This window comes from Helianthus annuus, chromosome 9 (genome assembly GCF_002127325.2).
Source record: "Helianthus annuus cultivar XRQ/B chromosome 9, HanXRQr2.0-SUNRISE, whole genome shotgun sequence".
Lineage (NCBI taxonomy): Eukaryota > Viridiplantae > Streptophyta > Magnoliopsida > Asterales > Asteraceae > Helianthus > Helianthus annuus.
Genome location: NC_035441.2, coordinates 95,043,479 through 95,115,567, shown reverse-complemented (window position 1 = coordinate 95,115,567; position 72,089 = coordinate 95,043,479). Strand labels below are relative to the sequence as shown.

The following is a 72,089-nucleotide window of genomic DNA, read 5'->3' as shown; positions in this document are numbered from 1 at the left end:
AAATCAAAACTGAAGTGCAGTGCAAGAAATGCATGGAAACATGTAGTGCCTGTACTGAGAATGATGAAAATTTAAGATCCAGAAACATTGAGTTTACTAAAATAGAACATATTTTAAAGAAAAATGTATCGAAATGCTTGAGAATGAAAAATTTTTGAAACAAAAAGAAGAAGAGCTGACATAGAAATGTGATGTTCTTGAAAAAGAAAACAAAGTTTTAAAACAAAAGTGTTCAGCAGATTGCAAAGAGTGCTTACAAAAAGATAATATTATTCAAGAGTTGCAAAAAGAATATGATGGTATGAAATTGTCATATCATACTGTAAAAGAAGGTTATGAAACTTTGAAGAGTCAAGTTAAAAGTTTGGATGGAAGATTGTCAAAATGTTTAAAAATAACAAAACTTGTTGAAGCCAAATATGAAGATAAACAACTGGTTTTAAATCAATATATTGATGATGTTGCTAAACTTAAACAAGAAATGGCTGAAAAAGAAAAGATTGTTAATAAACTTCAAAGTTATGATGCTTCTTCATAAATGTTGGAACGTATTTTCAAATTCACACCAGATGATAAAGATTCTGAAAAGAACAAAAAGGGAATTGGGTCAGAATTTCATCAGATGCCACCACCGTTGGAGAATAACTATACATTCTATGATGACGAGAAAGTGACGAAAGCAATAAACATTGTTGACCAATTGCCTAACAATATTGATGTGACTTACAACAAAGCTGATGACGTTGGTGATTCAGAGGTGGTAGGTAAGGTTGTTGAAAGCGTTCTGAAAGATGAGTCTACCAAAACAGATAAGTCCGAGTCACATGATGAAGATAAAGAAAGTTTTCACAAAAATTATTTGAAAAATTCAAAATTTGAGAAAGATGCGAATGATGATCCAATAGGATTGGCATATACCATGATTGGATTGGACAAATTATTCTCAAACGTTGAGTTTCCGATTCAAAATGTGATTCAGGATAAGATCGACAAAGTTTTCAAATTGGTAGAAATTAAAAAGGCTGAAATTGATAAATTCGCTGGTAAGAGCAAGAAAACTTTTTATAACAAACTTGGTTACAAAAAGAAAATCATAAAGTCTGGGTTGGGTTATAAAAGGAAACAAAACCAAAGAAAACGGGCTGAAAATACAAACTTTCAGAAAAAAGATGAACTTTGTTCACGGAACTAGTTCAGAAGAAGAGAAAAAACTCCAATTTAGTCGACAGACTAATGAAGAGTTCTATGCTCAGAAAAAGCAACAACAACAGGCTAAAGATGTTTCAAAGAAAACATGCTTTAAATGTGATCAAATTGGACATGTTTGTCGCAAACGTCTAAATCTGAAGCCTGTTGATGTTGTGAAAAAGAAAGTTGAGGTTGTAAATTAGAAGTCAACCAAGTTTGAATCACAACAAACTTGGAAATCAAAGACACCCAGATTTGAGACTAAACAAAGTTGGAAATCAACGGCTGATTTGACAAAGCCAAACCAATTTTGGAAACCTAAAACTGATTTGTCAAAACAAAACATTCAAAATGAATCAAGGTTTTATCAAAGGAATGTTTTAAAAGGAAAAATTTGGTGGTCAAGAAGCAGACTTCTATGAGTGACAAAAGGAAAATTGATTCAACCAAGAAGGTTGAAAATAAGAAAGAAAAAGTGTTTGTTAAAAATGAAAAAGATTTTCCGAAGTTAAATGATTTGTATTGTGTCACAATACCTAAGGTCAAACAGGCCTGGGTTGCATTGTTCAAGTAATTGAGTTAGTTGAATGTGCAGGTGCTTCAGAAGGCAGCTGATTGTCGAGATGAAAAGTGGAGCAGCTTGGCACGGGAGGTGGCAGGTCCTTGTATATAAATAAAATATAAATCAAAAACCCTAAAATAGAAAAATTTAAAAACCAAAAATATTTTTTTGTTTTTGTCAAAAATTTAAAAAAAAAAGAAAAAATATGTTTGTTTTTAAATTTGTTAAAATCAAAAATTTGAAAAATATGTTGATTGAATACTCCACCCTCGGGGTCACCAGCTCACCCCCATTGAAATCTCAAGTGGTTCCGCTTCTTACGCAGGGTCACCATATCAAGGTCCTAATGAATGGCCCAATACTAGAGTCAATTTAAGTTTGAATACACTCCTTCATATTATTCTTCATCACCGCCTCCGCCACCTCCACAAGAGGATGTGCACATGGAGCCGGTAGAACATCCACAACCACCGCCAGCTGTGGAGCAACCACAGCCACCTCCAGACCTACCAAGGAGGAAACGTGACGCGTGCATGTCTGTGCGCATGGGACCGCGGTCAAGTCCGCTACCACCAATGCCACCATCTTACCCACCTATACCTGAGGACCCGCAAATGGGTGGATCCTCCAACACAACACCTGTGGTTGACCCAACGCCTACGATGTTTGCTCAGCCACCACTGCTAGTGGGTTTTGACAACCCAATTCCTTCATATCCAGCTACGTCTGGATACAATCCTTCTGAACCATCCCCGCCGGTAGATTTTAACTACCAGGCACCTTCGTACGACCCTTATATGCAAGCGATCGTACACAAAGTATCCCGTTGTGCCTCAGCCACAGCCACTACCACCACAACAAATAGAGGCCATTAATCGAGCCTTGGAAAGGGTAGAAGACGTTCAACGACGGGCTGAGAAAAGTGAGAAAAAAACAAGTAAATTTTTCAAGAAACTCACTAAACTGATCAAGGGAAAGAAAGACGAATGAAGGCTTTCTTTATTTATCATGTACTGTAATTGTTTAATTTCCAAAAGTCCCTGCGTGGACATGTTTAGTCCCTGTGTGGACTTGTATTTCTTTTAGTCCCTTCGTGGACATGTTTATCTTTTTAGTCCCTGCGTAGACTTATATTTTCCCTTTTAGTCCCTGTGTGGACAATTAGTTTAAGTTTATTTCAAAGTCTTGTTTAAGACACGTATTGTAATTTCCTATCGATTAATGGAAAATTTGGAATTATTATTATTATATATGTATTTATTACATCCTTTTCAAGCGATCGTCTCGATTTTAATTCTAACTTTATCGATCTGCTAAATAATTCCAAAAGATCTTCTTAATGGTTTACACCAGCCAAGTGGCAAGTCCACATTAATTGGCAATTTTAAATGACGGTTAAGGATGAATAGCCCTTCTATCATGATAGTTAAGGAAGAATATCCCTTCTATCCAGGGGTGGTGAACTATGTTCAAGCCTCCAAGCCTTTATGGTCAAATGCGACTATGGCTTTATTATTTAACCATTAAGACAATTATTCTATGTTAACATTCAAGTAATGTTGATACTCCTGGAATTGTGACTTGAGGAGCCACACTAGCCGTCAAGGTGATGGACTACGTCCAAACCTTATAGCCTATGTGATCAAGTTAGATCATGGCTAATATCATCAATGCAATGATCATATTTTAACATCCTTACTGATGATTTGCCTATGGGCTAAACTATATTGTCAATTGAGACAATGACAGTTATGACCTTTATGCTTCCCTGTCTAAGGTGATGGGCTACGCCCAAGCCTCATAGTCTATGTGATCAATGCGACGATGACTAATATCATCAGTGTGATGATTATTTATTTCAACATCCTATGTGATGTCAATTGATTTGCCTAGGGGCCATATTATATCGTCAATTTTGACAACGATAGTTGTGACATTGTGATCCACTATCTAACAGGAAATGGACTTTGTCCAAACCTTAAATGCCATTAACGGTCCTTTTGTGACCTAGGCTAAACATATTTGATATATTTTTTAACAACATTCAATGTTAAAACCTAATAGCCTATATGGTTTACTGATACCATGGCTAATATATGTTAAGTCATCAAATGCGATGACCAACTATTACATTACAACTAAGCAATTCATTTATTTATGGTGTTTAGTACCAAGCTTCTGAATATGGCAAATTCAGATGAAGCAAACAGCGGCAGCAACAATAATAATGATGTTCAAAGGTAAACCGCAATGCTGATGGAGTTGATCTCCAGGCTATGATTGTCGTGGAAGTCGGCAAGGCCATGAACGCATTCATGGCTAATTATAAAGAGTTGAGTGCAACTCGCTCCAAGTCCTAATCTATCCCACATTCATCGGCTCGCAAGGAGAGCTCGATTCACTCTTCAACTGCGAAGAGTGAACCAAAGAAGCTAGTACTTCAGGATGGATCTCGTTCCTCTAGGGACGGATGTACTTATAAATACTTCGTCTCCTACAAGCCTAGAGACATCAATGGAAAGAACGAACGATTGATGCCATGAGATGGCTTGATGAGATGGAGACAGTTGTTGACATCAGCGGTTGTGCTGATAGGGATGTGGTGAAGTTTGTTTCACAATCCTTCAAGGGCGATGTCCTCACATGGTGGAAAGCCATGATTCAATCCACGGGGAAGATTCCCCTATACAACCTTGAATGGTCCAAGTTTGTGGACCTGATTAAAGAGACCTACTGTCCACGGCACGAAGTGGAGAAAGTGGAGTCAGATTTCCTAACTCTCACAATGAAGAATATGGACTATCAGAAGTACATTACCGACTTCAACTCTCTGTCAAGGTTAGTACCATACTTGATCACCCCTGAGCCCAAATGCATTGTGTGTTTCATAGGTGGTTTGGCACCTGATATAAAGGCATGGTGAAGGCTTCAAAGCCTTCCTCTTACCGATCCGCCGTGGACCTAGCACTATCTCTTACCCTGGATGCGGTGAGACAAAAATCAGTCTAGACTAAGACCGATGGTAAGAGGAAAAGTGAGGAGGATACCTCCCAGAAGTCCAAGAAGAAGAAAGGTAAATCTGGGTTCAACAAGAACCAAGGTAGGTCTGATGAGAGACTAACTTGCAAGAACTGCAACCGGAGGCACTGGGGACAGTGTCATTCTGATCCACAGGCAAAACCCCGTGGCATTTGCAAGAAGAAAGGGCATAAGACCTTAGAGTGTAAGGATCTTAAGGATGTTGTCTGTTACGGTTGTAATGAAAAGGGGCACATTAAGACTAACTACCCGAAAGCTGCCAAGGGAGGTTCAGCTAAGCTTGGAGAGGCGAAAAAGGGAAATGCCCGAGCCTTTCAGATGAATGTCAGGGAGGATGTGAATGACAACAACATCATAACGGGTATGTTCCTAATCAATGATATCTTTGCTAGAGTTTTGTTTGATTCGGGCGCTGATAAGTCATTTGTAGACCTTAAGTTTAGTAAACTATTAAACTTGCCCATAAGAACTCTAAATATTACGTACGAGGTAGAACTTGCCGATGGAACCATAGAAACCCCATCTTCTATTCTTGATGGATGTTCCATATCTGTTAAGAATCATTCTATTCCTATCTCTCTTCTACTAATGAAATTGGCGGGGTTCGATGTAGTTTTAGGCATGGATTGGTTATCGCATAACCAAGCCCGCATTGCCTGCGATAAGAAACTCATTGAAGTTAAAACCCCTTCTGGTGAAATGATCACTATTCATGGAGATATACACTATGGATTGCCTGATCAGGTATCTTTACTCAAAGCATCCAAGTGTCTAAAGAGCGAATGTGTCATTTACATGGCACAGGTGATGGTAGATGAACCAAAGCCCAAGATTGAAGATATCTCTGTCATCTCTGATTATCCAAATGTCTTCCCTGAAGAACTACCTGGTCTACCTCCGGAAAGGCAAGTAGAGTTTAGGATCGACATCCTGCCTGGAGCTACACCTGTTGCAAGAGCTCCTTATCGATTGGTGCCAACGGAAATGAAAGAATTGAGAACCCAACTTGATGAGCTTCTGGAGAAAGGCTTTATACAGCCTATCTCATCACCTAGGAGAGCTCTGATATTGTTTGTTAAGAAGAAGGACGGTTCAATGCGGCTGTGCATTGATTACCATGAGCAGAACAAAGTAACGATCAAGAATCGTTATCCGCTGCCCGGGATCGACGATTTATTCGACCAACTACAAGGAGCTAGCTACTTCTCATAGATCGACTTGAGGTTGGGTTATCATCAGCTGAAGGTCAGAAGTGAAGATGTTCCAAAGACTGCCTTCAGAACGAGATACGGACACTATGACTTTCTAGTGATGCATTTTGAGCTCACTAATGCACCTGCAGCATTCATGGATCTCATGAATAGAGTCTGTAAGCCGTATCTGGATAAGTTTGTCATTGTCTTCATAGACAACATACTTATCTATTCTCGTAATCAAGCTGATCACGAGAAACATCTTCGGTGCATCCGTGAACTATTATAGCAAGAGAAGCTTTATGCTAAGTTCTCCAAATGCGAGTTCTGGCTTCTAGAAGTCCAATTTCTTGGACACGTGGTGAGTGAGCATGGTATCCAGGTAGATCCCGCTAAGATTGAAGCCATTATGAACTGGGAAGCACCTAAGACGCCTTCTGAGATTCGTAGTTTCTTAGGATTGGCCGGTTATTACAGGAGGTTCATTGAGAACTTTTCAAGGATAGCCACTTCTTTGACTACCTTGACCCGTAAGAATGTTAAGTTCAATTGGGGTCCAAAACAACAAGAATCCTTCGAGATTCTGAAGCACAAGTTGAGCAATGCTCTAGTGCTAACTTTGCCTGAGGGCATTGAGGATTTCGTTGTCTATTGCTATGCTTCGTACACTAGAATGGGATGTGTGCTTATGCAGAGGGGCAAGGTGATTGCCTACGCGTCGCGACAACTAAAGGTGCATGAAAGGAATTACACCACCCATGACTTGGAGTTGGGTGTCGTTGTATTTGCACTTAAGTTATGGAGACACTACTTGTATGGCACCAAGTGTATTATATACAGACCATAAGAGTCTCCAACATCTGTTCAATCAGAAGGATCTGAACATGAGACAATGTCGCTGGATGGAAACATTGAATGATTATGATTGTGAGATTCGCTATCATCCCGGCAAAGCAAATGCAGTTGCTGATGGGTTGAGTTGCAAGGAAAGGGTTAAGCCAATACAGATTAACGCCAAGAGCATTGAGCTCAGAAACAGCTTGAATGAAAAGCTAGTGGATGTGCAGAAACAAGTCTTGTTGGAGGCTAACCTTCCTAGTGAAGGATTGGGTGGAACTGTTGATCAGTTGTCACGAGGAAAAGATGGAATGCTTAGATTCAATGCTCGAATCTGGGTTCCAATCTTAGGAGGACTTAGAGATCTAATCCTCCAGGAAGCGCATAATTTCAAATACTCTGTTCACCCTAGAGGTGACAAGATGTATCAAGATCTAAAGAGGAACTATTGGTAGATGGGTTTGAAGAAATCCATAGCCACCTATGTAGCTAAGTGTCTGACGTGTTCGCAAGTTAAAGCTGAACATCAAAAGCGTCAGGACTTCTACAACAACTTGAAATTCCCACATGGAAGTGGGAGATGGTAACTATGGATTTTATTACCAAGTTACCTAAGACCAAGCATAGCAATGACATGATATGGGTCATCGTTGATCGGCTGACTAAGTCAGCACATTTCCTGCCCATAAAGGAGACGTATAGCCCCAATAAGTTGGCTAAGTTGTACGTGGACGAGATTGTGTCCCTACATGGTGTGCCAGTATCTATTGTATCTGATAGGGATCCTAGATATACTTCTCATTTCAGGAAAAGTTTCCAGCAATCTTTAGGCACCAGGCTAAATTTCAGTATGACTTACCATGCTCAGACAGATGGTCAGAGTGAGCGTACAATCCACAGTTTGGAAGACATGCTTAGGGCATGCATGATCAATTTGGGAGGTAGCTGGAATGACCATCTCCCCCTAATTGAATTCTCCTACAACAATAGTTATCATACGAGCATCAAGGGTGCTCGTTTAGAGGCCTTGTATGGGAGAAAGTGTCGAACGCTTGTTTGTTGGGCCGAAGTTGGGGAAGCCCAACTATCAGGATCGGAGATTGTCCTGAGATCACGGACAAGATAATACAAATCCGTGATCGTATCAAAGCTGCCAGGGATCGGCAGAAGAGCTACGCTGGTAAGAAGCGTAAACCTCTTAAGTTCCAAGTTGGGGACAAGGTTTTACTGAAGGTATCACCCTGGAAAGGTGTGATGCGCTTCAGTAAGAAGGGCAAGTTGAGCCCAAGATATATAGGACCATTCGAGATAATTGAATGTGTCTGGTCTATAGCTTATAAGCTAAACTTGCCAGAGGAGCTTAATGGAATTCACATTGTGTTCCACATCTGTAATTTAAAGAAATGTCTAGCCGATAAGTCGCTAGAAATGTCACATCAAGATGTGCAAATTGATGAAAACCTGAGGTTTGTTGAGAAACCAGTTTCGATCGAGGATCGACAGGCTAAGAAGCTCCGATGGAAGTACATACCTATTGTTAAGGTTAAATGAGATGCCCATCGAGGCCCCCAATATACATGGGAGGTCGAGTCCACTATGTGACAGAAGTACCCCCATCTTTTTGAATAAAGTCTTGAGGTCGAGATTTCTTTTAAGGGGGTGACGATGTAACACCTCGTAAAATCGTGTCCAGCAATGTAGTGACACGTGTCCCTATTCCTATTTATGCCTAATGTTGGCTAGGAGGGACTAATTTTGCCAATCGTAGAAAGTATGAATGTGGAGGGACTAAAGGTGTCAACATGCTGAAACTACGCGTCTAAGTGACCCTTTACAGTGTCCTTACTCTCAAATGAGCCACTTGTTGGACGAGAGGGACCATTTGTGAATTTATATAAAGTTTGGTATTGTTGGGGCTAAAGGTGCCAACATGTTAATTTATACCTCTAAGTGACCCTTTAACGAACTACGAGCTTGATGATGTACGATCACACTCCCGGGTGTGTCAAACATTGGCCAAAAGAAGCTAATTATGTTATATATATATATATATATATAAGTATGGAAGCTGAGGGACCAAAGGTGGCAAGTTACAAAAAATGAATTTCTTGGCCGAGACCCTTTACGGACCGCAAAGGACCACCTTTACGGTCCGCAAAGCCTGCCCAGCGACAGTTTTTGCCTTGGTGGCCACACAAAGCTGCCAAATACCATTTTTTTCGAAACCTTTGTCACACCCTGACTTTTGCGGAAGCGTGTGATGTGTGACTTGATCAGTTTTCATTGCAATCAATAATAATAATAATAAAGAACAATATGACTAAAATGATGTTCATCCATTCATAAGTTTAAAAAAAAATATTACAAACACAAGACGTTTATGTTTCAACCATCATATCCTCAGGTTAAGTTACAAACCAACAAAATTGGATGACATCTAAACTTGATATTTACATCTTGAAAACAACACCAGCGCCCAAGATCCATCTTGTTTCCTGAAATACATGTAATTTGAAAACATCAACAAAAGTTGAGTGAGTTCATGTGTTTTGTATGTGAGCTCGAATAATCTTGTAAACATTTGTAAGTATTCCTTTATAATCCAGTATGAAAGCGTCTATGAACAGATCAATTAATGTTTTGCAAAGACATTAATATGTGTGCAATGGTATAGGAAGGCTCAAACCTAGCGGATTTCGTACCGAGCCACCCGACTGGAACGACATAGTCACCACATGGGCCAACTCGCGGACCCATGGGTGGGGCTCGCAACACCCAAATAGATCTATCACTCATTCCCCATGGTCTTCATACGAAGATTAATGGTCTTAAGTTAACGCCTACCCATTCACAAGATCTAACAGTTCATTCCTTAGCTAACCATACCATTTGTAAATGTTTGAAACATTTGAAACATGTATTTCACCCCCTGTAAGTTATAAAACTGAAAACAGTTAAAAGAAAAGGGGGACATGAACTCACAAATTTGTGTCCGCATTCTCGTAACTCAAAGATCCTTTCCTCGGGTCGTACAACTACCAACACACGTGTTATGTTTTATTAGACGTTTTAGGTCGTGTAACGACTCTTAGTCTTAGTTGTTTATTAAGACTTATTTTTGGAATTTATATACTTTGAGTTATACGATGATGTACATTATATAATTCCCAATTATATAATTATTAGTTAAAGTAAGAATATTTTAACTTCAACTATTTTTGTCCAGTTAATTGGAATATTGTTACAAATAATATATTTTTAACTTGATGTATCATGTATTTCTTACTTATATATTTTCCCAAGTATAAGTATACTTGTACTTGTATATTTTGTATTCTCATACTTGTGCATGTTACTTGTATACGGATATTTGCCTAGTATTAGTAGTGTATTCCGGTATGTATTTCTACGTATAGGAATACGTATTTTCTTGTATTTATTAAGTATTTTATACTTAATCTTATGTATAATTTTTCCGGAATATTATTTTTATACACTAAAAATCACCACTTTATATTCTTAAAATATACATATTTTAAGAGAATTTTTATATAGAAATATCTATAAATTTACTTGGCAAAAATAAGTATACTTTCAAATATATCTTAAAAATAATATATTTTTAAGATTAAAATTAGAAAATATATATATATATATATATATATATATATATATATATTTCTAGTTTTCACCAAAATAATATATTTTTGAATTTTTTAAGAAAATATATATTTTTCTCCACTCAAAAATAATATATTTTCTATTTGACAAAATATGATATATTTTGTAATAGTTATAAAAATTCATATTTTACCGTTTCTTTGGTTTCAAAAATACCATTTATCACATTTGTTAAGTTACGAATTTATTTCCAGAATATATATATAAATATAGTCCAATGTCCATTGTCCATTGTCCAATTTGTCCCATCTTCGGGTATAAGATATATATTTATTTTCTTGTGAATTTGGTAATATTTCTTATTACAATTTTTGGTATTTTGGTGTGGTGCATTATTTTCAAGTCCTAATTTTAATATAACTAATACAATCAATATACAAGTAGCACATAATTTTGTGACATCTAAATATATATTTTCCTAAATATATACTTAGTGATTTTTATTATCAAAAATCAACCTCCAATATTTGTAATTTTTGTAATAAAAATTATGGCAAATTTTTATATTGAAACCATGATCAAAATTTACTTGTAAACACTTGTTTAAAAATATTTTTCTAAGTGTTTAATTTTTTACAAAAATTTTGCCATAGTTTCCCTTAAAAATAGAGGTTTCCATGCTTAATAGCATATCTTTTTCTTTTGAAAATTCATTTTCAATCAACAACAAGTTTCACACTACTTACCAATAGCCATAAATATGCATTTTATAAAATGTTATGAACTTGAAGTTTTGTAAAACTTTGTAATCTTTTAACATGTCATTTAGTAAGCTAAACTAACACTAAAAACATGATTTTTACTTCTTAAAACTCCTTCTTGTAAAATTTCATCTTTTACAACTTGTAAGATGATTTTATAAAAATTAATATTCTTGCATTCTTCATGATCCATACACTTTACTAGCTTTGTTTTAACCCTCAAAACATGATTATTTTCTTTAAAAACCAACTCCATGTTAAATCTTGAAATAAACTTTAGTTTCTATAAACTTTTATTTTTGGAAATCTTACATCTTTAAGATATATAACTTGTAGGAGTAATCATCCTACACATAAACAAGTTCACCTTCAAGTTCATAGTTTACATAAAGGATGATCAACATAAATTTCTCAAGATCCATCCTCATACTTGCTAGATCATGTGTTTAATCATCATCTAGTAAGCTTCTTATGGTAATCTACACATAAACACAAGTAATCAACAAACAAGTCTACTACATACACATAAACAACCTTGATTTTCATGTTTTTAAGCTTTATGTTCATGATCATCTTTATGTTTTCTTGAGATTCTTTAGTTTACCACTAAGATTATGAATAAAAAACAAGATCAAAGGGGCTTACTACTACCACTATGGCTAGGGAAGAACAAGAAGCAAATTGATGAAGAAATGAGGTGGATAAAAGCTCCTAGAGAAGGTCCTTCAACTTCCTATGCTTGCAACCTCCTTAAACATGCTTGATACACCTTAGGAACACCTTGGATTACTTGGGAATTTGCTAGAAAAATGAGGTTGATGGAGGGGTGCTTGAGCCGTGAGCTTATGGAGGAGGGGAGAAGGTTTTGTGTAGTTTGAATGGTTGTGAAGATGATGGTTTAAGAATTTGTGGTCTTTTTAAAATGATCTCCAACACAACTTTGCATAATGGTTATTGTGTTCCATATCTTATTAACAATTTACATAAATTAATCAAAAGAAATCAAAGAGTGGGGCCCCATGTTGTAACCGGTTATGGGGGGGGGGGGTCTCTAGTTGGATTTCAACCTTAGTTACAAGTTCTAGTTACATCTTAAGTGTTAAATTTAGGGGTTTAAGTGTTTTAAGATGAAATACGGTGTTTGGTAATCATAACTAGCTTTGTAATATTAAAACAATGCTTCTAGTTAAATTTTGGTGTTTCGGGTAGTGTCCAATTGTTCGTTTGGTTATCGGTTCGTTAAGGTGCTAAATTGCGCAGTTTAGTGTGCAATATGATGTCTTTTATGACAGTTTTGATTCCCGACACTTATCAAGCTATTCTGGACCATTAAACCTCATTTTTGCATTATATTTTGATGTTAAAAAGCTGAATTTTGCTGTTTTCTGCAGAATTCTGCAATTTTAGTGTGTTTCGGGCACTTTTTGGCACTTAAATCGTCACTCGGAAGGCAGTTTTATGATCCCTACTTTCCTACATACTATTCTAGTGTAACTCTTGGTTCGGGGGCTCATTCTATGTCTTAACAACATGTCTGTGTGAATACTAAACTCCCGTTAGTACTTATAGTTTATCTGATCAATGTACTAGTTTCGTTCTGTGCACTATTTCAACTGTCTCATGTTACATTCATCATTCATAAATAACATGCAGTCATGTAATGTATTTGTATGTCTATGACAGTAATCAGAAAATCATTCATATCATAGCTCAATCATGCATAGTAATTAAGGTACAAATTACTGTTTATATTGTACGGACTACGTGGAAAAGTGCCAGTTGTCATAACCTTGGGCTGCATGGCTGCACTACACACATATGAGGACATGTGTGATCATCTCCTAGCCCTCCATAACACCTGGATTCATCACACAACTCCTCCACAACTATAAATAGATGCTCATTTGCATCAAAATAACTTGCACCTTCTCAAAACACTTCAATTTTCTTCCTCTGGAGATTCCCAACTGAAGGGAGCTTCCAAATTAGTCCTATTTCTTTCAAGGTTCAATGGTAAGTGATCCTTTTCATCTACATTTTCGTTTATAAGGCTTTTAAAGCCAAAAAACAAGCAATTTCGATAATTGCTTTAACTTTTAGTTTAGACCTTTATGGTCCTACCATTGTTCGAGTCGAACATGGCTACGTGATCGTAATTAGGTAGGTGTTAATCCCTTAAAAGGGCACCTCCTGAAAATCACGTTTACTAGGTCAATTGACGAGTCAAAGTTTTAATGTTTAAAAAGTCAAACAGGTCAGATTTCATAAATATTATAATCTGATTATATAGATGTTCTAAAATATGTTTTGAAACTTGAACAAGTTGGTGATAATTATTAGAACATGTGGGAACATGTTCGGCTCGTCAATTCCAGTTTTAAGGTCGGTTCGCAACCGAAAGTCGCGAAGTTTGACTTCTGCTTTGACTTTCGATTCTGACCCGATTTAGATTAGTTTGCTACTGATTTAAGGTTGCATTATGATCGTAATTTAATGTAGCATAACCCTCTAAGGTTATAATACATGATCATAATCAGATTCTGAGTTTATGTATAAGTTTCGTTATTATGCCACACTTTGACCAAAATGCCCTTTTTGTAATAAATAAGGTTTTAATCAATAACAAACTTGCAAATACCTTACCTGCTGATATGATAATGTAATTAACATATTTTGATGTTATTAAACTGATCAAAAACTGAGTTTTCATATAAGATCGTAAATTGTGTTTTATAATGACCAAAGTGCCCTTCGGCACCTAGAATGGTTTTAAACATAATTTATCATATCAAACTCATTACCCGCTGATATAATATCATAATTAAAATATGTTTGGATATCAAATCAATTCATAACCTGAGTTTTGACTAAAAATCGTAAATGTCGGTATTTAATGACCGAAACGCCCTTTTGGCGCATAGTATGGTTTTAAACCATAACTATCAATTAAAACTTGTTACCTACTGATATTATAACTTATTTAGAATTTTTTTCACAGTAGGTACATGTTCTTAACTCAGATTTCCAAATAAGTTCTCAAACTATGTGTGAAATGACCAAAATGCCCATACGGTGCATAGTTTGGTCTTAAATCATAAAACTCACATATATTTGATTACTTACTAATATTATATCATAAATATAGTATTTTTACAGAATGATCAAGTTCATAACATCAGTTTATACGCAAGTGCATTTAATACGTCGCATAATGACCAAAAAGCCCTTATGAGGCATATTTTGATTTTAAAACCTTAATGGGCATATAAGTTGATATCCTACTGATACTACAACTTATTAAAGTATATTGGCATATAGAACTTGTTCATGACTCATCCGGTTACCCGATATCGCTTATACACGTACGGTTAAGCTTATGTAACTAGTTTACGTAAGTTTACCTAAACGGGTCAAACCTTATCATTTTTACTTCAAACCCCAGAATGTTATTTGTTTACCCATATTATACAAGTCTTAATACTTTTTGGGTTTAAAGTACATTCTATTCCGGTCATCGCTTCATCAAGCGTATCGTACCGTTTTCAATATTTTAAGTTAACCGGTCCAAGTCTACGACTTGAATAGGACCCGTTAGCATTCTAATTGGTTATTTATACCATCATTCCAGACTAGGGCCTTCCAGTAAATTGCTACCTACCTTAGTCAATTGATTAACAGCTGAGTTATTTATAAACCTTGCATATTAAGACGAGTGTTAGCTCAGGTAAATACTCTTAACCTATTTTCCCTATACGGGCTTGGGATATGGTAAATTATTACCGCTTGGTAGGGTATGGGATCATATGTTGGATTGCGACTACAAAATCTCCATAACCCGTTTTAATCTATTTTGTCTGATAACTTAAACATTGGGGGTTAACGCGACCGTGTCCTGGATATCCTCGGCTCATTTAAAGTTGCTAATAGCCAAGACCAAGCACAGGGTGTAGGCATACACCCGACAGATGCTAAATGCTAATATAAAATGTTTTTTGATGAGTGTGATTGTCGTATATTTTATGTATATTTTTTAGCCCTTTTTACACTTTAGTCAAGTTTTAAATTTATAAAACACGATATTTTACTAACACTAAACACACATATGGGCAAGTGCACCCATCGTGAGCGTAGTATAGCGTTGGTAAGATACCGAGGTCGTCCAAGGACACAAGAGCTTTTAATACCGGTTTATCCTCAATATCTAATCAAGTCAAAGTTTTAGAAAAAGATTTAAACATGAAAATAAAAACTAAAAATGTTGGATCTATACCAGTGGGTATTGAAGAAGGTCCTACTAAGTTTGACCCAGGTCCTTGCAGGATCTATACACCGAACAAGGCAAGACTCTTACCAAACCATTCCCTTAACCCCCGACCAGGTAGCCAACATATCTCCATATAGACCGTGGAGATATGAATGGTGTAAATCTTTTATTTTATATAGACAGTAAAATAACGCCAAGACACCACGGACAAATGACAAGGAAGTTTCACCTTTAACATAAGAAACTAGTTATTAAAGTCATTAATACATAACCAAATAAAAAGTGTGAAAAGATTAAAAATAAAAAGTATTACACTAAATGTTTGTCTTCACCAAGTGATGTAAGAGACTTAGGAAAACATGGCCTTTGACTGTCAAGAACTCTTACGATCAATCTTGGATCCCGAGACTACTACACACACTCTATGATGGATGATGGATGATGGTGGTGGATGTGGGTTGTGGGTTGTGATGGTGGTGGTGGGTGGGTAAAGTGTGAGAGAGGTGGTTTGCCAAGGGATGAGTTGCAAGTGAGCCAAGCACCCCTATTTATAGTGCACGGAAGCCCGGACATGGCCCCGTGTCCTTTGGGAACGGCCCTGTGTCCACCCATCTTCGATTTCTTCATTAAATGCAGTTTGTCTGCATTAGTTGACCACGCCCCCGTGTCTGCTGGGCACGGCCCCGTGTGCAGAAGTGTATCTGTACTATCAAGATTTGATTGGATTCTGCGAATCTTAGCGTTGACCATGGCCCCGTGTTGGCTGGGCACGCCCTCGTGTTGGGAAATAGAAGCTTCTACAACTTTGTCTTTACTGCAGACTCTTGGGCACGCCCCCGTGCTCAATGAGCACGGGGCGTGTTCAGCCTTCTGTTCTCTTGTTTTTGCTTGGGGAGATGATGTCGAGGGGTCGGGCATGCCACGTTTATTCCTTTTCTTGTATTATTGTTAGATTTAGCTGCATTTTTGCTTCTTTTGTTCATTTAAGCTGTTTTAACCCTGAAAATACAAAAGGAAGACAAAAACACACTTTTTCCAACATTAGTACTAAAAAAGGGTTAGTTTTATGCCACATTTGATGTAATTTATATGTTGCATTTTGCACACATCAAATACCCCCACACTTGAATCTTTGCTTGTCCTCAAGAAAAACTCTTTATAAAGTGGCTTACACTCCCAAATGGAATGGGTAGAAGAGAAGGTTTTGGGCTTGTCTTGAGTGTCGGGATTCCAAGATTTTTATTAGGTTTTATTTTTATGTTATTTACAATCCTATTCGTCATGATTTATTTAGAACATTACATAAGATAAATTACTTATTTGGGCATAACATGCCTCTTTAAAATTTCATTTATATACAAATTCACATACCTCACGGGAGATCACTCAACACTCGGTCGAAGATGTATTTGTGTGAAACACTCGAGAGCGGCATGGAACTTACTTCTACCATATGCTTGCCAAGGTAGGTGAAACACTCGAGGACTTTTGGGGGAAGGGTTAGGCTTGGGTTAAAGGTAGGTGGTTGGGTTAGTGGTTAGTAGAAAAAGGGCGAAAAGCGTAAAAAGCGTCAGTTTTCGTAAGACTTTTTTATTTTTATGAACTTTTTTATTCTAATGAAGCATTTCTTTAAACAAAGTTCTTTTTGATGAACTTGTTTGTTTATTTCTTGGCTTCATCATTTTTTTTCCGATAAGGATTGTCTCATGAAAAACCGAGCTTTTTACTAAAATAAAGGGTTTAAAATGAAAAAGGGTTTTGGTGAGTAAATGGTGTTTGTTTTGTGGGTTAAGAAATGAAAGGTTTAGGCTCAAAGGGGTTAACTAGGGGGATTTGGGTAGGTGGTAAAAAAGAAAAATAATGGTGTTGAAAGAAAAAAGGGTTAGTCCTAATGCTTCCATCATTTACTTACTTGGGTTTAAGTTGGTAAGGACCGGGAATGTATTGTCATGGCAAGTTCTAGAGTCGTAAGAAACCAAGCGGCTATTCACACAAGAAATGAAAAAATGAGCATTTAGTTTAGAGATGTGTATTTGTATGCTCAATAAAGACTCAAAACTCACTTTTTATGGGAATGGGTTTTTATGTGATCAAGTATATATAATCAAATTTTAACTAGATTTGTCATGCCGTTTCATAATTTTCTTATGTTGGTTCTTTTTATCACGACGCTATCGGTTGTAAATTTGTAAAAATATAACCTTTTTAGAACTTATAATTCCCAAATTAAACCAAGACAAGTAAAAAAAATGAAAAGTTTTTGAAAAAATTTGGGGTGTTTAGCGGTTCCAATAGAGTTTTGTGTAAGGCTTGTAATTAGGACTTGCAAAATTCAAGGTTTTAGCATCCCCCCACACTTAAATTACACATTGTCCTCAATGTGTCCCAAAATAAGTTTTTAGGTTGATTGAATGTGTAAAAGGTGTGTTAAAAACAAATTTTTATGTTACTGGGCATCTGGACACGGGCCCGTGGTGTCCGGGCACGGCCCCGTGTTCAGGTTGCCAGTAACAAAAATCATTAGAAAGTAACAGAAGCCTGGGCACGGGGGCGTGTTCAGCGAACACGCCTCGTGTCCAGTTACCTGAACTGGGTGATTTTCTACAGACCTTTCAGCACGGGGCCGTGTTGGCGGAGCACGGCCCATGCCGAACTTATTGTAATGAAGAAAAATTTGCAGGAGGCTCTGATTTTGTGCATGGGGTGTTGGTTCAAGTTTCCCTTAGTATCCTTCACCATCCCAGTGTGTTTTATTCTTGAAAATTAAAACTAAACTAGAAAGCATAAAAAATTAATCTAAACTAAACTAAGGATAGTTCCGCGGAATGCCTCCGTGGTGCGCCACGTTTATAAGGGTTCTTGGCTAGACCCAAAGCCAGTCATATGTTACCCAAGTGGGATGTTTTGCATCCCATGTTGCACCGTCGGAGAGCATCATCCAAACTTGAGTCTATGACTTTCATGTAATTGACCGGATCATCGTCTTCTACTCTCTTACCAACTCCGAATTTCATTTCCTTTTCTCCAACCCTCAATGTTAGTGTCCCACCATTCATGTCTACCACTGCGTGGGCCGTAGCTAGGAATGGCCTCCCTAAGATGAGTGGTACTTCGGTATCCTCCTCCATATCTAGTATGACAAAGTCGGCCGGGAAGACAAACTCTCCGACTTTAACTAATAGATTTTCGGTGACACCTTGTGGATATTTAACGGACCTATCAGCGAGTTGTATGCTCATTTTTGTAGGGCTTGTTTTCCCTAGGCCGAGTCGGTCGAACATTGATGCGGGCATGAGGTTGATACTAGCCCCGAGGTCGGCTAGTGCATTGCGAATAGGAGATTCCCCAATTGAACAAGGGATGGTGAAGCTTCCGAGATCGATCTTCTTTTGTGGGAGTTTGTTGAGTAGCAAGGCGGAGCATTCTTCACTTAAATTAACTAATTGCAATGATTCAATTTTACTTTTGTGAGTGAGGAAGTCCCTCATAAATTTTGAATATTTAGGCATTTGGGTTAGGACTTCAACAAATGGAATATTAACATGCAATTGTTTTAGTAAATTTACGAACTTTGTGAATTGCTCATCGGTCTTTTGGCGAATTAACCGACCGGGGTACGGAACCGGAGGATTCTTGGTGGGCTCTTGAATTGGTGGAGGAGCCGTCTCTTGTCGGGGCGTCGGTAGAGTTGTGGTTTGGCTAGATCAGCTCTTTTTAGTTGGAGGTAACGGAGCCTCCTCGGGACCCACGGTACGGTTTCTCAACGTGATGAGATGCACTTGTGCCTTTGGGTTGGTTTCGGTATTGCTTGGTAACGCGCCTTGTGGTCTCTCGGAGAAATTTTGAGCTAGTTGATTTATTTGTTTCTCAATGTTTTGAATACTAGTTTGTTGATTTCTAATGTTCGATTCCAATTGTTGAAATCGATCTGAGTTTTTCTTTTCGGTGTCGGAGATGAGGTGAGATACGTTATCTTCAAGCCTCTCTCGTCCCCCTTGTTGTTGTTGAGAGAAATTTTGTGACTCGTTTCTTGGTTGTTGAAAGTTTGTTCGTTGGTTTAGATTTTGTTGGTTACTACTATTACCGGGTTCTCTCCAAACAAGGTTAGGGTGGTTACGCCATCCTTGGTTGTAGGTACCTGTTGGAGGACCTGACGGCCTAGGCCTATTATCAATGTAGTTTACCGATTCTGTTTGCTTATCCATTTCTTTCATACAACTCCAATTTTCATGTGGCCCACCACACCCCTCGCAAGCCATAACCGAAGCCGTTTTTGCCATTTCTAACTTTGTGATTTTTGAATAAAGGGCTTCGATTTGGGCTTGCAAGGAGGTGCTCCCATCAACCTTATGGGCGCCCGGGGCGATAGATTTCGTGCCTCGGGGAGTGTGCCACTGAAAATTGGTTTGAGCAATTTCATCAATTTGATTGTAAATTTCATTTGAGCGACGATTACCTAAAAGTCCCCCGGAGCTAGAGTCAAGTGTTTGTCTTGTGTGTGGCAACAACCCATTATAGAAAGTGGATACTTGTTGCCATACCGCGAGATCATGATGAGGACACTGTCTTAGTATCTCCTTGAACCTTTCCCGAGTTTCATATAAGGATTCCCCGTCCTCTTGTGAATATGTATTAATTTCAGTCATTAATTTAGCCGTTTTAGCATGAGGGAAATACTTATATAAAAACTTTTGGGCTAGTTCATCCCAGGTCTTTACCGAGCCAACTGGGAGGGTATTTAGCCAAGCCTTAGCTCTATCATTTAGTGAAAATGGGAACATTCAAAGGCGGACAGCGTCAGTTGATGCTCCATTGATCCGAAAAGTATCACATATTTCCAAGAAGTTAGTAATATGTAAATGGGGATCTTCGTCCGCAAGCCCATGGAAGGTTGCGGAGTTTTGGAGCATTTGTATCAAATGCGGCCTAATGTGCGCAAAATGCAACATATAAATTACATCAAATGTGGTATAAAACTAACCCTTTTTAGTACTAATGTTGGAAAAAGTGTGTTTTTGTCTTCCTTTTGTATTTTCAGGAATAAATGAGCTCAAATGAACAAAAAAAGCAAAAAGGCAGCTAAATCTAACATAAATACAAGAATAGGAACAGACGTGGCATGCCCGACTCCCCAACAGCATCTTCCCAAGCAAAAACAAGAGAACAGAAGGCTGAACACGCCCCGTGCTCAATGAGCACGGGGGCGTGCCCAAGTGTCTGCAGAAAAGACAAAGTTGTAGAAGCTTCTATCACCCACCACTGGGGCGTGCCCAGCGGACACGGGGCCGTGGTCAACTCTAAGATTCGCAGAATCTAGGAAAATCTTGATAGTATAGATACGCTTCTGCACACGGGGTCGTGCCCAGTGGACACGGGGGCGTGGTCAACTAATGCAGACAAACTGCAATTAATGAAGAAAGAGAAGATGGGTGGACACGGGGCCGTGCCCAATGGACATGGGACCGTGTCCGGGCTTCTGTGCAGGCTATAAATAGGGGTGTTTGGCTCATTTGCAAACCATCCCTTGGCAAACCACCTTTCTCACACTTCACCTACCCACAACCCACATCCACCACCATCATCCGTCATAGAGTGTGTGAGTAGTCTCGGGATCCAAGATTGATTGTAAGAGTTCTTGACAATCAAAGGTCATGTTTGCCTAAGTCTCTTACATCACTTGGTAAAGACAAGTGTCTAGTGTAATACTTTTTATTTTTAATCTTTTCGCACTTTTTATTTGGTTATGTATTAATGACTTTAATAACTAGTTTCTTATGTTGAAGGTGAATCTTCCTTATCATTTGTCTGTGGTGTCTTGGCGTTATTTTACTGTCTATATAAAATAAAAGATTTCACCATTCATATCTCCACGGTCTATATGGAGATATGTTGGCTACCTGGTCGGGGGTTAAGGGAATGATTTGGTAAGAGTCTTGCCTTGTTCAGTGTATAGATCCTGCAAGGACCTGGGTCAATTTTAGTAGGACCTCCTTCAATACCCACTGGTATTGGATGGCGGGGGTCCAAACTCTTTGATCCCCTTATATGTAAGCTGCTATTAAGACTTTAACCCAGCTACTTAGGACTGTATCCCTGCTGACTCAGACTACTTCACCGAGGGTAACGTCACCTTCAAAAGAGGGGCCTACTACATTACATATTAATAACTTAATTAATTATCTTTCAATAATCCGACGCTTTAGGATTGTATCCTTGCTGACTCAAACTACTGGGTTGAGGGTAACGTCACCATCAAAAGAGGGGCCTACTACAATAACTAAGATAATCTCTTAAAAAGTGCAAAAGTGCGGAAATAATCAAAGGTTACACTAAACACGAGTCGGATCCAAGTGATTCATCTTGTCTATCTGTTTTTACTTTTATTTTTATATTTAGCATTTTTAGTTTATATTTTCTAGTTTAAAACCTTTTTCTACACTTTTGATTTGATTAGACGTTGAGGATAAACCAGTATTAAAAGCTCTTGTGTCCTTGGACGACCTCAATATCTTACCAACACTATACTACGCTCACGATGGGTGCACTTGCCCATATGTGTGTTTGGTGTTAGTAAAATATCGTGTTTTATAAATTTAAAACTTGAATAACGTGTAAAAAGGGCTAAAAATATATATAAAAATATACGACACTCACGCACACATCAAGTTTTTGGCGCCGTTGCCGGGGACACAAGGATTTTAAGAAAGTTAGGAATCAACGACCTAATCGTTTTTCTTATTTTTCTATTTTTTTAGGATTTTTCTTAATTTTTCAGCTTCTGCAGAGCTCAGCACGGGTCGTGCCCGCTGAACATGCCCCGTGCCCAATCTTTAGTACTGGCAATCCTGTTTTAAGTCAGACAGTAGCTGAACACGGGGCCGTGCCCACTCAACACGCCCCGTGCCCAAGTATCAATTCCTGAAAAACAGAACCGTAAGATCCCGACGGTTGGTAATTTCTGACACAAACATGAGTGATACTGATATTTTTTACTTTCGGCACTCTTATGGTACGTGGTGTCAAATATGTGGTGGCCGCTATAAAGATTTAGAATGTTATTTTCTAAATTATAAGCCCCATTATATAGACCCATTGTTTTCCTGTAGCCTTAAGAGGAGCGAAAGTAAAAAATAATCCTTATCTCTCCCTCAAATGCTCTCAACCGAATCTTATAGGAGAAATGCTTCTTGATGAATTATTTCAACTAGACGATTTAATTATTAATTGGTCAAAAGAACTTGAGTTGGACTTTCCATCTCAAGACGATACCCAAGAAGAATTGTTGGGATCGCATTCGAATAAAAACAACTTCGTTGTTCCCGATATTACCTCTAACTCTAGCGAAGACTTAAGCGATAGTCGTCCCTGTGTCGATTGTGCCGTGAAGGACTCCCCATCGACTTCGTTCGGTGCATACATAGACCTGAGCGATTCGGCATACACCTTCTTTAACGAGAGCCCGGGAAAGGGTTGGACTTGTCCACCTACATTTAGCATAGGAATCACCCTCACCGACAACCTCTTCCGTTCTCGTCTTAATCTAGAGCAATTAAGGTATCTCAGGCACTTTGGGGTTGTTCCATCCAGTAAGGAACCACCCAATCCGGATAAATTCCTTAAAAATAGACGAAACTTCATAAACAGTCTCTAGACACGGGGTCGTGTCCAGGTCAGCACGCACCCGTGTCCACCGAAAGATTCCTTTCTGACTTTTTGTCAGAATACGAACAAAATGTGTCAGGATTCTGCCTGCACACAGGGCCGTGTCCAGCCGACACGGGGCCGTGTGCAGCGTGCTGTCGTTTTCTATAAATGCAGCCAAGAATCCTGCACATTTGGACCATTCCAGGGACAGAGGTTTGGTGAGATCTTCACACATACCATCCTAGGTATTTTCTAAAAGAAGGTTCTCAACAACCATCTTGTCCTTTCCTCTCTTGTCCATTCCCTTCTTCTTCATTTTTTTTACCTCAACACCTCCATTAGAGCTTGAGATAACCATGATTCCAAGCTTTATTGTGATGTTTGTTAGGTTTTTGTGCAAGGAATCTTGTTAAAAATAAGTTTTATAGCATTGTTTTAAGTTATTTCTGCTCAAAAAAATGTTTCTTAAGTTGGAAAAATAATTTGAAACTCCAAGATTCCTTGCTCCAAAACCTGCAGAAAGTTGAACACGGGGCCGTGCTCATTGAGCACGGGGCCATGTCCGAGGTTACTGTTTGTTTAAATAAACTCTTTTCAGTTTATTTTCGTAGAATGTCGAGCCAAACAGTGGAACTTCGTCGGCACATTCCAGAAATAGTCGAAGAGAACGGAGGTCCTCAATCGAAGCAACTCTCGTACGCTACGTGATGACATTACGTGAAGCTCTTGATGAGATGACATCGGTAGAGGAGGTCCTCATACTCCGTATAAATTATCTTACGGTGGGGTTGGAAAACAGTTTTCAAGAAATCAACCTCTTGCACCAGAGGTTAAACATTCTTGTGACACCTCCCATAGAGCCAATCCTCCCTCAAGAGGATTGGAACCTAGCACTTGGAGTCAACAATCCCACCGGATGGGATGACATTCCAGCGGAGCCTCCTCTTGACGAACTGCAAGAAGTCCCGGTGGAGGTAGCACCCCCTCAAACTGATGCCAACGAGCCCGCCTTTCTTCTCCCAAGGGAGATAGAAGAATGGTTCTCCGATGTGTGAGGGACCCATGTCTGGAGGAAAAAGTTCTTCAAGCCGCATCTAACCGAGAGAATTATCTTTTCGGAAATTTTGCTAATAGAATAAACTTTAGGCTAGAACTTCTTGGTTTAGACTTCTTGTGTTTCTTTTGACCTATTTATCTAGAATTTTAACTTATTAGGATTATTATGTAACTCTCTCTATTTGAATGAATGATGGTTTTAATTAATTTGGTGTTTGGATGATGTTAAAACACACTCGGGATGGTGAAGGATACCAAGGGAAACTTGAACCAGCACCCCATGCACAAAAACAAGGCCACCCGACAATTTTTCTTCATTACAGCAAGTTTAGCACGCGGTCGTGCTCAGCCAACACGCCCCGTGCTCAACCATCTGCAGAAAATTGCCCAATTCAGGTAACTGGACACGGGGCGTGCTCGCTGAACACGCCCCCGTGCCCAGGCTTCTGTTTCTTTTTTCTAGTTTCTATTACTGGCGATCTGAACACGGGGCCGTGCCCGGACACCACGGGGCCGTGTCCAGACGCCCAGTAACATAAATTTTTGCTTTTTTTACACCTTTTTACACATTCAATCAACCTAAAAACTTATTTTTGGGACACATTGGGGACAATGTGTAATTTAAGTGTGGAGGGGATGCTAAAACCTTGAATTTTGCAAGTCCTAATTATAAGCCTTACACAAAACTCTATTGGAACCGCTAATCACCCCAAATTTTTTTCAAAAATTTTTCATTTTTTTTACTTGTCTAGGTTTAATTTGGGAATTTCAAATTCTAAAAAGGTTATATTTTTACAAATTTACAACCGATAGCGTCGTGATAAAGAACCAACATAAGAAAATTATGAAACGGCATGACAAATCTAGTTAAACTTTGATTATATATACTTGATCACATAAAAACCAATTCCCACAAAAAGTGAGTTTTGAGACTTTATTGAGCATACAAATATACATCTTTAAACTAAATGCTCATTTTTTGTTTCTTGTGTGAATAGCCGCTTGGTTCTTACGACTCTAGAACTTGCCACGACGATACATTCCCGGTCCTTACCAACTTAAACCCGAGTAAGTAAATGATGGAGGCATTAGGACTAACCTTTTTTTATTTCTACACCATTATTTTTCTTTTTTGTTACCACCTACCCAAAATCCCCCCTAGTTAACCCCTTTAAGCCTAAACCTTTTCATTTCTTAACCCAAAACAAACACCCTTTTACCCACCAAAACCCTTTTTCATTTTACACCCTTTATTTTAGTAACAAAGCTCGGTTTTTTATTATGACTTTCTTATAAAAAAATGAAGCCAAAAGAAATAAACAAACATGTTTATCCAAAAAGAACTTTGTTTGGAGAAACGCTTCATTAAATATAAAAAAGTAATAAAAATAAAGTCTTACGAAAACCGACGCTTTTTACGCCTTTCGCCCTTTTCTACTAACCACTAACCCAACCACCTACCTTTAACCCAAGCCTAACCCTTCCCCCAAAAGTCCTCTTGATATTTACAAAGGTGTATAGTTAAAAAGGAGGAATATTGATTGCTTGGCAAGCTTATGGTAGGAGTAAGTTCCATTCCGCTCTCGAGTGTTTCACTAAAATACACCTTCGGCCGAGTGTTGAGTGATCCCCCGTGAGGTATGTGAACTTGTATATAAATGGAATTTTAAAAAGGCATGTTATGCCCTAATAATTAATTTATCTTATGTAATGTTTTAAATAAATCATGACGAATAGGATTGTAAATAAATAAAAATAAAACTTAATAAAGAATCTTGGAAATCCCGACACTCTATGACAAGCCCAAAAACCTTCTCTTCTACCCGTTCCATTTGGGAGTGTAAAGCCACATTATAAAGAGTTTTGCTTGAGCACAAGCAAAGATTCAAGTGTGGGGGTATTTGATGTGCGTAAAATGCAACATATAAATTACATCAAATGTGGCATAGAACTAACCTTTTTTTAGTACTCATGTTGGAAAAAGTGTGTTTTTGTCTTCCTTTTGTATTTTCAGGAATAAATGAGCTCAAATGAACAAAAGAAGCAAAAAGGCAGCTAAATCTAACATAAATACAAGAAAAGGAACAGACGTGGCATGCCCGACCCCCCGACAGCATCTTCCTAAGCAAAAACAAGATAACAAAAGGCTGAACACGCCCCGTGCTCAATGAGCACGAGGGCGTGCCCAAGTGTCTGCAGAAAAGACAAACTTGTATAAGCTTTTATTACCCACCACGGGGGCGTGCCCAGCAGACACGGGGCCGTGCCCAGCGGACACGGGGCCGTGGTCAACTCTAAGATTCGCATAATCTAGGAAAATCTTGATAGTATAGATACGCTTCTGCACACGGGGGCGTGCCCAGCGGACACGGGGGCGTGGTCAACTAATGCAGACAAACTGCAATTAATGAAGAAAGAGAAGATGGGTGGACACGGGGCCGTGTCCGGACTTCTTTGCAGGCTATAAATAGGGGTGCTTGGCTCATTTGCAAACCATCCCTTGGCAAACCACCTCTCTCACACTTCACCCACCCACCACCACCATCACAACCCAGATCCACCACCATCATCCATCATAGAGTGTGTGAGTAGTCTCGGGATCCAAGATTGATCGTAAGAGTTCTTGACAATCAAAGGCCATGTTTGCCTAAGTCTCTTACATCACTTGGTGAAGACAGGTGTCTAGTGTAATACTTTTTATTTTTAATCTTTTCGCACTTTTTATTTGGTTATGTATTAATGACTTTAATAACTAGTTTCTTATGTTGAAGGTGAATATTCCTTATCATTTGTCTGTGGTGTCTTGGCGTTATTTTACTGTCTATATAAAATAAAAGATTTTTACCATTCATATCTTCAAGGTCTATATGGAGATATGGTGGCTACCTAGTCGGGGGTTAAGGGAATGGTTTGGTAAGAGTCTTGCCTTGTTCAGTGTATAGATCCTGCAAGGACCTGGGTCAATTTTAGTAGGACCTCCTTCAATACCCACTGGTATTGGATGGTGGGGGTCCAAACTCTTTGATCCCCTCATATGTAAGCTACTATTAAAACTTTAACCCTGCTACTTAGGACTGCATCTCTGCTGACTCAGACTACTTAGCCGAGGGTAACGTCACCTTCAAAAGAGGGGCCTACCACATTACGCATTAATAACTTAATTAATTATCTTTCAATAATCCGACCCTTTAGGATTGTATCCTTGCTGACTCAAACTACTGGGTTGAGGGTAACGTCACCTTCAAAAGAGGGGCCTACTACAATAACTAAGATAATCTCTTAAAAAGTGCAAAAGTGCGGAAATAATCAAAGGTTACACTAAACACGAGTCGGATCCAAGTGATTCATCTTGTCTGTCTATTTTTACTTTTATTTTTATTTTCATCATTTTTAGTTTTTATTTTCTAGTTTAAAACCTTTTTTCTAAACTTTTGATTTGATTAGACGTTGAGGATAAACCGGTATTAAAAGCTCTTGTGTCCTTGGACGACCTCGGTATCTTACCAACACTATACTACGCTCACGATGGGTGCACTTGCCCATATGTGTGTTTGGTGTTAGTAAAATATCATGTTTTTAAATTTAAAACTTGACTAACGTGTAAAAAGGGCTAAAAATATATATAAAAATATACGTGACTCATGCACACATCACGGTCGAAGTTCGAAGTTGTTGGCCTCGACATTTGGTGCATTGATAGCGGCGCCGAGATTACCTACGGTGGGTCGTAGGTAATCCATGAGAGTACGTTGATCCGCCATCGGAAGTGGGTCCCCCGAAACTTTCTCTTGGTTTTTAGCTTTAAGTCTTTTTCTTAGAAAGCGTTCGGGTTCGTCTAGAAGTTCTTTAATGTCTTTACTAGAACTGGAGCTCATACATTGCGTAGAAAGTTCAGATGTGGCGACTGGGTTCCAAATCCTGCAATAAAAACAAAAAAGAACGTTGGTCAGAAGTTTCACCACGGCCCCGTGCTCAGATGAACACGGCCCGTGGTCGGAGATACAGTAACTGTTTTTCGGATCCCTGTTACTGGGGAGCTCGACACGGCCCCGTGTTGCACCGACACGGCCCCGTGGTCAACTCTCTGTAACTCGGAAAATAAAAACTGCCAGTAACAATGCTGGGCACGGCCCGTGTCCGACCAAGCACGGCCCGTGCTGAGCTCTGCAGAAACTGAAAATTTAAGAAAAATCCTAAAAAAACAGAAAAATAAGAAAAAAAAACGATTAGGCCGTTGATTCCTAACTTTCTTAAAATCCTTGTGTCCCCGGCAACAGCGCCAAAATATACGATTAGGTCGTATATTTTTATGTATATTTTTTAGCCCTTTTTACACTTTAGTCAAGTTTTAAATTTATAGAACACGATATTTTACTAACACTAAACACACATAGGGGCAAGTGCACCCATCGTGAGCGAAGTATAGCGTTGGTAAGATACCGAGGTCGTCCAAGGACACAAGAGCTTTTAATACCGGTTTATCCTCAACGTCTAATCAAATTAAAGTTTTAGAAAAAGATTTAAACATGAAAATAAAAACTAAAAATGCTGAAAAATAAAAATAAGAATAAAAACAGATAGACAAGATGAATCACTTGGATCCGACTCGCCTTTAGTGTAACCTTTGATTATTTCCGCACTTTTGCACTTTTTAAGAGATTATCTTAGTTATAGTAGTAGGCCCCTCTTTTGAAGGTGATGTTACCCTCAACCCAGTAGTTTGAGTGAGCAAGGATACAATCCTAAAGGGTTGGATTATTGAAAGATAATTAATTAAGTTATTAATGCGTAATGTGGTAGGCCCCTCTTTTGAAGGTGACGTTACCCTCGGCTAAGTAGTTTGAGTCAGCAGGGATGCAATCCTAAATAACCGGGTTAATGTTTTAATAGTAGTTTACATATGAGGGGATCAAGAAATTCGAACCCCCGCCATCCAATACCAGTGGGTATTGAAGGAGGTCCTACTAAGCTTGACCTAGGTCCTTGCAGGATCTATACACTGAACAAGGCAAGACTCTTACCAAACCATTCCCTTAACCCTCGACCAAGTAGCCAACCAGTGGTGGACCTAGGATTTTTTTCACTGAGGTCCACTTTTTTCGGTATTCATATTTTTCACAACCATACATTACAATTCCCGGGTCAGTCGTCATTCGGGTCGGGGTGGGCAAGACGAGGAACATAAAAAAATACAATATCATAACAACACTATATAATCATTACTCATTAGAAAACACACAATAAAAATACGATATCATTCGAAATGTAAACAAAACTTACAAATTTCTAAAGTTATTCTCTACGAGTTTCATCTTTTAAAAATATCCACTTACAATTTTTTAAAGTAAATCACTGAAAAATGTCTAATTACATTTTCGACTGGAACATTGACAAGAAAATCTCTTTCGACATAACAAAAGCAAGAGTCATTCATATGATTTTTACATATTGATATGATTTCTACATGCAAATTCATAGTAAAAAAATACTAAAACAACAAAAAGAATAAATTAACAAAATTCAAGTTACAAAAATAAAAAAATAGGTTTACCTTTGTTAGTGCATGCGTCTGTCGACTTCGTCTTGTATCAAGTCTTAGTCTTAGATAGTTAGATCAGGGCACGCAGTTCAAGATAGGTCTAATTCCGCATGAAAGAGTAATTTCGCATGAATGGTTCAGCTTGTAATTCCGTACGGAATTAGATTCCGTATGGAATTCTAATTCCGCATGGAACCCATTCATACGAAATCATGGTGCCTATATATACCCTTAATGCGATATTAGATTTAACAATTCCGGTCAGTGCAACGAAGTGCTGCCGAAGTGCCGACTCGTTGTAATCTGTTATTATATCAATCCGAAAGGCAGTTTATGAGTATATCTTACTGAATTGACCTTGTTTTGTCTGTTTCCGCCTTTCGTTTCAAGGGTAAACTCTTCTGATCGACTCGTTCGGATTCGAAAACGATCCTACAAGTGGTATCAGAGCACAGGAGGAAGAGTTCATACCAATTCAGCTGCAAATTCTGATTTCTACACCTTCTTTTCTTCATTAAACAAGTTTCTACGGTTAAAATGATCTGAATTTCACATATCATATGCAAAACAGTGTTTTAGCAAAGCCTTGAGAAAATTGGACACTAATTCAATCAAAATCAGATAAAAATTGTAATTTTGTATGAAAATGTATTCGAACAAAATGACATCAGAATGATTTCGCTTGAAAGTGATCTTTAATTCCGCATGGAATTACGGAGTTTAGCTGATTTCGTTTGAAAGAGAAACTATCTCCGTTTGAATTCGTTCAAACAATATTATAATTTCATTTCAAAGTCTTAATTTCGTGTGAAATCTGAGTAATTCCGCACGGAATTACCTGATTCCATTTGAACATTGCTAATTTCGTTTGAAGTCTTTTGTGCAGGGTAATTTCATTTGAACTTTGTAATTCCGCACCAAGTGATTCCGTTTGAAGATTAATTCCGTTTGAATCTGCTTTTTCACTTAAACTTTGAAAACCGAAATATGGAAGAGGAATTCTTCAATGCGTTTGCTACTCCGATTACCATGACACAGCAAGTAATGCTAGAAAATGAAACGGGCACTATGCAGAAACCACCCAAACTCATGAACATTGAGGAGTATAAGGGTTGGGAAGAACGTTTTGAGAACTGGGTGCAAGCTAATTATCTGGATGCTTGGGAATGCATTGAAACGAAATACGTTAGACCAACAAATGATGACGAAGAAGTGATTGCTATCAAAGATCTTAGTGCTGAGGAGAAAAAGAAATACAAAAACGAAAAGATGATGATCAGTTTATTGCAACAGGCAGTCAAAGAGGATATCTTGGTCTTACTACAACACACTGGGAGTGCATATTCGATTTGGAAAGCATTACGATCTAAGTTTGTTGGAAGCCAAGAAATGATCAAAAACAAGAAATCACTTCTGAAAAAAGAGTTTGATTTATTCCGTGGGTTGAAAAATGAAAGCACAAAGCAGATAATTGAAAGATATTGCAATCTATTGGTAAACATGAAGAGAGTTAGCATCAACAAAGACAATGAGGAGTTGATTGAGAAACTAGCAGATGCATTGCCATATGAGACGTGGGGCACATACTTGATGATGCTGAGAAACAAGAAAGGATTCAACAATCTAACACTGAGCAAGTTTATTGAGAAGCTTGAAGCACAGGAAATGGAACAAATTAAGATTTCAAGAATGAAAGTGTTTGATGGTGAACAAGACATCAGTTTGTATTACAAAGCTGGGTTAAATGAAAAGACAAACATGTCACCGAAGGTTGAAACTGCATTCAACACAAAGACTTCATCAGGTGGTTCATCAAAAGGATCAAACAGCAAAACAAGCTTTTCTTCATACCCATCATTTGATCCGAATTTGGCAACAACAAAGAATGGCAAGAAATTACAGTGCAATATTGTGTTGAATCTTGAGGATGATCAAGATTATACAGAAGAAATTGCAAAAAGCCACATGTCTTTGTTGGGGACTGTTTTGGAATCTTATGGTAATTTTGTAGCAGGCAGGATCGGGAATCCAATGTTGACTAAGGAGGATTACGATCAGATCGATGCTCGATGCTGAAGAAATGGAGCTAATGGATATAAAATGGTGTTTGGCGAGCGTGTGGAGGAGAGCTGAGAAATTCAAGCAGATTACAGGAAGAGATGATCTCCGTGAGGCTAATGTTTCTACTTTAGGTTTTGATAAATCTAAAGTTACTTGTTTTCGTTGCAGGGAAAAAGGACACTTCAAGAGGGAGTGCACTAATCGTGAAGCAAGTGGAGCTCAAAATCCATTCAACAACAATGATTACTACCAGAAGGCTATTTACCATCAAGTTGCTCAACAACCAAATCAACAACAGGCACAAACAACACATGGAAGGAATGTGATTGAAGAATCTTCAAAGAGAGCTTGTATGGTGAATCAAGATGAAAAGAAGTCATCAACAGGATTCAACTGGGACAAATATATCTTAGCTGATGGTAAAGCCTGTGTGATAGATCAAGAAGATGAAAAGTTACCTGAAGGGTTTAGCTGGGAAAATTTCAACTGGGATGATTATGATACTAACAAAACTCCAGTTCACACAGCTTTTGTTGCTCGAATTGAAGAAGACAGTGATGATGATACTGAGTATTATGCAAAAAAAATGAGAGATCATTTGAAAATGATGGCAGAAAGTGATAGTGAAGATGAAAAGGCTAAACAGAAAAAGAAAAAGGTCAAAACACCGGTCAGCAGTGATGATGAAGATGTTCCGGTGATCAGAAGAAAAGTGAAAGAAGTTCCAAAGTTCAAAATAGATGAAGAAGCTGATGCACAAAGATTCCAGCAAATTGTGAAACCTGTGAAATTTTGAAGAAGAAAAACAGTGAATTGATCAACAACCTGAACAGGTTGAAGGAATCTTACGATGTGCTGAATAAAGCCATGAATATGTACAATGATACCAGCGAAGAACAGGCAACAGCAATGAAGACACTTCAAGGAGCGTTCATGATAAAGCAAAAAGTTGTGAACAATTATATCGAGAAGTGTGCTACTTTAGAACAGAAACTGGAAGCTCAAGGGATTGAAACTGAAAGAGTAAATCGTTTGTTGAAAAGTTACTCATGTACTTCTTATGTTATTGACAGGATTTATCCAACTGTTGAAGGCATGAAGGTGTTTGAAGATGATGAAGTAACTAAAGAACAAAAGGTTTCTGAAGAAAAGACTCATGAAAAGATTCCAGTAAAGAAGAATGACACAAAGAAAAAGACTGACAAGAAGAATTCTGGTAAGAAACAAGGTGTCAGTTATAACATGTGTCCACCCCCGCTGGAAAATGGATATTTGCCCAGAAATCCAAATTCTTAAAGAGTCCAAAAGGCCACAAACTTACAGTGGGAGTCGGAGTCATCAGTCAATTTGCCAGAAAGTATTGATGTTACTTTCACATCGTCTGACACTGATCAACAATCTCAATTGATGAAGATAGCGGTGGATCATGTGTTAGATAACGATGAAACAGAGGAGTCAAAGTCGGAGTCTATGTCGGAGTCAAAGTCTGAGTCTAGCACTCCGAGTCAACTGGAAAAACAGGACAAAAGAGTTTATAGTAAAGATTTTCTTCTATCAAAATCTAATTTGGATGACGAAACATTTAAAGTTGCTTATACTTTGAATGATTCTGACAAATTATATTCTGATGAAGAATTTCCAATAAGAGGTGTCAAAATTGAGATGATCAAAAAGGTTTTCAAACTAACAAAAATTAATATTTCTGAAATAAAAGATGTAAATCTTACTGATAAACCTAAAAAATACACCTCAAGAGTTCAACAAAGAGAAAACAAGAAAAAGGGTTACAGTTCTGGTTCTGATTATCGAAAGAAGCCAAACCATAACGGTAATTTCAAAAAGAAAGGTTTAGGTTTTACTCCAACAGAAAATCAGAAAAATGAAAAATATGTTCGAGATTTTAAATCAAAGATGACATTTGTTTCAGGTATATCTTCTGAAGAAGAGAAAGAAAAGTTGTTCAGAAAGCAGTCGAACAAAGAATTCCTTGCAAAGAAGCAAGAAGAGATGCAGACTGTGTATCAGAAGAAGGAAACTCGAACCTGTTTCAAGTGTGGAAAAAATGGTCATATTGCCATAAAGTGTTCACAGACAATTCAAACCAAACAGGGAGTTTCTAAAATGAAAGAGAAAGTGATTGAGTTTGAACCACTAATTGATAGAACCAAACTATTCAAAAATTCAAAATTTGAAATTGGTGAATGTTCAAACAGGTTTTACAAGAAAAGAGCTAAATCTGACGACCAGAAATGGGTTGTTAAGAAATCTGGTGATAGTTCTAGTAATGATTCTGATTCTGCAAAATCAGGTGAGCTATCTTCTGGCGATGAATCTGATTCCACAAAGTCAGATGAGCCACAGATTGAGGAAAACGGTGAAAAATCAATTTCGACTGTGGATGATGAGAATTTTCCACCACTTCGGGCTAAAAATTTTAAGAAGAAAATTGGTAAAGTTGAAATTTCAAATCAATTTTATTCTGATAAAAAGGTTTTTGATGTTGATAAGGCCTTTAACCCCAAAGTAAAACACATCTTTGGTAAAATGATTGATGAGAAAGTCAAAGGGGTTAAAGAGTTCTATAAAAAAAAGTTGGAAGGTAAGAAACCGAGTATTGGTAACTCGGTATCACCCAAGGTTGGTCAGGCTTGGGTGGATATATTCTTTGAATGAAAAACCTGACTTGCCGGAGTTCCCAGGTTGGTAAGAGTGGAGCAAGAATCGGCATCTTTCTTTGTTTTTGGATTGGTATATTTTCAAGTGGTAAATCAGGGACATTAAGTTGTACTTGATGTTCTTACAAGTGGTATAGAGGTTTGTTCTGACAAAGTGATTATTCAAGGTCATTAATTTGAACTTGATGTAATCCTCATACAAGTGGTTGAAAAGCAATATGATGAACCCCGAACCTACAAATGGTTTATATAATCAACAAAACTTATTTTCCGGAAAAACCATTTTGATTAAAAGAAACTTAAGTGTTTTGAAATCTTAAAGGGAAAATAGTTTGTTGAAAGGGGGAGTTCTGATTGTTTATGCCAAGTGGATGGCGAAATGAATCAATTCACAGCAGTTGTCAATTTCTTGTACAGGTTGTTTTCAAATTTCTTTAAATGTGTTTGCATTTTAGGGGGAGTAAAAATTTCAGAAAAATCCAAAAACATTAGAAAATATTGGAAAACAACAAAAACATGATAAAATGAAAAAGAGTTTTGTTGCAAAAAGAGGAAATGATAGTACATCAGTGGACTATCACAACATGCTAAAGAAATGGAAAGTCAAAAATGTGATAAACAATCTCACTGTGGATGTGCCAGTAGATTTTTACACATTTAGTAAATTGTTTTCGAGATATAAACCTAAATTTCAAACTTGCTTATCTCGTGGGTAACATTTCTTGAATATATGGGTAACCCCCGAAATCTTGTTTGAAAGGTCCCTCTTTCTGAGATACTAGGTCTTTATACTCAGTGATATCTTGGGTATTATCCAGAGACTTCTGATTTTGTGGAAGCAATGGCCTAGTCCCCGTATAATACTTTGCAAATTGCTTGAAATATAGCACAACCCTCAGTACAAAAGATGATGAAACATTGAAAAATGCTAATCATGTGCTGTTGAAGAAAAGATTCTCTAAAGGGAACACACCAAAAGTCGAGCCGTCGTCTGTCTGCTGAACGGAAGTTCTGACCTGAGCTCTCACGGTTTCACATTTAACCCCTTTACAGATATCATCTAAGTATACTCACATGTAAGACTGAATATTGGGATCTGGATACGGGAGTATATTCAAGTGGTGGGGCACGCGAATGAGTTTAATTCCTTAAGATGTTAATCTCGTATCTCGGAGCAGTTGAACTTTGTGTGAAAATTTAAGTGGACCAGTATACTGACAATCTAAGTGAATTGTTTAGAACTTAAAATGTAATGAAGCATAACGGTGTTAATAATTTGTCTCATAAACTAATATGCTCCTCTTACACAAACTCACAAAAAGATTGTCTGTAAATATTTCTTTAATGCATTTCATTATATTCAAAAATCCAAAAAGATTTTTAGTGTGTTTTAGCAACATTTTTTTTAAAATCCAAAAAGATTTTCGACAACTGTTGTTGAAAAGCTGATTTTCAAAATTCCAAATGCTAAACATGATTAACATTATTTTGAGGGAAAGATTGTGTTTAAAAGTTTTTAAAATCTCTCTTGCAAGTGGTTCATCAGAGATCTGCAAATGGTGTATATGATTGCAAAGTTCTTATGGTATAAAACTTACGTTTGTGGTAGAGGATGTGCAGGTTTGAGTTAGAGCTGGGTTAATCGATCCTGAGAAGCTTGTGATTAGAGAGCCAGGTTTCGATTCTGAGCAGAGTGTGAGCCAGGCAACGATCTTGAACCTGTGAAAGCCAGATTGCGATTCCAGCTGATTGAAAGGGGGAGTCTGTAAGAGCCAGAGCAAGTGTTGATCCTGGATTTATGGTCATGCAAGAAAGAAGAAATCAACATTCGAGGGGGAGATTGATTGATTGAAGAGGAGAGAGAGATTTGATGATGCTTTACAGTGTAAGATATTTCAAAGAGAAGCCCGAAGACTGATAAAGACTGAAGATGCGAAGACTCGACACTGAAGACTCGTCAACATTCGAGGGGGAGTCTGTTAGTGCATGCGTCTGTCGACTTCGTCTTGTATCGAGTCTTAGTCTTAGATAGTTAGATCAGGGCACGCAGTTCAAGATAGGTCTAATTCCGCATGAAAGAGTAATTTCGCATGAATGGTTCAACTTGTAATTCCGTAAGGAATTAGATTCCATATGGAATTCTAATTCCGCATGGAACCCATTCATACGAAATCATGGTGCCTATATATACCCTTCATGCGATATTAGATTTAACAATTCCGGTCAGTGTAACAAAGTGCTGCCGAAGTGCCGACTCGTTGTAATCTGTTATTATATCAATCTGAAAGGCAGTTTATGAGTATATCTTGCTGAATTGACCTTGTTTTGTCTGTTTCCGCCTTTCGTTTCAAGGGTAAACTCTTCTGATCGACTCGTTTGGGTTCGAAAACGATCCTACAACCTTTGGTGGCAGGTTGGATTATTGGATAGTGAAAGGGCAGTTGGGCTTTGTTGTTCGTGTGCACTGCGTGGCTGCTCCTATATGTTTTTTGTGTAAAGGGTAAAACCCTAACTTATCAATTTACATATAAAACAAAAATTTAAAAAGACGGTTTGCTAGAATCGAACTGGGGTCTGCTTTGTAACACATAAGGTGAAATACCACTAAACCGGCTTCCATCTTGTTTCTATGGTGTCCATCTTATTATTTTTATGGGGTCCTTCATAAATTTAATATACCGGTTCTATTACAATTTTTAAAAACATTGGGGTCCGGGGACCCTGACCCACTCAATGTGGGTCCGCCCCTGTAGCCAACATATCTCCATATAGACTGTGGAGATATGAATGGTGTAAATCTTTTATTTTATATAGACAGTAAAATAACGCCAAGACACCGCAGACAAATGATAAGGAAGTTTCACCTTCAACATAAGAAACTAGTTATTAAAGTAACATAACCAAATAAAAAGTGCGAAAAGATTAAAAATAAAAAGTATTAAACTAAATGCTTGTCTTCACCAACTGATGTAAGAGACTTAGGCAAACATGGCCTTTGATTGTCAAGAACTCTTACGATCAATCTTGGATCCCGAGACTACTACACACACTCTATGATGGATGATGGTGGTGGATGTGGGTTGTGATGGTGGTGGTGGGTGGGTGAAGTGTGAGAGAGGTGGTTTGCCAAGGGATGAGTTGCAAGTGAGCCAAGCATGTAACGCCCCTAACTTATCATTTACAAAAGATCTTAACGTGGATAATAGATGTTAGAAATTTCGGCATGACCCGTACATAAATAGACCACTAACACCTGTTTTATACGGTAAACCATTTCTACATAAATCATCCTTGACAAAAACCCAAAACGGAACGTTTAAGTTGTTTACAACAAGACTACCACTAAAAAGTTTTAAACCAAACCATAAGGACATCAAAATACTACACAATTTAAAGTACATAAGACCAAAAGTTTAGACCACGTTATATTCACTTATGATGGAAGCGTGTAGTGGGCGTAGATCAAGTGTGCTCATTCCAAATCGTCCGACCGCCTAGCTTGAGGATTTACCTACATTCAACATAACAAATAATTTAGTATTTCGTCACTAACACATCTAAGTAATAAACCGATTCGTCTCTTTCACGGTAATACATCATTCAATTACTTTACTAACCGTTAAACGGTTCATTACATGCTTGCCTCAAGGTAGAGACTAAGCATACTTTTCTTAACATACCCGCTAAGAACGGATACTAGTAACATTACATAACTTCCATTTGGTTCATTCATGACGAACAAGCATATTATTTACATACTTACTTCATACTCCGATCCGAGAAAGACGGATCGAGTAGACTTTCATTCAATACATACTTAACTTCCCATACCCGGTTTAACTAAAGAACCAGATATGATGCATTATCTTTCATAACTTATTCATTCCTCACAATCCGTTTATGACGGATCTTGCTTTTACTTTCGAAGAACCATAGATATCAAATCTCACAATTTTAACATAACAACACAATTCAAAAATGAGACTATTAAACAGATGACAACGTTATAGAATATGATGTACACTAACGTACCTCGATCTTGTGAACTTTCTGATTTCCTAGTGTTGGAACCTTCTTCTTTCACGCCTATAACAACACATTCATTCATTTATTTAGTACAACTAAATCTCATTCATTCACCTTCCAAATTATACATATTATTCTTTTAAGCATTTCATCAAACACTTGGTGGGCATCGTATTTACTAGCATTATGTACAAGTATACAAAGCATGAATTCCTACTAGTTCATCTTATAATTCATCAACCATCAATCCATGTTCATATCCTTCTTTTATCCTACATAAATCTTCTAAGATTCAAGCATTACAACATCATCATATTTCAAGATTCTACATGATTATAGCTACTTTGATCATCCTATTCATAACACAAATTCATGAAGTGGGGTTTTACTAAAATCTTTCAAGTAATCGAATTTACACATAAATCTTGTCCTATAGTGAAGTTCATACATCTATTCCCACATCTTTTTACATAAACATATGATTGGGTTGAAACCCAATTCCTATTGTTCATCAAATCAAGAAATTTAACTTACCACTTCAATAAATAGGTTTAGATGGTCGAATTCTTAACTCATGCAGTTCGATTTCTATGAAATTCTCTTTAATTTGGCTGGATTCAAGAACTAGGGTTGAACCCCCTTTTCTCCCTGTTCTGATCGATCTCCACACACGAGAAGTGTGTGTTTTTGAGTTTTGTTATACATTCATACTTTCACTTTAGAGCTTTACCAATTTACCCCGTCTAGTTATGCATTTGTTTTATTTAAGCATTTCTATTACTAACTAATTATTTACACACATTTTACCAACCAAGTTGGGGTTTTTAATTTAATTCATTTTACTCCATTCATAATAAATTTTGGGGTGTTACAATATATATATATATATATATATATATATATATATATATATATATATATTGTTAACGTTTTTGGGGTGTTACGAAGCACCCCTATTTATAGTCTGCACAGAAGCCCGGACACGGCCCCGTGTCCACCCATCTTCTCTTTCTTCATTAAATGCAGTTTGTCTGCATTGTTGACCACGCCCCCGTGTCTGCTGGGCACGGCCCCGTGTGCAGAAGCGTATCTGTAGTATCAAGATTTGCTTGGATTCTGCGAATCTTAGCGTTGACCACGGCCCCGTGTTGGCTGGGCACGCCCCCGTGTTGGAAAATAGAAGCTTCTACAACTTTGTTTTTTCTGCAGACTCTTGGGCATGCCCCCGTGCTCAATGAGCACGGGGCGTGTTCAGCCTTCTGTTCTCTTGTTTTTGCTTGGGGAGATGCTGTCGAGAGGTCGGGCATGCCACGTTTTTCATTTTCTTGTATTATTGTTAGATTTAGCTGCATTTTTTATTCTTTTGTTCATTTAAGCTCTTTTAACCCTGAAAATACAAAAGGAAGGCAAAACACACTTTTTCCAACATTAGTACTAAAAAAGGGTTAGTTTTATGTCACATTTGATGTAATTTATATGTTGCATTTTGCACACATCATTTTTCTTACCCATTACGTGGGGATACCCCTTTGTGGGTTTAAGTGGCGTGTCGGTTAATCATGTCTCGTACTGGGCCCCATATGTATTGACAGACATGTAAAACTGTATACAAGATCATTTTGAATTGTCCCAAGTTATTTATAAAATCATGTGCCTTGTGCACAGAAAATGATTTTGAAAATGTTTTCAAAATGTGTCGGTTGATTGCATTTACCAGTGTAAACTGACGTATTTTCAAAAGACTAAGTTACAGGTGCAAGTACGTAAATAGGCTGGAAGTTGCTCGGTAATGCTAGAAAAGGAATTTGCAACTCCTTTGCAAAAAGTCTAGTAGTCTGTTGATCTCCTTTTTGTACATTTTACGATTCGCCTGTGGATCTTTATTATTACAAGCTGTCTGTATATTATTTTGAACATTTGGACATTTGGTTTGTATAATATTTTAAAACCAAGACTTCCGCTGTGATATCTGTGATTATTTGACCATGAGGATACCAATCTTACGTCACAATACTCCCCATCCGGACCCACCGGGATTTGTTGTAAATATCGGGGTGTGACAAAGTAGGGGCAAGAAAAAATGTGGATCGTGCTTTTGGTGCACTGAAAGGAAAATGGAGCATACTTAGGAGACCCATGCGCACTATAACGGTGGACAAGATTATTAGCGTGACGTATACGTGCATGATACTGCACAATATGATCTTTAAAGGATGACGGGAATGCATCCTCACCGGTCCACATTTGAAATCCAATCGTCACAGTTCTTGGGGAGTTGATGGATTAAGATACGCATTTTCGACTTGGAAATGATCTTATAGTCCATCTTGCAGCTCAAGATCTACCGTACCTCGACCATGACTAGTTTGTTTGTTTTTTTTTTTATTATGGGGGTGTTTGGCCTAGCTTTTTTTTTTTTTCGCTTATGCTTATATTTTAAAGTAGCTTATGGTTATTTTCTTTCATTTGATAAGCTCTTTTTAAGTGTTTGGATTAGCTTATATTCTACAAGTTGCTTGTTAATAAAACTTCAATGCACTTATATCACATAACCATTGTGTATCAGATTCAAATAACTTAATCCACCATTTGAGGGCAAATGAGTAAAAAACCATCTTCTTTAAATAAGCTTCTTTAAAATAAGTTAAATAACCATCTTCCCATAAGTTTCTTCAAATCAACTTATATAAACTAATAAACATAAGCTTAAAAAGCTAAACCAAACATCTAGTTAAGTTTATTTTATAAAAAAAAAAGCTAAAAAAGCTATAAGCTTGATTAAAAAAGCTAGGCCAAACACCCCCCAATTAGACATATGATATGTTTACCCTTAAAAAAAAAATTAAAAGCCCATCCCGATGCACCTTCTTCTACACACTAAGCAAGCACCCTTGTTCCCCTTGATCTCAGTTTTCCTCCTCCATCCCAACAATGGACCCCCTTCCCAACGGCAACAACGTAGCAGCAGCAGCAGCTCCTCCATCTTCTTCTTCTTCCAAACTGACGGAGTCCTTAAAATTAGAACATCAGCTTCTTCGAGTCCCATTCGAACACTACAAGAAGACCATCCGTGCTAACCACCGCCTAGTCGAGAAAGAGGTCTCCGCCGTCATCTCCGCTTTACCACACTCCGCCGATCATGACGACGCCATTCACCATCTCAATTCACTTGTTTCCAGATTACAAGGCCTTAAGCGGAAGGTAATCTCTTTTTTTTTGTAAACCTAATTTGCAATTACTTTGCTAGGGTTTCAATTATGTCAATGCAGCACTTTATTATTGTTGTATTCATTGATTGGAACCCTAGGATTTTTATTTGCAATTACTTTGCTAGGGTTTCAATTATCTAAATGCAATACTTGATTGTTATTATATTGATTGATCGGAACAGTAGGAATTTTTTATCGGAAAATGTTTAGTTAATCAGTGTGTTTTAGTTTGCAATTAGTTTGCTAGGAATCTTTCTTTTGAAAATAATTCGTTGATCGGTGTCTTTCAATTTGCGGTTAGTTTGCTTCAGTATTATTGTATCGATTGATCGATCGGAACACTGAGTTTTCTATAGGAAAATATGTCGTTAATCAGTGTGTTTTAATATGAAATTATTTCGCTAGGGTTCTAATTATATAAATGCAGTACTTGATTGTTGTTATGTTGATTGATTGGAACTTTTGACCAGAAAATATTTTTTTTTTTAATTTGTAACAAATCAGTTGGAAGATGGAAGTAGGGCTGAGCGTCTTCAAGCGCAACGGTGTCGGGCCAGACTTGATCATTTGGAATCAGCTGATGGTGACAATATATCGGAGTGGAATAACACGCGCTTGAAGCGAATTCTGGTGGACTATATGTTGCGAATGTCGTACTATGATACTGCCACAAAGCTTGCTGAAAGCAGTAACATTCAGGTATTTGGCAATGATATTGTGTTTCTTTATGCTTCTGTTATGGCAATGGTGTCTTTGATATTGTGTTTTTTGATTCTCTGATATTTTTATTTTGATAGGATCTTGTTGATATTGATATCTTTTATGAAGCCAAAAAAGTTATCGATGCTCTTCATAATAAGGAGGTAGCTCCCGCTTTAGCCTGGTGTGCTGATAACAAGTCCAGGTTAAAGAAATTCAAGGTACTTTTTTTATAATTAAAAACTTGTAATTACTATTGATATTAGGGTTGTAAACGAACCGAACGAACACGAACAAGGTCATGTTCGTGTTCGTTCATTAAGGAAATTAACATGTTCACAAACTGTTCCCGAACTCATACCGAACATAAGTTTATGTTCGTGTTCGTTCGTTAAGGAAATTCAATTGTTCACGAACAGTTCGTGAACACGAGTCTCGAACACAAACGAACGTAATCAAATAAAAACTAACGTAAACGGACATTTAATTTGAAAATAAAATATAAAAATACTGTTATCCTTAAACATTGGACATAAGTAGTTCAATATAGCCATCAAATGATAAATCAAAACACAAGAAGTCTATTACAACTACCAAACGATGAATCGAGTTTAACTAACTTAGACGTAATTATCCCAAAAAATGTCTCTGTCCAAATTTTAGCTAATTTAGAAAAAAATAACGTTTCAAGTTTTCAATATGTTTAGATAAAAGGTTTATTATTTATTATTTTTTAATATAATCAAACGAACATGAACGAACTTAACTGAACATATTACCAAACGTTCACGAACGCAGTCGAACAGACGAGACCTATGTTCGTGTTTGTTTGCTAAGCTAACCAAACAAAAATTTTGTTCGTGTTCGTTTGTTAAATTAATCGAATGAACATAAACAAACTTCCCGCCGAACGGTTCACGAACTGTTCGCTGAACGTTCGGTTCGTTTACAACCCTAATTGATATAAGAAGCATGCACTGGGTTTGTTATCTAGTTGTTTCTTTTTACATTTCACTATGTATTATTGAACACATCCGAGCTTAAATTTCTGGGTTTCGTAACTTTTGCATCAACATTGCTAATATTAGTTTTTTATTTATGACAGAGCAAGTTTGAGTTTCAGTTAAGACTTCAGGAGTTCATTGAATTGGTGCGTAATGAAAATAATGTTCAGGCAGTTATTTATGCGCGGAAGTACCTTGCGCCATGGGCGGCTACATATATGAAAGAATTCCAGAAAGTTTTTGCCACACTGGCTTTTACAAGTAATACTGGATGCGAGATATACAAGGTTATTATTCTTACTAATACATGCTTTGTAACATATTCACTATAAATTACAAAATTATAACTTTAATCTGTATTGATATGATAATTTGTTTATGACGTGTTCATTGGTTAGCGTAATTGAATTACTCTAATTAAGTTTACTATTTCGGTGGCAGGTTTTATTTGAACCAAAGCAATGGGATTACTTAATGGATCAATTCAAACAAGAATTTTGTAGGCTATACGGCATGACTCTGGAGCCTTTGTTGAATATTTATCTCCAAGCAGGCTTATCCGCTCTGAAAACCCCGTATCCTAATGTGTGTAACATAACACACTTTCATCATTGTTTTATTTTATTTTTTTTTTGCTTACATTGTTTTCAAATCAATAATAGTTAAAGAGTCTTATGAATGGTTTATTATTTTTTTTCCTGTTTGTACTAGATATGTTTAGTTTTTGCCTTGACCGCTTTAGATTCTGTTATGAGGATGATTGCACAAAAGAAGATCCTTTGTCTCAAGAAAGCTTCCGGAAACTCGCAATGCCGTTGCCCTTCTCAAAGCAACACCACTCAAAGCTTGTCTGTTATATAACGAAAGAGCTAATGGATACAGAGAACCCCCCACTTGTCCTGCCCAATGGCTATGTTTACAGCACTAAGGTTAGATATATACTACGATTACATAACCTTATTATTATAGTAATAATCTAAATGTTTGGAAAAGCAATTTAGGAGACTGTATGCATTGTTGGCTTAGTTTATAACCTGTTTGACTTTGACCCGTCACTCAATTTACATGTTTCATTAATGAAATTAGCAGGAAAATTTTATTTTTTAATTATTTTTAATGCAGGCTCTTGAGGAAATGGCAACTAACAATAATGGAAAAATTACCTGTCCAAGAACAGGCTTGGTTTGCAACTATACTGAAGTCACCAAAGCATTTATCTCATAATATGCCTACTCATCTAAGTAGAGGTATGCTGCAACCCTCATTTCTATTTATTGCATATATACATTATGTATGTATATATATGCTAATCACCTTCCGTCTATCTGTCTTTGTAATTGCTGTTTGTACCTAAATCAACCATAAAACTTCCCTTCATTGGAACCGTCTGTTTGAATGTCCAAATGTACAGTTTGTTTTTCAGTTACTTGAAAATATATATCTGTTTGACTTCAATCGTGTTTGGTACAAAAGTTTATCATATTGACATGACGTGATAAGCCGACATTGTAACTATGTATTTTGTTATTTGTAGATTTTAGTAAACTACGTTACGATCCGCATATTTAATGGTAAACACAGTCTGGTATACAGTCCTGAAGAGCGAACATGGGTCTGTTCGGTTTTGAGCCAAAACCAAACCAATGTTTTGGTTTATAGATTTTGAAATTGTAAATCTGTATTAGAACTTTTCTCACATATTATATATTATTATTATTATTAGTGAAGTAATCATGCCTATTGATCATAATCGGCACTGTAGAAAAAGTATAATACAAGTATATTGGTTCAATTCGTCTCAACCCAACCCGTTTTAACCCGTGAGTCAGCTAGCCTGTTCATGTTGTCACCTGTACATTTACATGATTACATTCACTGATTTGCTGTGAGTAATTAACATTTAACAGCTTCATTGAAATATTTGGATTAAATGTGTTGCCAATGGTTCTAAATTAAATAGGTTAGAGAAGTCAAAGCGTTTAAAACAAGAGACAAAAAGCTCGGATATATAGAATTTACTTGTTTAACTGGCCAACCCGTTTGCAATTTTACTGCAATCCTTTATAACATGTAACCCATCTTACTACCGGTTTAAAAATTTTGTATTAAACTTTATTTGATTTGTAAACCTGTTTTGGCCTGCCATCCAGGTAGGGGTGTGAATTTCTGACACGACCCGAAAACACGACACGAACTTAACACGAAATTCGCGGGTTTGGGTTTAGGCTAAACGGGTTCGGGTCAGTTTCAGGTTGAACCCGCGAACCCGTTTAGGTAAATGGGTCAGGTTCGGGTCAACCCGGTCGGGTTGGCGGGTTGACCCGTTTAACCCATTTATATTAAAATTATACTTTTACAATATGTTTTAGGTCACAATTTGATTAGGTGTGTAATTTTATGTCATAAATATAACTTAAAAAGGGAAATTGACATAATATTTTATGATTTTGATTGTAATTTTATTATATAAATTTGTGTTTTTTGTAGTAGATGTTAATTTTAGTATATTAATTTGCTGAAAAAAATAAAAAAAATAAAAAAAATTCGGGTTGAATGGGTCGGGTTCGGGTCAGCCTGAGAATATTCGGGTCGGGTTCGGGTTCAAATGTATGACACAATTTTCGGGTTCGGGTCGGGTTCGGGTTTGTCTAAAATTTTCGGGTTCGGGTCGGGTTGAACCCGCCAACCCGCGAACACGACCCGTTTAGCACCCCTACATCCAGGTTGACTTGTTTGGATAAACGACGTAAACGGGTCATGTCCAACTTGCATGCTTTTAGGCAATGTTTTAAAAACCGGTTCAAACCGGCCGGTTGTACCGGTTGAAGCGTCCGGTTAAACCGCCCGGTACACCCGGTTGAAACGTTTCTGAGTCAAATCCGGTACGGTATAAAAACCGGATTTTAAAACATAGTTTTGGAAAGACATTACCGTAATGCTAACACTATTAACAAAAGATATGTTAGGAATTAGGATGAAGAGATGCAATTTGAACAGAAAAAAAAATGCAACAGCCTACCTTATGGATGTGCTCTGAGTTACTATTTGTTTGTAACTAGAGATGGCAATAGATTGGGTAAGGCACGGGTCTCTTTTTGATAAATAAATAAGTAGATTAGTATTTTGTTACTAGGGAAAAGAAGTTAATTTTCGCTAGGAATGATAGGAAGCCATAGGATTATGACATGTGACAAATTTTAAAATAAAGAGAAAGGGTATTTTAGTCAATCCAACTCCTTCTTCTTCCTTTTTCAAAACCCAGTAAATTCAAAACCAATCATTTTCAAAACCCACCATCTTCAACTATTTCTTCACTTTCTATCTCAATAATCACTACATTATAGTGTGATTTTCATCACCAATCAATGATTCAAAACCCGATCAACGTGTTCTTCAGCTTTTTTTTGAAGAAAACCCAGTTTAATTTCATAAAAAAATCTCGTTTTTTCCGGTGATTTTGGAGATAATCACTCGATTAAATTGCTGTACTAAAAACGCATCAGAAAAATTAATTTTCCAGAAATTGGCTCATTTCGAAGACAGTAATTCGTAGACAATTCAGACAGTTCACAGTGACACACAGTTTTATGTGTCCATTGCGTTTTAGAAATAAGAGAGTTTTATGTGGTTTCTGGCTATTGCGTTTTAGAAAAAAAAAAAAAAAAACACATTTTTAAGTGTTTTTAGTCATTGCGTTTTAGGTAAAACACATTTTTTAGGCGTTTTCAGTCCATTGCGTTTTAGAATGAGTCATTTTTAAGTTTTTTCTGGCCATTGCGTTTTACATATAAGACATTTCTTTGTGTTTTTGGTGCATTGCGTTTTAGGTAAAACACTTTTTTATGTGTTTTCAGTCCATTGCGTTTTAGAAAACAGACATTTTAAGTGTTTTCTGGCCATTGCGTTTTACAAATAAGACATTTCTTTGTGTTTTTGGTGCATTGCGTTTTAGGTAAAACACATTTTTATGTGTTTTCTGGCCATTGCGTTTTACAAATAAGACATTTCTGTGTGTTTTCTGGCCATTGCGTTTTACAAATAAGTCATTTCTTTGTGTTTTTGGTGCATTGCGTTTTAGAAAAATGTCATTTTTTAGGTTTTTTTTTTTTCATTGCGTTTTACGTAACTGGTGGTTTTTCTATTGCGTTTTACGCAACTGGGTTTTAAATTTTTTTTTTAAAATATAGCAATAGTATACTCGTTTTAAAGATAAAAAAACGCTCGTTTTTTTGGTGCAATTTTTATAAAAAAATTAATGTCGTATGAAAGAGTTATTAACGTTTAAAAAATGGGGGGAATTGGAGGAGAGATAAACTATTGGCTTGGATTGACTAGAATGCCCTTGAACAAACTCACGCGCCTCTTTTCTTCCTTTCAATTTCCCTGATTTAATCTTAGCCCTTGATTAACTTAATGGATGGTCAAGATCACTTCCTAGCCTTCCTAGCCAAATAAACTTCCTATTGTATCTCCACCCTTTGTTACTAATATATAAATGGGTGATACGTAATATTCTTTGGAAACCAGTATATTACAAAGATTGAATATTAAAAAAGAGAAAATATACATTATGAACCTTTTTTATTAATTATTACACGTGTATTACAAACCCGTGTATTACACGGTTGACAATTTTTTGGAATCGTTAATTAGTTAATTATTTAAAAATGATAAATTTCTTTGATTAATTATTAAAAAGATAATTTTTTTAGTTGTAATATATGACGAACTCATTACATTGTATTACAAATAATAACATATTTCAATTAAATATATCCATTGCTTATTGTGTTATATTGATACGTTAATATTTGTGTGTAAATATTATGAATATGTAAATTAACTTTCGGATACTACACAAACCCGTGTAGTGATTTGTAACTAATTCAACTTTTTTAACATTTTTAAGTTAATTAATTAATTATTTGGAATCATTTATTAATTAATTTTATTATTATTGATAAAGATAAGTGATATTCATGTATTAATTAACTATTAAAAAAGTTCAAAAAAATATGAATAATTTTTTTAGGTTAAAGGAGAGAATAACATGTGACATTAATTGAAATCATTTATTAGAATTTAAATTTAAAAAAAAAATATATTGATAGATATAAATAAATTTTGATGTTTTATTTAGATAACGATATAATAATTAAATTTAAATAAAAAATAAGAGTTAATTACGTTTTTTCCCGTGTTTTGTCAAAAATCACTATTTCAGTCTATTAATTTGAAAATTGCCAAAACAGCCCATATGGTTTCACTTTCGTAATTATTATAGTCCACCTTCACTAACGTCATTCAGTTATTCTGTTGTGTATTGAAATGACCATAATGCCCCTATTATATTAAAATTAAAATAAATAAAGAGTTAGTTACGTTTTTCATCACTGTGGTTTGTTAAAAATAACCATTACAATCCGTTAGTTCTAAAAATTGCCAAAACAGTATCAACTCTTTATTGTTTATTTTTAGAACCAATGGACTGTAATGGCTATTTTTAACAAACCACAGAGACGAAAAACGTAACTAACTCTTTAATATAATTTTAATTTTAATAACAGGGGTATTAAGGCCATTTCAAATAAACTAACATAATAATTGGATGGCGTTAGTGTGGGTGGACTGTAAGGCTGGAGGGTATGGTTGGAGCCCTCTAGGGGCTTTATCAGGCCACGTAAGCGACACGTAGGATCCACCTCAGCCATAGGGCTTTATCATGCCCCCCTTTAAATTGCATGGTGTGGGATGGAGCCCCCTTTACACTATAGCGCCCCCTTTAACCTATCTCAGCCACCTTTTCTTCCCGTTATAGCGCCCCTCTCTCTCGTTAACATGTTGGTGACACCACCATGGCGTCCCCCCCCTAAAGATGGCGGTGTGGTTATATAGCGCCCGCGCTATAGATGGTGATGTGGCGAGGGTGGCGCTCCCACACCCTCCAGCTTAATAGTTACGAAAATGAAATCACAAGGATTGTCTTGACAATTTTTAAACCAATGGATTAAAATAGTGATTTTTGAAAAACCACAAAGACAAAAAAACGTAATTAACTCAAAAAATGAATTTTGATATACTATTTACATATTATAACATTGTACTATTTACATATTATACGTTTTGAAAAAGTTACTTATATTAAAAACTATTTATAATTAATACATAATCATTATTATTGTATGACATATTTTGGAAGCATGCAAGTTGCAACCTCATATTTTGTTTTATCGAAAAGATTGATTACTTTTTTTTGAACGGCAAACAACAAAACTTTATTCATCACCAAATTTTAACAATACAATGATTAGTAATTTTAATTTTAATAAGCAAACGAATACGAATGTTCAATAAATAAACACGTAATGGACAGGAAGGACTAAAAAGTGTCCGGGTTAAAACTCAAATCATTTTTTTTATAACGACCAATAGAATCAATCCCGAGCACTCTCGGGACACCCACTGAACCAAACGGAGTACTCCGAGAATAACCCGAGTCCACTATCAATTCCGGGGAAAACCCGGTAACCCACCCGCCCGTAGACGGTGAAATTGCCGGTAAAACCAGTTTGGCTCAAGGATCGAACCCAGATTTCTCTGGGTCTCCTATCATTGCCCACCAATGCCTCACTCAAATCATTTTAATTATACATATACCGGATATCATTAGATGAAAACCGGCCTCTTCCAGTCATATTAATTCTACAACACTCATTTCACTTCATAGTTTGGAAGGAGAGAAACCGATATGGCAAGAAACACATAGCTATTGTGTCATCGACAACCCATCCACCTCAGCATTCATTCATTCCTAAAGCATTTAATATACCAGTTAGTGCACTTTAGTCATCTTTCAACCCATTTTACCTGATTTCTTGATTGCTACATTCTTTCTATTAACTGTTATTAGTAGTATACAGGCCCAAATCAACCCATTTTCATTTGAACGGTTTTAAATTGGCATGTCACTAAAAAAATGAGTATCTCATTTTCATTTGAACGGTTTTAACGGTTTTATCATGTTTTAACATGCGAGTAGGAATGGGTTTTTTGTTTCTGGAATGCTCTCACAGACTTATCTTTTTCCAAAAACCCTTATACATACTGTTTATAATTATATAACCACAACATGCACACTGGGCTAGGCCCACGTACATTATAAACAAAACTCGGACTAGATTACAAGACAAACTTGGACATAAGACCTCTCGATAAAGTCGGACTCCATGTGCATTAAACTCGGACATGAGTCCTCATGATAAGTTCGGACTCTCTACATGAGTTTGATAAACTGGTACATTATATGAATATCTCTTGGATAAACTCGGATATTATATATTGTGAGCTTTAAACTCGGACAAGCTATAAGCTTCAACAAACTCGGAATACGCATAAAGTCTCAAACTCGGGATTCTTGTTGATTAGCAAATTCGGAAACTACTCTTTGTTATAAACTAGGTTGTTCCCACCCGCGCGTTGCGGCGGGGAACTAACCTGTTTTGCAAAGAAAGTGTGTCCATTTCAACTGATCCTGATTTAACAGTTGGTTCGTGTTGTTGGTACTATAAATTTAAGATTTAAATCATAAGATAAGTTTTTGTAATCAATGAAATATGTACCGTGAGCAATTAACCTTTATCGGCCAATTCTTCTAGCACCCCTTCATGAGTTGTTACTATCATAACCAAAGATTCTATAATGAACCAATTAAATTTTGTTGTTGTCGAGGCGTGCTTTTAGGTACTTCTTCTTAGGCTAAGCAGCTCTGCACACATTCAGTTCTCGTGGTCGTCATCTTCATCTTAGGCAAAACAACCCTGCATACATTCAGTTGTCATGGTCCTCATCTTCATCTTCTTATCAGTACTTGCAAGAACAATCCCCAGTTAAACCTTCAACATAAGCTGCAGTGTAACAAAGTAATTTATTGTGGCAACAACAAAAAAAAAAGATAAATCATATTTATTAACCCGTCATCCTCATGGGGCCATTTCTTTCAAGTCTTTTCATGTGAAACCCCATTTGGGAGTCCCTTCAAAAACAAAAATAAACGCTAACATTGACGAACATAAAATAAACATGTTACCATGGCCCACTTGATTAATGTACCACTGATATTTATAAAGCCTTCATCATCAAGAGATGTGATAGTTTATGTGTATTTTTGTGTCCTCGAAGTAGAGGTTAGAGCTGGGACAAGTTTTGAAAAAAGAATTTGTAATAAATTTTTGTAACAACCCATATAAATAACTCCAGCCGTGGCAAACAACTAAAGGTTGCCTGCCTACATACATGTTTAAATTCAGAAATGACAAAATCCTTGTTGATCTAGGCTCAAGCTCACGCACGGGCATGTTTAAGCTCAGTTGGAATCGAGAACAATCTCAAGTAACTCGATTGCAACTCTGCTCGTTTACAAATCTATTTATCATACGTTTACAACACAAAACATGATCAACCAGTCGAAAATGTTTGAAAAACAAATCGATTAAAGCAACATTAAATTAAGATCAAGAGAACTTACCTGGAACCATGTTTAGCAACATTCAGGAATATTTGCTTGGCTGCAACTTTTGCCTGCTTTTCGTTTGTGATCTCAATAGTTATCCCCTCATCGGCTTTCTTTAGATTTGGAAAATTTACCAGTTGTACCAGCCATGGGAGTGCTGGTGTTGGTTCTTGGAGTACCAACAAATAAACCTTCCACTTTTCTTGAATATATTCGCCTTCAGATCGGGCTGGAAATTGCCCCCGCGTTCTGTAGCTTATGAACCTCTTCAATCGCTCTATCCTCCTCTTCGCGTTCTTGTTAAGGCTCAATAAACGGTGATCCCGTAAGTGTCCCAATCACATACTGGTTGAATGACACTTTCACCAGCAATGTTTTAAACAACCAAACAATTTTACCAACCAAAAGAGACACCCAAATCTTTGTCACATATGGCAAAACATTTTTCCCAGCTTTCATCTGTTCGACTTTCCAATCAAATATACATTGCCAAACAATCAAAACCAAAAACAATTCAGGACCGCTTAGCGCAACCCGTAGACAACATACTGAACCTATTTTCGCAGGCTGCAAGTCGAGGACCATATATGCAAAATGACATAATTACAATTAAAAAAGTTATTAATCTATTAAAATGTTGAATGTATAGAATAACTTTGTACAAGTAGTGAAGGCGTTAAAACTGTGAATCTATAAAGAGGTCTTGGGCCATTTTAGTAACTCATTCAAAAATATGTATTCCAAACACAATAATGCAAAACAGAAACACTGACATGAAAATATTAACATTATGGATTATTACTTCTTTGGTCTGTTTGTAGAAAAAGGGTGTGTTTTGTTGATTATATTTAATCAACTCCTATAATAGATAAGGGTTAATGGAAAATAATAATATAAATTAAAAACTTCGGGTATATGACCGGGTATATAGTTCGCGTATGCATAAAGATTATCAAAAGGGAATACGATGTTTACCTTCATCAAAGGTGAACTGAACGCTGAGTTGTGATGAAGACGATACTGAATATCGATCTAGTTAGTGTTCGTCTAATTCAGGAGATTGATTTAGGGTCAAGGACGGCATGTGCATGGCTGCAAAAGAGATGATATAATTATCACATGAGTTCTGAAAATTTTCTTTGCTGAACAACCGTTGCAGATTGCCCAAGATTGATCACTCTAGCATAATACCCGAATGCTCATTTGAATTTTATGCAATTAATTGTGTAGACTACCCCCGTAAAGCTAATTGTTTATCAAAAACATATCTCACAATGTCAATTTTCCATGATTTATGTTCATGTGGAATATCAAATTTGTGTACGATATAACAGAAACAGATCACAATAAAAGCCTTGGTGATAAATAATTTTCTAAGTTGGTTACTTATGTCACACACGAAATTTATAGGCGAAATAAAAATTTACTAAGTTATGCGTAATACCTTCGGATCCCCGACCTGAATCTCAAACAGAACATTTAGGTAAAGAGGGCTGACCTGAACTTTGCATGTGCTTCGTCGGAGGGTTGACCGTCGCAACCCAGGCTCACTGGAGGTGTGTATCTAACCATGGTTGTTTCTATTTTGACTGGAAAACTGACATTCAAGCATGGGGGTGCTCGTCGGAGTACCAACAGAGTCATCGGAACACTAATCCCCACTGTCCTCGCCGCCGTGTTGAACCAAATCCCCTTCGCCAGGTCTCACACTCGTTGCTCAGATCACCACCTCACTGTACACTTGTTGCTCAGATCACCACCTCACTGTACACTTGTAACGCTAAAAACGTTTAAACCCCGTCGTCTCTCCTCCGATCTCTCTCCTCCGGCCGTCGTTTGTCTTCCTTCCTTCTCTTCTCCGATCTCTCTCCTCCGGCTGTCGTTTGCATCTTTCTCTCGCTCTAAGGCGGTGGGGTCCTCCGATCTCTCTCCTCCGGCCGTCGTTTGCATCTTTCTCAGGCAGTGGAGTCCTCCCTGCACCAACATCTATCTCTCTCTATTGCATGTGTGAGATGAAGGAAAGATAGCAGGAGGTGAAAATTGAAAGGGTATTAAAACCCTAAAATGCCCTGCGTTACTGTTCAATGCGTTTGATTTTTAATATGTGTATAATTCTGGATCTCCTCTTTGTTAACCTCGGAATCTAAGTCTTCAATATTATCCAAGTTTTGACGATATATCCAAAGACCATAATCGAAGCTGTTGTCACATAACATGCATCAACAGTTGGGAAGATGAAGCCGTGTGCCTAAAGATGCACTGGCGAACCCTAACTTCACCACAGCTTTTCCCACTGCAAAAGATAAGCAACAAGTGGCGAGACCTCTTGTTCAAAGAAGGTACGTGTTTAATAACAATGCTATTGCGTCTGTTCCCTGCAGGCTAAAGCCTCTAATAAGGCAACACCTGGCCCAACTCGCAATGACAAGCTTTCTCTGGAAACACTTGACAGAAGCCTCTGGAACCATATCATTTACTCCTGTTGCAATTCTTGCAGTAAACTTATGAAACCACCCTTGTCTAGAAATTGTTACAGAAACTTCAGTTTCTTCGCAGGTGGTTCATTTTATTTCTCATATGATGGGGAAACAAAGCCTGAGATGAGCCACTTGGCACATGAATTAAATCTAAACCAACCCTCCATCATCCGAATTCGAGGTGGCAGATCCTTCCCCATCCCCAACCGATCGATCTCTCGCCAGTCAGTCATCACTACCCTTAGCCATGATAACCACCCTTGTTCACCTTTTGGGCACTCCAACCCAACAACAATTGATAAGATTAACCTTCATGTCACCACATCCTCTACTCGCTAGCCCCTTACGCATAATCCACATTGGCACACCACTACGCAGGATAAATACAATGCTCTTATTAAAAATGAGACGTGGATTCTCGTCTCTAGACCCCATGTAACGTGGTTGTATACACACAAACTCAATGCTGATGAGTCTTTAGCTCCGCATAAATTCCATGTTCAAAAACATCAAAATTGTTTTAACTTGAAACTTTCATTGGGGGTAAATTCAATCGTGTTGGTCATTTTTCTAAATGATTTTGTTTAAGAAATAAAACTAGAGTCAAATTTAGAACATATCTTATAATACCCAAATATATCTATCACTTCTGAACTAAGACCCATGACCTACTCAATGCCCAACATTATAAGAAATCAACTTGTAAACTCACAAAAATATTTCTTTCATCATCATCATACACTTTTTTATCGAAACCATGCCCCCATGTGTAGATTAGCTCACCCAGTTTTTGTTACAGATTTCTTGTGGGTGATTATTATTACTACAAAACGGGCTATGATACGGGTCAAAAAATCATTAATAGCAAGACTGGCATCCCCATGGGCCACCGCATCATCGGGCTCTGGCATGAATAGAGAAGCCATGGAAGCCTGCACATTGAAAACCAAAACCCAACCATTTAAAGCACTTCTCATCAAAATTCAGCTGATGTGTATATTATTATTACTTATTACGGATAATGTAACTATTTATAGAATTCAAAAAGTGTGGCCCATTTGTCTAAAGTTACCCATTTTGACCCGTTACCCCACCAAGTTGACCAGCATATTTCATGACTACAAAATGGATGAGCATTCATGATCAGAATATACATACCTTGGCATCAGGCATCATCTCGCCAGAATTATCAGTAGCAAGACATGCACCATGAGCCTTCAACCATTCGCCAGAATTATCAGTAGAATTCAACCCGTTACCCCTTTTCTCTTCCTGGTAGGCAAAAGGCTTACAGTAGTAGGATCGGGGGCAGAAGTGAGGCGCAACGCTTCTCAATTTCTTGGCACGTTCCTTTAACAGTAAGAGAATCCCAATCGATATCTTCAACTGCCCTGCTGGCGGTACCCTCATCGAAACGGTTACTATTTGCCAACAGAGGCATTTGCACTTCTAGTATACAAATTTCTACCCGCGTTTTTGGTTTTTGCAAGATTAGATGCTGCTCGGTTGCCATGATTCTTTTCAAAACGCTTTGAACGACTTTCACGTCGTGTTATTTCCTCTGGTGAATTTGCAAGTGTGATTGCACCAGCATAATATGCAGTAAGGCTTTGTTCTGTATCACTATCACTTGATGAGTCTCCATTATTCGATCCGATCGTCCATCGCCAATATGTTGCCATTTAGCCGGCCTAAAAACGGATTTACTCGTTTCTTTCTGGTTTGATAAATGGAACTTAAGGTTTCTAAATTTATTCTCCTTGTTTTCAGTATTATGAATAGGCCCACCGTATTTGACATTATTCGGAGTAAAAGACAGTTGTTTCTCCTCAGGTACTAGCCTTTGTAATAACCTGAAATAATCAAATATATAAGTAAGTGCCCATAGTAACATCAAAAGCACCAACACAAAGAATCAAACAATTTTATCGATGCTTACCTCCTTGACGATATCTTGGCAAGCTGCCATCTGTCTATTAATAGATATAAATTTTAAAGATCAAATATAAAAAGTAACCCAAATGAACCTCATATCAATTTATCAACTACTTGCTGCTGAATTTATAATAAAAAATACTAAAAATTCTTAATAAAAAAACATGAATATTATAAACTCAAAATGTTTTATTTTTAGAGAAAATTTCATTTTTTGTCCTTTATGTTTACACTGAATTTTGAAACGTGCCCTTTAAAAGTTTTAGTTTCAATTTATGTCCAAAAAACACATGTTTTATATCACTTTATGTCCTTTACACCAAACTGAGTTAATTTACTCAGTTAGGTTTATTTAATGCAAGGATATTATTGGTATTTCCTATTAGTTATTTTGTTTTTAAAAATAATTCAATACAATTAAATGAAGTACAAGAGTGAGTAACCTACCTACCAAGTAAATCACATTATCAGAATCATAAGATCGACTTGAACATTTGTTCCACTTTGATGGGCAAACTACTACTGCAAGACAATACTGATCATCTTCCTCAATGAACCCTAATTTCAAAACACCATTAACCAGATCTCCATTGCTCCTATTCATCATCTCCGTTAACTGCCTTATTCTCCTCTTCTACACCTTCGCCTCTTCTCCCCCAAATCAACTCATTCCAAACCCTAACCCTAACCCTATCATTCACTATCCATTCGTCAATTCACTGTTTGCTGGAAAATCGTGAGGGAAGACTTTTACGAAACAAGTTTACAGATCGGAAATCAAAAAAAGAAAGGGCGGTTGTTCTTACCGGAGACATCACAGCTGCCGTTGTTTGCCGGAAAATCGTCGCCTATCTCTCTCTCTCTCTCTCCGACACCTATCTTCGCCGTCTCTCCCCTATCGGTTTCAGATGTGTGTGGAAGATGGTGGAAGGAGAAAAGGTGTTAGGTGAGTGTGGTCTGCTGGGCCCACCTTTAATTGTTTTTATTTATTTTTAAAAACAAAATAACTAATATGAAATACCAATAATACCCTTGCATTAAATAAAACTAACTGAGTAATTTAACTCAGTTTAGTGTAAAGGACTTAAAGTGATATAAAATATGTGATTTAAGGACATAAATTGAAACTAAAACTTTTAAAGGGCACGTTTCAAAATTCAGTGTAAACATAAAGGACAAAAAGTGAAATTTACTCTTATTTTTATGATAATACATCCGTTGACTTTTTGCAGTCAAACAACATTCGACCTACTTATTTCTCTCTTAACAAGTGCACACATCAAATTGATACAAGTAGACTTCTTCACAGCCATACCCGTCTCTGATACTTCTACAAAAACTCTCATCGCATCCCTATATTTACCTTCACTGCAAAGCTTGTCAATATTTTCCGAATAAGCCCCTGAACTTGCATCTATTTCCTCTTTAACTCCTAACGCATTCGCATCGTCAAACACATCCCCCCATTCGATCATCTTTGACATCAGATCCTCCGCCTCTTGATGCTTTCCGCCATCTGTAAGCACACCAAGAACCGCATTATACGTATATTTATCGGGCCCTAAGTTCTTCTTCTTCATTTCAGTAACGAGGCCCATTGCATCTTCAAATCTCCCAACTTTACACAAACACGATACCAGCGTGTTGTAGGTTACTGCGTCGACGTTTTTCCCGTTCGAAACCCACGTGTTGAACAGAGTAAACGCCTTCTCCACCAACCCTTTACTACAAAGCCCTTGAAGAAGAATGTTACATGTATAAATATCGGGTTTGAAATCGTTCTTAACCATGTCGTTATGAAACTGAAACGCTTTTTCAACATCTCCCTCCCAACAATACCCGAGAATAACTGTATTGTACGTTGTTTCGTCGGGTGATAACCCGTTTTCTAGAAGCTCATTCAACTTCATAATCGCTTGATCGGTTTTACCTGACTTGCACAGCCCTCCAATAATCGAGTTATAAGTAATAATACTGGGAACAATCTCTCTTTCTTTCATTTCATCCCAAAGTTTTAACGCGTCATCAGCATTCCCGTTCTTAAAATACGCGACTATTAACGTTCCATAGCTTACTTCATCAATGATATAACCTCGGTTTTTACAATCTTGAACTAATCTATACGCTTCATCTAGCTTCTTCTCTACACATAACGTGTGCAGAACAGTATTAACAGTAAAAGCATCCATCTTCAAACCTCTCCCGATCATATCTTTCATAATCTTTAACGCTTCTCTTAAATCACCCGCTTTGCAATAACCATTAATCAAAGTATTATAGGTCACACTATCGGGAACAAATCCACTACCCTCCATATGCTCAACCGTTTGGCTAGCTGTATCCATATCCCCTTCTTTACAATACCACTTAACCAATATATTATACGTAACCTCATTCCTATCAACCCCTCTTTCACTCATCAGATCAAGAATCTTAACCGCCTCAGAACCATCTTTCCACTTAAAACATCCGTCAATCAACGTGTTATACGTAACCACATCAGGCAACAACTTCAACTTCTCCATCTTCCCAACAACTCTAACCGCTTCGTCAACATCCCCCTCGTCACAAAGCCCGCTAATCAACGTGTTGTAAGTCCAAACATCCGGCAAGTAATTACTTTCCGTCATTAGTTCAAGCACACGAGTCGCTTCATTCAAGCACCCTTTCCGCATACAATACCCGTGAATCAAAGTATTATAAGTGTTCCGATTCGGAAACAACCCGTAACCCTTCATTTCCAACAAAACTTCCCTAACTTCACCCAACCGCCCCTTCTTACACAAAGCGTTTAACAAAGTGTTGTAAGTAACATTATCAGGCACACAATCAAAGTCCCTCATTTTATGAATGAAGCCCCTAGCTTCACTAAACTTATTCTCTAAACAATAACCATTTATGATAATATTAAACATATTAACATTAGGAACAACTCCTAGCTTAATAGCATCATTAACCACTTGTCTAGAATACAAAAGTGAGTGAGAAGATGAGTGTTTTACCAGTGAATTAATCAAAGTGTTGCAGGTAATCAACTTAGGGCAAATTCTGAGCCTTTTCATCCTTCTAAACACAATCATAGCAAAACTAGGGTTTCCTGTTTGCACATAAGCACCAATTGCAGTGTCGTAGAGAGCTTTGGAATGACGTGGCATGTCACGGGCGGGGTGGAGGATGCGGCGGAGGAGAAGGCGGCGCGTGTCGGCGGCGATGAAATCGACGAGGAGAGTTTTGGCATCGGAGTATTTGTTGTGGGCGAATAGTGTTTGGAGGAGGGTGAAGAAGGAGGGGAGAGTGGTGGGAGATCCGATGGAGAAACTTGGGGCGTGAATTAGGGAGAAATTGAAGAAATGAAGAAGAATTTGGGGGTGTGATTTGAGGGTTTTGGATTGGATGATTGAGTGGATGACTGTTGGGGTTAGATAAGGGATGAATTGGGAGATTGAAGAGGTGGTGGGATTATTAGTGGTATTGGAGAGGATTAGGGTTAGGGTTTCGGTTAGTGAATATGGAGTTGCAGGTGGTGTGTTTGGAGGAGACGATGATGATGTGTTATTATTCATCATCACTGTCTTTTGTTGGAGATTATTTGGGGTATTAGTCGACTACCATTACTCATGTGGGAGGCTTCAGGCTACGGCGAGCATAGGGGTGTATGGGTCAATTTGGTTCGATTTTTATTACTAACTAGATTTAGTTATAGTTAATCGGTTATGAAGTTTGTTACGAGGATCAAGCAAGAGCTTATATTCCTTCGTTGCTCCGCTTTTTTAGCACTATAGAGTACACTTGATCTTCGAAAGTTTCGTAAATGTTAGGTTTAAAAAGGAACAAAGGGCTATTAAAGGGTTGATCTAAATGCACCTCTATATAATTGGTGACTTTTAATTTGTATAAAGCGCATGTCATCAAACTGTATATTGGACATATCTTCCTATATAATAAAGGAAAAGTTGATAGGCCACGTGTCCTCATATCCAGCCCCCACCCTAATTTGATCCTAGGTGTGAATTCCTCACAATTTTGATTTAAAAAAACTCAAACAAAAACATACGCATAAAGGGCTGGATAGAAAGTCAACCATAAAGACAAAATATCTGTTTCATCTTCTTCTTCTTCTTACTGCAGGTATCAGTTTCTCTCTTACTGCAGGTATCAGAGCTTCAATCCTCACACGCGCTCCACCATTCTTTCCCTTTCATCTTCTTCTTCCTTCCTTCCCTCTTTATCCCTCTGTATTAATTCCACATCGAGCTAGGTTTCAAAAACCCCAAAACAACACTTCTGAATCTCACTTTCTGATTGAAACACATATCGCACTCACATCTTTGCATAAAAATCCAATTCCTATTCAAGAAACACAAATCTCTCACAAGAAACACAGATCCTACGGTTGTGGTTGTTTTTTAAACCTAATCTTACGGTGTAGATCAGCATTCACATGGATTCGTGTTTGAATTTTGGTTCATCTTCTGTATATTTAACCTGTGATGGAGTATATAAAGCCATTCCATATCATACTCTCTCTCCGTTGTGCATCTAGTTTTGTTTTCTGGTAAGTTATTGGTTTTCTGTATTTATATAGATTATTGAATTTTTTGTAGTTTATGAAGTTAATTAGTGAAGTGTATGTACAGGGTGTTAGCTATTGAAGGAAGGTTTGCTATTGTTTTAACAAATCAGGTTCGTGAATGTCACCTTTCACTTTAATTTTGCTTGAATTTGAATTTGTATGTTTGCTTCCTTCGAAATTAGGGAAAATTTGTTGTTTCAACTCACTGTTTTATAGATTCTTCTTATCTAATAACATTAGATCTCATACGTGTTGTATGGTACGATTAGATCTGTTCATGTTGTTAATTGCATAAATTGGCATTTTTATTCAATTATTGATCGGTTTTTGGTGAAGGTAGAATTTTGGTGTTTGATTGAGATTGTTTACTCTTCGATGTGCTGTTTATATGATATGTTTTAGATTAGGTTATGATGTATGAAGATTTGTGTAATTATGTTCATTTATACATGCGTTTAATCCTACCTGGAATGGATATGTTGCAAGAATGGCAGGCAGTTTAGAAGAAGCACCTAAAGTTGCATAATCAATTGTAGTCTGCAAGAAAAATTATAGAAAAAATCAGTAAAAAAGGTACCAAATATACGTTTTTAAATAGGTTTGAAGCTTGAAAAATGATTCACTGGAATACCAATAAATTAGAACTTTTAGCAATAGAGGAGTTTTTTTTTTATGCCTTAAATCAATTAGGGTTCCCCTTGACGTTTTTTCTAGAACCGCCATTGGAAGAAGATGCAAAACTCAAGAACCTCATTGAAAACTATGCTACTAGATGTATCTGGATTGTTCTCCCTCATAAGGCTGGTAATTTTGTTTTTAAGTTTTAAATACGAAATAGAAAATAACTATGTTTAGTTTGATTATAATTCAAATATATTGAAGTCTCTAATAATGAGGCTTAAATAATAGCAGGACACATTTGTTCCTCCACATGTATGGTTTGGTCATTGTGAACAAGAGAAGGATTCCACATAGAAAATGATTCAAACACGTTTTTTTCGTATGGGTCAAAACGGAAAATAGTTCATGTGTACACTTTTCTTAATGTTTAATGTGTTAATCCGTTCATTATAATTGAGTAGAAATATTACAATAACAATTTAAAGAAGTATACTTTGGATGACTCACAAATAACAATATGTTTGACACGTTTCTCTTTTAGCCCGGTTTTTATATCTGACTCACATTGTGTCGTTCGCAACTTAATTCCTCGAATTTTTCACATCTGATTTGCAGTCTTACCATGCACTATTTTTGGGGTATAAATCTATTTTTTCTCTTATGTGGAGGATGCCCTCATGATGCGGCAAGTTACATACATAGAGTAGGCCGCACAGGCCGTTATGATTGTGTAGGGCAGTCGGTCTTATTTCTCTTGCATACTGAGATGAAAATGCTTGAGAGATTACAAAAGAAAAAGATACCCGTTCAATTTGACAAGGTAATAATAATATTAATAATCAATATAATTTCTATTATTTTACATTATATATTTGTGTTGGCACTTGAGATATTGTTGTAATTTTAGCGTTGCAATTTTAATTTTCTGTATCCAAACACACAACACACGAATGCAATCTGGTCCTACCATATTAGCTGCTCTGCTAGCAAAGTACACAAACTTGCAGCCTTTCTCCCAACATGCCTTCAATATATGAAGATGTTCATTTGACAATAACATATGTATTAGATTGATTCATTTATGGGTAAACGGGTCGCTCCTGGTTGTGTTGATTATATCATTAAACATGGGTCAAAAAATAAAGAACCCTAATCATGTTTATTCAATCATAACGTAAATATAGATGCCAAGTTAAAGATACTTACTTGTAGAGATGATTATCTTTGATGATAAAGATGAGGTCATAATTCCCGTTATGGTACCTTGTGTTGATGGATCACACTAGAGAGTTTTCTTGGTGTTCTTAAGGAGTTTTGCATACCTTTTTTTTTATCAATACCAATGATCAATATATAATGATCATAAGTGATGGTAGGTTATGAAAAACTCTATACATTCTCTTATTAAAAGGTACCTAAAGGGAAATCTTAATTGTCCCCTTAAACTATTTAATATTTACAATTACTACCATCAAGTAATTGTCGGAGACTAGTTATGTCATATTGGTAACGTTACTCAAATGATCCGAAAGGCCACATCAACGGGTTATTTCTAACATTCTCCCACTTGGCCGAGTGATCATTTGTGATAAGGATAAATAAGTTTGGCCAAGTTATCATTTGTAACGAAGTTTAATGCAACACCTCTCGAACTGTTACTGTTCGAGGAAACAAGGTAGCTAACTTTTCACAGTAAGTCTTCAATATATATGGAGTTCATAAGTTTATGAGTCCACTAATAAGTTTTCAACAACATTTAGTGACAATTACGTTGTTAATTAACAACACATTATGTCATTATAATTTATGTTTTTGTTAACAGTTTCTTATGACTCCTCCATGAGTAAGATTTTGTCCGCAGACATAAGGATTACCCCAAGTTGACTTTTAGTTTCTTTTGCACATTACAAAATCAAGGTAAGAATAATCAACCTCTTCTTGTAGTCTCTCTCGTTTTTTAAAGATATTATAAGATGCTTCACAATATTCTAGAGTGGTCTAATGTTCATCAATGTAAGCAATATCTAAACGAGTATAGACTTGAACCTTCGTAAGGCTTCTAACTAATGAAGCATAAGGAAGTAATCTCATTTATCATTTTATCCTTTAAAGGAAAGCAATATTGTTTGTTACACATGCAAGAGCCCGCTTTAGAGTAAAGCTTATGGGACCAAACTAATGTCCCGTTGGGTCTATCTCTGTATATTTTGATATCTCTAACGTAAGTGGTATCTCCGAGATTCATTATATCAAAATATGTGTGAGAAATTATTTGAGTTGTGTAACATATACTTATCAAAAGAATGCGATCACTATAGGACAAGTTTACATTAGTTGGGACGAGTTTACATTAGTTGCTCCTACTCATCTTGAGGTAGGTACATAAGTACACTTAACTCTTGATGAAAAGAATTGCATTAATATTTCATCATATTTTGATGCTTGCTTCAACCTATACATGGAAGTTATTGACATACAAAGTAAGTGTTCTTGACCTTCAGTTCAGAACTGTCAGGCTGTTTTATGAACATTTAAGTCTTTGTTTAGGGAAAGTTGTTTTAATGTTCATATAATGTAGCTCTAAATGATTATAAGCCACTAGAACAACAATGATCCTCAAAAAACTTTTTGTTAGAAAAGTAAGATGATTATTTGATAAATAATTCTCTTCTGAGCATAACCTTTAACAATCAATCATACTTTTAGCGTCTTAACGTTTGCATTCCGATTTTGTTTAGTGATGAACACCCTTAGGTAATTCAACCAAATCCCAAACGTTATTCTAAAAATAAAATCAAATTTGCTAATAACAATTCTTATTCCATTTAGAAAATTGATTGATGCTAGTGGCTTAATTAGAGGAGGTAGGACCAGTAAACTTTCCAATATCCATTTCAACTTCAGTCAAGGAGGATACATAATCATCAAAGTTAGTAGGCTTTAAACCTAGATGGCCTCCTTAGTTAATTATTAGGTTTATTAAGAGTTTCAGTTTTATGGATTAACTCTTGCCTAAGTTGCTATCACTTTCATAATTCTAAGTGTGTAAGAGTTGGTGCAGTATGGTGTGCAAGAGGTGTAACCAGAGTAAAATTTAATAGGTTTCTTCCCCCCGCCTCTTGCACTTCTGACAAGTCCAGATAAGGACTTTTACTGCTCCAACTGACTTAGAAAACTTTAACAATTTAGCATGCTTATGGTCAACATTAGAAGACCAATAAATTCTAATAGAGACAAATTAATGAAGTTACTCATTGTAGTTTCTCTGTTTGAGGATTAAAATTTTGGCAAGAAATCTGAGTGTGCCCACGTTTAAGCAACAATGAAACTTTTGTTAGAGTAGCAGTATATTCTTAAAGAGAAAAGTTGTAAAGGAGCAATGTCTTATCCAAGAGGTACAAATTGAGATAATAACAAGTTTTCACTTCCCTACCTCTTGTAACTCTCGCAAATTAAGATTAAGACACTTAATGCTCCCACTAACCTTTTAGATCTGTAGGAATGCTACAAGATAAGTTTCAATGATGTATGTGCTGTGGGAACATATCATATATGTTAGACTTGATTTCCTTAATGTCCATAAAAAAATTTTGGGGACATATTTAGAAGGAATCATAGTATATATGAATTAATTTCTCTAATACCTTTATTCATATAAGACATACTAAATACAAGTAAATATTATAATAAATGAATTATGTCCGAATATTCCATTTTGGGATAAGTTCCAATGAAATTAAATTTTTTATGGAACTTGATTTATTCCCTTAGCCATTTAAATATTAAGGCTTTTAACACATAATATTTCATCCTTCATTAACCTAGTCATGATTTCTCATGAAATTTGGTCTTAATGGATGGAATTTGTAAGTCTCATTTTTTTTCTTTTGAAAAGGTGTACCATCATCTAGTTCTATCTTATAAGGTTTCTATCCAGATTGAGATGACAAATAATATGAGAATTTAAGGTAAGAGTGACTTTGTTTTAACCATGCAAATCTCACAACTGTCATAGTGTAGCTTTTATATTGATACTAAATTCTGAATAATCTACAGAATGTATAATGTATCATAAAGCCCAATTATAAAATAGTTTATTATGGTTCTTATAGTCTTAACATAAAATTTTGCCACTAATTCTCAAATTAATTATTTGTTGATTTCTGATAAGTAAACGTATAGAACTAGACTCAACCCGTCATGTGTTAATTGGAATATTAGCATTAGCAGACTCAAATATCATAAATATCTAACTACTTATTTTAGCCAGCTCTCTCATTGAGTTATGGATAGTCTCGATGCTCATGCCTAGTTAATGGCAAAATTTGTAGTGAGACTTTCCTTTGAAGAAACTATAGCTGGAAGTAGTACTTGTACACTAACTCTGAATCTTAAAAGTATCCTCCTTTTTAGGTTTAGTGGCGGTGAGATGAACAACATCTAATTTTCCAGTTTCATGCATTCCTTTTCCTGTACATATGTTGCTAATCAACACACTCATCTTCCTTTGGTACTCTTGAGTGGTATAGTTGATTCTTAAGGCAACTTATGGTATTGGTGGAAAAGTTATATGTAATGCATCGGAAAAGTGTAATGATTTCCATGTGTAAACCTTTAAGTAATGGGTCATGGTATTGTACATCATGATGTATTCACATATACCACTAACTTTATAGTAAGAAACTAGAGTAATGCATTCGTTTTAGGAGTTATTTTTTATTATTCCAAAGAAAACAGATTAGTCTTGGGAAATTCAGAATCTAGAATAGCTCCCATGATAGCAATAATGAAATGAGTTCGTGATTATCATAAGAGATATAATGTTTAACTTATCCCACTAGTCATGCTCTAGTTTTCTTCTGTAATAATTTTATCAGAAAAGAGCAGTAGGATTGTCATATCTTAAGAAATAATCAACAATCCAACAAAAGCAAATTTTGTATAAACTCTTTAGTAAGCAAAACATTTTAGGTTTTGAAATTAGAGTTGATAAAATAGATGAGATACAAACTTAAGAAGAAACTTGGAATAATATACATTATGGGGTAATCAAGCAAGGCAGACACAAATTATTATAGTGAAGATATAATATACTATAACACCAAAATAACAGACTAATTTAAGGTTCTACCTGAATTTTGGCTTCACTTTGTCTTTAACCAAAATTCAGACATTATGAACGTACATAAATAACAGATTGTCTTGATGTTCTACATAAATTTGGCTTCGCTTTGGTTTTGACCAAAATTTATGTATTATGAACATACATAAATAAAAAAAACTAACTTAATGTGCTGCCTGAATTTTGGCTTCGCTTTGGCTTTGACCAAAATTCACGCATTATGAACGATATAAAAATAATAAACCTCGGCTTAATGTTCTACCTAATTTTGGTTTCACTTTGGCTTTGACCAAAATTCAGCATTATGAACGAGATAAATAATAGACCGTCTTTAGTGTTCTACATGAACTCTGGCTTCGCTTTGGCTTTGACCAAAATTCACATATTATGAACACACATAAATATAGACTGTCTCATTGTTCTACATAAACTCTGGCTTCGCTTTGGCTTTGACCAAAATTCATGTATCATGATGAACATACATACACAATAAGGTAAAGCACATAAATATAACATAACACCTTTGGGCAAGAAATGCTATATTATGTAAATTAGGCTAGGAATTCACTTTGTATATAATATATGAGTCGCCGAAAGTTTCATTGTTCAACAATACACATAATTACATAAAATGGTATCATTTAAATTTCAATGTCAAACAAAAAAAAGGTTAATCAACAACATTGAAATATACCATTATATAATTCTAAGTCAAAATTTCATTTTAAGACATATAAGTAAAAAATACACATTTTACACGTTAATCAAGTGTGTGTATACTCATGTTTTAGATTACAGTCAAATGCTAATAGACTAATTATCAAAATAGTATTTAGGAATTTGAAAAATTCTAAGCATAGATAATGATAACTTATTCATTTATCCATATTTATATAATAATCAATGTAATACGTGATTTTCAACAAAATCACATCACATATTAGTTTTGGGCTTCGGATGAAATACAGTGGGTCAAAACATATATCTAAAATTTCAACCGTTTAATTAACTCCTTTTGCAATACGAAATTCAAACAAATAATAATGATAACAATAATCATACAACTGATGTATCTTATTGGCATTATACCTATATAACATTTTGGGTATGTTCTTAGAAACAGTTCCCGTTTTCCGGTTATCATGACCTACATTTGCCGGTCATAGTTCTTGGCTCATAGCGGAGACGAGTGGGGGCTAGAGAGAGAGAAAGAGCAGAAAGTTCCCGTCGCCGACGTTATGTTGGTCCGTAGGCTAGAGTGCCACCGTCACCGGCGGTGTTTGTCCGTCCAATGTTCCGCGTTCTCTAGAATCCCCAATTCTGGCATAGCAACTGGATTTTAGGCCACCGTTCGTCGGAGCTCAAGATCATCGCATGCCTTCTGGACTTTGGGGGTTTTCACTGTGGCCAGTCAATAACGGTTAGGCTTTCTTGGCCTGAGATGTTGGTTGTTGCCGGCGTCCGTTCAAGGGCACTTATGGTAGCGACTATTATTTCCTCTCTTTGATCACCTTCTTTGTTTTCTGTTGTTGACCGTGGCTATTTTTGGCTTTTCGTTGTTAGGTGTCGATGATGGCTAGGGTTTCCTATGCTGAGACTCTAACAGACTTTGATGGGTGGTGATTGCTTTTATCTACGATTATCGATGACTATGGGTGTCTTCATATGAGATGTTCTTGATTTGAATTTTGAAACCGTGAGTTCGCTTATCTGTTTTCTTTGTTGGCTAGGATTTCTGAAGACCACGTATATTGTATATATATAAATTTGTGATTTGTAGAGTTCCTTTGATAATAATGGAGTTACATCATTTGGTCTATGATTCTGTTTTTGGCATTGATTTTATGCAACCATTGTTTGGCGTTTTGGTTATTGAGTTAGGTAATGATGATTGCGCGGGTGTAAACCGAGATGAGGATTTAACCATGGTGTGGCGTGGCATGTTTGAGAGATGGTAGATATTCATCTGTAACCTCCAATGCAGCCACAGTTATCTCCTTCGTTTACACCCTCTGAGTCTATCCAACTTCATGGTCTGTAGTGTTCTTTTCATAATGGAACTGGTTGCATTATATATGTATTAGACAATGATGATTGTGTGGGTGTAAACCGAGATGAGGATTTAACCGTGGCGTGGCGTGGCGTGTTTGAGAGACGTCAGATGCAGCCACGGTTATATATATATACCTTCATTTACGCCCTCTGAGCCTCTGAACAAAGGGTATTTGCAGTTAGTTATATGTTGATGTTTTTGGTCATTATGTTATGCACTAGAGGTGACAATCTCAACTGATTTGTATGGAAAAAAGGTCAATTATGGTTGTATTACATGGGTAATCTTTCAAAAAAGTAAAATAAAAATCTCAAACAAAACGGGTCAAAAGCTACTGCTTTCACTCAAACCCGTTTGACCTATTGCTCAACCTGCCAAATTTCCAACTCTGCTATGCATAGTACTTTTTTTTTTTAAATATTTCTTCAATATGGGCATTTCAGCAATATATATTTAGTTGTTTCATTTGATGGATCTTTATTAGACTGTTGATGGACGGGTTGTAAAAGTTAATGAAGTCCAGCCTAGAGGTGGTAGAACAAACTTTGGCCGTGACAATTTCCGTCGCAATAATAACATAGATATGGACTTTGACGGGTAGAGATAGAGACTGGTCGTGAACGTGATCGTTCTAGGGACCAAAATAAGGAATAGTCTCAAGATCATGATTAAGGTAAAGACAGAGGATATGATTGGGCATGTGATGTTAACCGGTCTCGGGACATGGATCAAGAAAAGGAGATAAGAAGTGGGAATAAGTATAAAGATCAATTTGCGGACTTGACAAACTGGTAAGATTAGAATTTAATATACTCATACCTACTATATTGTGTTGATTTTAAATACTCATTGTTGATGTTTTTCAACTGTTTCGTATTTTTGTCCTTCAGATGCTTGGAGTTTGAGAAGGCGAAAGAAGAACTTACTAAGAAGGTAAACATTAGCCCATATTTTGGTATATATACTGGTGCCAATTTTGGTAAAAATGAGTAATATTAAGTTGTTATTTACAGTAATGCCACAATCCACATGCCATGTATCACGTTTGCACTTGTCCACGTTTCAAGTCATTTTTTCTACAGCGGAGTCCACGTTTCGAGTCAATTTTACAGCGGAAATTGCAGGTCTAAACCTCAGATACACGGTTGCGCGATGGTTTCCAGCCAAGCACGGATGGCCGATCTGAACATCAGTACACCGATCTGAACGTCGGGCGAACATCATTTATGAGACGCGTGCCGAAGGAGGGGGGCTCGATTTTCTGGCGAAATTTTGACAGATCTGTTAATGAATGACATCCGGCAATGGTGACGGCCGGTGGGTGGTGATGTTGGTGGCGTTTGGTCACAAACACACACATCTCGATCTATCTCTCTGTATACATATGTATATGTAGTTGTATGCAAGTGTTTGACTGTTTGTGGAGATGAAAGTGAGACTTAAAAAAAGGTTCAAAACAAATTTAGATCTAATGAAAACATAATTCTCATCATAAGAATCAATTGAAGAAAATTATCTAAAACGTATGTAGTAAAAAGAGCTTTTTTGTATTGTAAGTTGTAGCAAATGTGACAAAGCAAACCAATATCGTTTGAAAAACATCGAGCTGACAATAACGACGAAACTTCCGTCGCGAATAAAATTCTGTTTCAATTGCCGTTTAATTAGTTTTAACATTCGGAAACGTGGCGAAATCCTTAGCGCAACGCGCTAGGACAAAAACCTAGTTGATATTAATAAAAACAAATATTAATTTACCATCAACACAAAGAAATCATTATGTCAGTGAAGTAAGAAATGCAACATGGTTAAAAAATACGAATGCCAATGTATAAAATAGAGATTGTCATTAAAGTCACCATTAATTGCAATTTAAGATAGCAGAAGTAGGTGTTATAATGATCAAATAATATTGCTAATAATTTTCAGGAAGGTGGACCATCAATAAACTAATAATTTGGATTTCAAACATAAAACAAATCATCGTTTGAGAAAAACGGTTCGCAAATTTCAAGAAGCCATTAACCATTAACACAATGACGACATCATCGATTTTAGAAAACATTAATCAATTAATCCATCAACCAATTTGTGTAAATCCTTATGAAAACATATTGATTTATTTATCAAGTTCAAATCAATTTCGTTTATAGTTGCAGATACATGATTGAATTAGATATAATTAACACAAGCTCTGATACCACATGTTGATTATATCATTAAACATGAGTCAAAAAATAAAGAACCCTAATCATGTTTATTCAATCATAACGTAAATATAGATGCCAAGTTAAAGATACTTACTTGTAGAGATGATTATCTTTGATGATAAAGATGAGGTCATAATTCCCGTTATGGTACCTTGTGTTGATGGATCACACTAGAGAGTATTCTTGGTGTTCTTAAGGAGTTTTGCATTCCTTTTTTTTATCAATACCAATGATCAATATATAATGATCATAAGTGATGGTAGGTTATGAAAAACTCTATACATTCTCTTATTAAAAGGTACCTAAAGGGAAATCTTAATTGTCCCCTTAAACTATTTAATATTTACAATTACTACCATCAAGTAATTATCGGAGACTAGTTATGTCATATTGGTAATGTTACTCAAATGATCCAAAAGGCCACATCAACGGGTTATTTCTAACAGGTTGTTCTTTGCAAGATGGGTCAAAATAATTTTTATAAAAGCCAGGTTACACTCCTCCTTTCCAAAGTGTAGAGTGTCTCCTAATTTCTACCGAAGCTTTAAGACTTTGCTCAGTGGTAGTTTTAATCAATTCAGTTTCATTTACAATTTGTATTCTATACAATTCAGTTTATTGTTTCAAAATATTGTTTATGAACAGGGAATGCACCAGGGCCTCCACCAGTGTTAAGTGTTAATAAAGAAACAATAACCGGTTTGTTTGAAGTCGTTTTGGCTTGGTTTCGGCTGATGGGTCAGTGAGGGTGTTCGATTTATGGCATTAGGAGCATTCGACGATTATTTACGAGAGTTTTGAGCCGGATACGCCGTTGGTTCGGCTTGGGTGGAATAAGCAGGATCCGTGGAAGATTAGTTTTTATATTTCGTTTACATGTTTTAGTTTTTAGTTGTATGAATTTTAATGTATTAAATTATTTGAATTCAAATGAAATTTTATTTAACTTAATTTAATTTTTATTGATTTTGAATGTTATATTAATTTAGTTATTTAAGTAAACTAGTATTAAGCCCTACCGCGGCTTCGTAAAACTGTGTCAAATAGCAGTAATGTCATACCATCGCCAACAATCAGCGATATTGAAGTTGAAGCGTGTTAATGCGAAGATATTAGACCGTAAGGTAAAACATAGAAATTAATAACTATGTGGGCTTTGTACCCATGCGTTGCGATGACCTTGTCGAACACAAAAAAATATACGACGTAAA

General features: G+C 36.7%; 3 protein-coding genes, 2 long non-coding RNA genes and 1 other non-coding gene across 11 annotated transcripts; 4 read left to right on the top strand and 2 right to left on the bottom strand.

The window, feature by feature from the left end:
- The first annotated feature begins 6,866 nt into the window (after window positions 1-6,866).
- LOC110875691 lies at window positions 6,867-7,274 on the top strand. The gene has a single exon (XM_022123895.2). The coding sequence runs from the start codon at window positions 6,867-6,869 to the stop codon at window positions 7,272-7,274; it is 408 nt and encodes a 135-aa protein (XP_021979587.2).
- A 12,736-nt stretch (window positions 7,275-20,010) lies between these two features.
- LOC118482562 lies at window positions 20,011-20,117 on the top strand. The gene has a single exon (XR_004868594.1). It is a non-coding gene; the product is annotated as a small nucleolar RNA R71 (small nucleolar RNA).
- A 17,564-nt stretch (window positions 20,118-37,681) lies between these two features.
- Window positions 37,682-39,123, bottom strand: LOC110877677. The gene is made up of 3 exons (XR_002557222.1): window positions 39,001-39,123; window positions 38,473-38,526; window positions 37,682-37,951 (listed from the first exon to the last, which is right to left on the bottom strand). It is a non-coding gene; the product is annotated as an uncharacterized LOC110877677 (long non-coding RNA).
- A 2,141-nt stretch (window positions 39,124-41,264) lies between these two features.
- Window positions 41,265-44,869, top strand: LOC110877676 (protein MAEA homolog). Its single transcript, XM_022125851.2, has 7 exons — window positions 41,265-41,667; window positions 42,180-42,374; window positions 42,473-42,595; window positions 43,480-43,665; window positions 43,820-43,953; window positions 44,121-44,307; window positions 44,501-44,869. The coding sequence occupies exons 1-7, from the start codon at window positions 41,398-41,400 to the stop codon at window positions 44,600-44,602; spliced, it is 1,197 nt and encodes a 398-aa protein (XP_021981543.1). The 5' UTR covers window positions 41,265-41,397; the 3' UTR covers window positions 44,603-44,869.
- Window positions 44,870-50,772: 5,903 nt separating this feature from the next.
- On the bottom strand, window positions 50,773-59,903 carry LOC110877674 (pentatricopeptide repeat-containing protein At2g16880). Of its 6 annotated transcripts, none has more exons than XM_035976859.1 (7): window positions 57,106-59,903; window positions 56,747-57,025; window positions 55,523-56,217; window positions 53,386-55,296; window positions 52,863-52,979; window positions 51,903-52,454; window positions 50,773-51,282 (listed from the first exon to the last, which is right to left on the bottom strand). In XM_035976859.1, the coding sequence occupies exon 1, from the start codon at window positions 59,863-59,865 to the stop codon at window positions 57,532-57,534; it is 2,334 nt and encodes a 777-aa protein (XP_035832752.1). In that variant the 5' UTR covers window positions 59,866-59,903; the 3' UTR covers window positions 50,773-51,282; window positions 51,903-52,454; window positions 52,863-52,979; window positions 53,386-55,296; window positions 55,523-56,217; window positions 56,747-57,025; window positions 57,106-57,531. The 6 variants fall into 6 exon arrangements, with proteins under 6 accessions (XP_035832752.1, XP_035832753.1, XP_021981536.1 ...); XM_035976860.1 differs by having other exon boundaries at window positions 56,747-56,989; XM_022125844.2 differs by having other exon boundaries at window positions 56,747-59,903.
- Window positions 59,904-67,745: 7,842 nt separating this feature from the next.
- On the top strand, window positions 67,746-68,432 carry LOC110874328. The gene is made up of 2 exons (XR_002555847.2): window positions 67,746-68,095; window positions 68,179-68,432. It is a non-coding gene; the product is annotated as an uncharacterized LOC110874328 (long non-coding RNA).
- Window positions 68,433-72,089: the final 3,657 nt, after the last annotated feature.

Bases quoted from the DNA above. Each gene is read 5' to 3' on its own strand.
- LOC110875691 (XM_022123895.2), top strand. From the start codon at position 6,867: ATGAGACAATGTCGCTGGATGGAAACATTGAATGATTATGATTGTGAG.
- LOC110877676 (XM_022125851.2), top strand. From the start codon at position 41,398: ATGGACCCCCTTCCCAACGGCAACAACGTAGCAGCAGCAGCAGCTCCT. The intron at 41,668-42,179 runs GTAATCTCTTTT...GTAACAAATCAG, and splicing joins TACAAGGCCTTAAGCGGAAG to TTGGAAGATGGAAGTAGGGC. The intron at 43,954-44,120 runs GTATCCTAATGT...TGACCGCTTTAG, and splicing joins TTATCCGCTCTGAAAACCCC to ATTCTGTTATGAGGATGATT.
- LOC110877674 (XM_022125844.2), bottom strand. From the start codon at position 59,865: ATGATGAATAATAACACATCATCATCGTCTCCTCCAAACACACCACCT.